The 60,551-nt window shown below is 35.1% G+C and overlaps 4 protein-coding genes across 6 annotated transcripts; 2 read left to right on the top strand and 2 right to left on the bottom strand.

The window, feature by feature from the left end:
- The first annotated feature begins 12,604 nt into the window (after positions 1–12,604).
- AIMP1 (aaRS-interacting multifunctional protein 1) lies at positions 12,605–17,574 on the top strand. Its single transcript, XM_085941908.1, has 3 exons — positions 12,605–12,796; positions 12,918–13,439; positions 16,426–17,574. The coding sequence occupies exons 1-3, from the start codon at positions 12,629–12,631 to the stop codon at positions 16,711–16,713; spliced, it is 978 nt and encodes a 325-aa protein (XP_085798034.1). The 5' UTR covers positions 12,605–12,628; the 3' UTR covers positions 16,714–17,574.
- Positions 17,436–23,097, bottom strand: CCT8 (chaperonin containing TCP1 subunit 8). Its single transcript, XM_085941904.1, has 6 exons — positions 22,926–23,097; positions 22,289–22,846; positions 21,135–21,509; positions 19,734–19,960; positions 18,271–18,466; positions 17,436–17,986 (listed from the first exon to the last, which is right to left on the bottom strand). The coding sequence occupies exons 1-6, from the start codon at positions 22,983–22,985 to the stop codon at positions 17,762–17,764; spliced, it is 1,641 nt and encodes a 546-aa protein (XP_085798030.1). The 5' UTR covers positions 22,986–23,097; the 3' UTR covers positions 17,436–17,761.
- Positions 23,098–23,545: 448 nt separating this feature from the next.
- Positions 23,546–24,205, top strand: Ggamma1 (guanine nucleotide-binding protein subunit gamma-1). 2 transcript variants are annotated; one of them, XM_085941767.1, is made up of 2 exons: positions 23,546–23,606; positions 23,709–24,205. In XM_085941767.1, exon 2 carries the CDS (start codon positions 23,812–23,814, stop codon positions 24,022–24,024), a length of 213 nt encoding a protein of 70 aa, XP_085797893.1. In that variant the 5' UTR covers positions 23,546–23,606; positions 23,709–23,811; the 3' UTR covers positions 24,025–24,205. The 2 variants fall into 2 exon arrangements, with proteins under 2 accessions (XP_085797893.1, XP_085797894.1); XM_085941768.1 differs by having other exon boundaries at positions 23,687–24,205.
- Positions 24,206–34,982: 10,777 nt separating this feature from the next.
- Drep1 (DNA fragmentation factor-related protein 1) lies at positions 34,983–52,143 on the bottom strand. Of its 2 annotated transcripts, none has more exons than XM_085941909.1 (3): positions 51,860–51,969; positions 51,261–51,753; positions 34,983–35,433 (listed from the first exon to the last, which is right to left on the bottom strand). In XM_085941909.1, exons 2-3 carry the CDS (start codon positions 51,743–51,745, stop codon positions 35,322–35,324), a joined length of 597 nt encoding a protein of 198 aa, XP_085798035.1. In that variant the 5' UTR covers positions 51,746–51,753; positions 51,860–51,969; the 3' UTR covers positions 34,983–35,321. The 2 variants fall into 2 exon arrangements, with proteins under 2 accessions (XP_085798035.1, XP_085798036.1); XM_085941910.1 differs by lacking the exon at positions 51,860–51,969 and adding an exon at positions 51,991–52,143 and having other exon boundaries at positions 34,986–35,433.
- Between the last annotated feature and the right edge of the window lie 8,408 nt (positions 52,144–60,551).

Below are 60,551 nucleotides of genomic sequence, written 5' to 3'. Positions count from 1 at the left end.
TGTAATTGAAAATAGCTAGCGACGACGGTTGGCGACGTTGGCGTCGATCGTTGGATCGGGTTGGGTCTGTGCGTCTGCCAATGGAATATGGCCTTAAGATTACCTATATTAGGTAATAATAGGTTGGGGTAGGTTAGGTTAGGTTTTTTTTATATGGGAGTTGCATTTATTATTGACCTTGTTTATTATGTACAAGGTTTGTAAATCTTCAATTGGAATTTTCTTCATTTATTAGTCTTCTTTTCTATTTAGTGTTGGGATCAGGAGGGATATACTACTGTGGGTCTTAACAGGAACTTCTCCGCATTTGCTCTTGTGAAGAGGAAACCACAGAAACTCTTCAGGAGAAAACGGAGTGTTGACAGAAGTCACCAGGCCTTCCGTTTCACTTAAAGAGTGTTCGGCATTTTGTGTCCTGGCTTCGTTTATTTTGCCAATATCCTGCACTAATTTAATCATGTATGATACTACCCTTCGTGATAGTTCCTTGTGAACTATCACGGATCCGATGTCGCATAGGTCCTCATCTAGACTCCTGCATTGCACCTCCAGCTGCTGTCTTTGGAAGCTGAAAATGGGGCAATGCATAAAAAGATGAGGGACATATTGAGGGGTCATATCATCACACGGGCAGCTGTCGATCTCGGAGAGCTTAAATCGATGCAGGTAGCTCATGAACCCACCGTGACCCGTGAGGAATTGTGTGAGTTCAAAGCCAACTTCCTGCATTCTCCTGAAATCAAAGGCATGGAAAATTGTTGGGAAAAACATTTTGGTAATATTTCCTGTCGTTTCTTTCAAATAACGACCATTCCAGAGTTGAAGGTCCTTCTTTTTATTTTCCTTTTGGCAAAGCTAAGCGGAAACTTGGCAAAATCTGGGGCCGTCTTCGTAAGGGTAGCCTCACGAGCCTTTTCGTCCGCTTTTTCTTTGCCTAAGATTCCGCAGTGACCCCTTATCCAGCCGATGCACACGTTCTGTTTTCTGCATCGTAGTTCCTGGATATCAGTTTTAATGTCCATGATAATAGGATTGACCGAATTTCGGTCCGTTATTGCATGGACACCTGCTTTGCAGTCTGTCAAGATCGTTATTTGTTTCCATCTGTTTTGTGATTTTTTCAGAACGTAGCTCAAAGCTTCTCGGATCGCCAGGAGTTCCGCCTGAAACACTGAGCAGATGTCGTCGAGTTTGATCTTTCTCGACGGCAACTCTCTCACGCCATCGTAAGGTACAAATGCAGCACCCACTTTGCCGTTCAAGAGACTGCCACCAGTGAAGACTCTCAGCTCATTCTGCGTTGCCTCAGGCAAAGTCTGATCATTGTATCCATGGTCAATCCGGTTGCGTTCCGCGGGATGAGGCAGTGAGAAAAAGTCTCCGGTTCCCTGGTAGACTCTGTCTTGCGGCAATCATGCGGATATCAGCGCGTGCAGGTAGAGGACAGCTGCCCCATCATGCAATGTTACAAGTGCATGGGATTTGGGCATTCAGTAGCCAGGTGCATGGAGAGCAAAGATCGTTGCTTACACTGCGCTGGCGAGCACAAACCCATGTCTGGTGAACACCGCTGCTGGAATTGCATTAAAATGGCCAAAGGTAAGACCGAAGTGACAAAACACAGAGCCATTGAAAAGAATTGTCCTTATCGGATTAAAATGATGATGCGAACCATGGAGAGAGTCAACTATGGCTAACTCCATCGTTCCAAATACCACCGGAATCCAATTAAATATTACAGGCACCACAAAAGTAATTCAGTGGAATTTGGGCCGCTGCAAAGCGGCACAAGAAGAAGCACTGGCCAATAAGAGGGGCGCGGATATATTGCTGCTACAGGAACCTTACACTGGCAATACCGGCAGAATTAATGCTCCGGGGGTCACTGTTTATCAATCAGAGACTTCCAAGGAGTGGGTCTGCAAAGCGGCAATAATTATCTGCAAATCCACGATAAATGGCATAATGCTGAGCAAATTTAGTGACTCAAATACCACACTTGTAAGAATTACCACAGAAGCCGGACCTCTTGTTGTTGGATCTATGTATGTGGAGCCAAACGCTGACATTGCCCCAACATTGGGAAAACTCGCACTTATTGGAGACGTTCCCATCCTCATAGGGAGTGACCTAAACGCAAAAATGTGTCGTGGAGGAGCGCGAAGACCGATAGAAGGGGCGAAGATTTCCTATCAGAACTCAATCTGAACATTCTCAATGAAGGAAATCGACCTATTGTGACCACCGCCACATCACAAGCGTTATAAACATGACATTTTGCTCTTCAAGTTTTCTGGACACTGTTCACAGGTGGAGAGTAGAATCAAACGATAACCAACTCAGCGACCATAATCCTATTTCTTTCGAAATTTCCACAAAGATTTGGAATCCCACAGATCCGAAAACTGCCCTTTATAATACAAAAAAGCGAACTCGGAATTTTTTTCGAAAGATATTAAAAATAAACTCACGGATATTAACGCTTCTGAAAACTATTTTTCTGAAGTGAGCAACTCGCTTGTGTTGGAAAAGAAAATAAACATATTGATGGACATATTGGGAGAATCGTGCAAAGCAAGTATACCAATCAGGAAGCCTTTCAAAAGGCAGCCCTGTCCTTGGTGGAACGCTGAACTCGATAAGCTCAAGAAAGACGCAATCAAATGTAAGCACAGACTTCAGAATTCAGGAAGACTCCGAAGAGAGACCAAAACGATTCCTGAATATCTTGAAGCTAAACAAACTTATAAATATACAATTGAGAAAACCAAAATCGAGTCTTGGAAAAATTACTGCGCATCACAGAAGAGAGAAACCGCTTGGTCTGCAATTCACAGAGTTCTGGTAAACCGAAGAAAGACCACTCCACCAGCGACGCTCAAAGATGGTGACGAGTATTTGGCTTTGGCTGAAGAATCTGCCCAGTGCCTATTGGAGAGGTTTTTCCCGGACGACACCATACAAAATGAAACCAACGAACAAATTAGCATCAGACGTATGGCGGGAATTCTACCCCACACCCCAAACGACCCGATATTTACGGAAGAAGAGATTGAGGATATAGTAACAAACATAAGTCCACATAAGGCACCCGGAGAAGATCACTTCACCGCTGACATCTGCCTTCATTTCTTCAACGTAGATAGGTCATTAGTATTGGGTATGTATAACGCATGTCTCAGAGTGAGCCACTTTCCAGCTCAATGGAAAATAGCGAGAGTTGTTGTCATTCCCAAGCCGGGAAAAGACGACCTTCAAGACATCAAGTCCTATAGACCGCAGTATTCGGAAAAGTACTGGAAAAGCTGATGATAAATCGGATAAACTAGCATTTTCATCGAAAAGGTAAGTTGAGTCACAAGCAATATGGTTTTAGGCCCCATAAATCAACAGAAGACGCTCTGAACGCTTCAGTCAATGAAATCAGGACTACGCTGCAAGACAAGAAGATGATCATAGCAATCTCGCTCGACATCAGAGGAGCCTTTGATAATGCTTGGTGGCCATTTCTAATGTGCCAGCTGAGAAGTAAGAAGTGCTTTCGGAACTTGTTTACGCTAGTGAAGAGCTATCATCAACAAAGGAAAGTCATACTGTCACATTTTGATGCCACGCTCCAGAAGGTTACGACCAAAGGATGCGTTCAGGGATCATCTTGCGGACCGAGCTTTTGGAATTGCATCTTAAATGATGTACTTCAGGAGGACTTGGGCCCTGGAGTTGAACTGAGAGCATTTGCGGATGACCTGCTATTGATTGCGACTGCCAATAATACGACAGAGCTTGAAAATATGACTGACAATGCGTTGAAATTCATCACATCATGGGGCTCAAAAGCCAAACTACACTTTGCAGAAGACAAAACAAACGCGATGTATATTACCAGAAAGAAGGACCGACAACCAAACAATTACATGAACGGAGTTCAACTAAAATACGTGGATCACTTTGAGGTTCTCGGTCTCACCATAAATCGCCACTTTAACTGATCCAGACACGTCGATAACATTTGTAAAAACGCTGCAAGCATCACGAACAAATTGATCAGAGCCGCCAAACCCACATGGGGTGCGTCGCCGGGGGTTATGCAGCAAATATATTTAGGTGCTGTCGAGCCTCTGATAACGTACGCTTCCAGCGTGTGGGCGGACGCGGTAAAGAAAAAGTCAACCGCAAGAAACTGAACTCCATTCAAAGACAAATTGCCATCAGATCTTGCAAAGGATACAGAACGATCTCTCTAGTTTCTGCTCAGGTCTTGAGCGGCTTCATGCCACTTGACCTGAGGATCAGGCAGCTTGCAGAAGCATATGAGGTAAAGAAGACTCTCACCCTGCAGGTTAAGTTAGGTTAGTGTAACGTAATTTATTCCCGAAAATTGGAATAAAACGTTATGAACACACTGGCAATCTTTCGCCCGAGGTATTTTACATCGTTGACGTGGCAGACTGCAGCGGAATAATTCTTTAAGTTGGTATTTCCAGCGCGTGGCACGCCAGCTACGTGCGCGTACCGCGAACGTCAGTCTTTATCTGGATCCGGACGAGTAAAGTCGAGTTTGTACGTGCAGGCCGGTCTTCGGACACCGACCAATGGACGTAGATCTACCGGTATTTATTGTATCACTTGTTTAGAGGATTAGATTCCTGTTTTTTAACCTTTAATAACTCCCCACAGAAACTCTTGTTCTTTTTGTGTTAGGCATGGCATTTGTTCGATTTCAATTTGTATTTCTTGTTGCTTTTGCTTCTTTTTTTAATAAATTTCTAGTGTTCGATCTCGGAACGTATCTAAACAATTTTATTATTTAATTCTTTGCCCTGATATGTCCCCCGTGTTTGGAACACGCAGTGGGAGGAATCTAGGCAAAGTGGCGCCCCTTTCTAATTTACACTATAATTAATTGAACATTCTGAAGTGAAGTACTGGAAGCTTGAGGAACTATTTTGAACATACATCATGGATTCCACGACCCTCAAATAAGTAGGTATTATTTCTTACAGGGATTGGGGTTCGTATGCTTACCACTGTTTGTTTTATTTTTGAGCTATTCGGATGTTTTAACGATATAGGTACCTATACACACTTCAGTTGAGTATACTCATATTTGTTACATTAGGTTAGATTAGGTTTGGTTAGGTTAGGTTACGATAGATTAGGTTAGGTAAGGTTTGGTTCAAAAAAGATAGTTATACAATCTCATGACGGCATCTGCGCCACATTTACCAAAATTTATATCGATGAACCGAAAAAGATATACCTAGGTGGTGTTATTTGTTTGTAGATTTACATCAAATAATATATGAACGATAGCAGCACGAATATACACCTATTTATATTACTGCGTTAAACATTAATAATATTGACACCTAAGCATCATTTTTGCGATTGCCTTCTAATAAATTGTAGCTGTCTGCGATAACCACCGATGGGGCACCAGCAATGGTAGGTAAAAACAAAGGATGTATTGCCCTCTGCAAGAAGGATGAACCATTTTCAAACTTTATGTCCTACCACTGTATTATCCACCAGGAAGCTCTGTGTTGTAAAATATTGCCATTTGAACACGTTATGAAAATAGTTACAAAAATAATCAATTCTATTCGAGCAGCTCCTTTGCAACACCGACTTTTCAAGGCCCTGTTAGAAGATACTGAAGATAAAAAGCATGATCTTATTCTGCATACTGAAGTACGTTGTCTCAGTAAAGGAAAGGTTCTTACAAGATTTGTGAGTTAAATTGAAGAAATAAAAACATTTATAAACGATAAAAAGGAAAATTATGATGAACTAGCTGACTCTCGCTGGCTGATTGATTTGGGATTGCTCACAGACATCATGGAAAAATTGAAATCTTTAAATTTGGAGTTGCATTGGAAAGACAAAAACATAGCTGAAATGATAAGCTCTGTAAAGTCATTTAAAGCTAAATTGGATTTGTTGATATCACATCTGCAGATTAATTCTCTCGTGCATTTCCCACATATGAATAAAATGCTAGGTAACAATGAATTAAACGGGTCATTATTTATTAAGCATCTTCAAGTGTTAAAACAATTTGAAGAGAGATTTTTGCAGTTTACAAAATATCGAGCCAATTGTTTCCTTCTGTATCAATCCTTTTACTGTATTGCAGATTTTGTTCAAGGTAAGACAGAAAAACTAGAGTTAGAAATTTTGGAGCTTAAGAATGATATTTTGCTTAAATCCTTAATATCAGAGGAATTTTGAAATACAGTGGACAGAGAAAAGTTCCCATTTTTTGAAAAAAGCGGCATATAAAATTGAATCATTTTTAGGTTCGACATATTTATGCGAATCATTGTTTTCAAATATGAACTTAATAAAATCAAGATATAGATCTCGACTCACCGATGAGCATCTTTATGATTGTTTGCTAACAGGATTATCGTCATACTCTCCTAATTATGAGGCACTGGCCAATGATATGCAATGCCAAATATCACATTGACATATTGATATTCTATTTTTTTATAAAATGTTTTCTTTGTATTTATGTTTTTTGTTTACTTTGTTTACGTTTTGTAAACACATTTCTCTGTGTGTATGCAATTTGAATAATAGTTTTATTATTTTGAAACATTTTTGTTTATTATTTATTAATAAATTATGAATATAAGAAAATAAATTATGATAAAATGAGAAGTTATGGAAGGAGTTTGTCGATTAAAAATAGGTGGTGCCCGCCACCCTACCGATATTTTAGAATGTGATCTAGAGTACAAAAAGGTTGGGAACCCCTGAATTAGTTGATTGTTTTTCCTTTGTTCGTCGCGGAGGGACTAGCGATGGAGACCGACTCGAATGGGTCGGAATTGCTGTTGGACGATCCAGTGGGTGAACTGAGGGCAACTAACAGTAATGTCACTGGATAACAAGGTATCGCAGATTTTTTCAATCTTGACCCAACAGGGTCTGCCTGTAGTGGTGCCTTCTCCGCAGAGGCCGACGGTAAACATCGACTCTCCGGTAAGTTTTTTACGGCCACCCGCAAGGCCCGAAACAGCGGAAAAACCCAACAGGATTCCGTTGCCTGTATATTTTAGTGTCGTAGTTCAGGAGCCTGCTTTTCGACGCCTGACAAAGCTCGGGTAGCGGAACTTACCAGGCTCCAATTGTTCGACACAGATAATTGGGCGGGGGTTCGCTACGCTGATACCCAAAAACAATATTTGGCGGCCCCGTCTTTCGTTGAGTTGGGACTCAACAATGAGTTACGCCCCCACGATCGTTCATCGCAAACGATACATCTAATGGAGTGTACGATCACAGGCCTCCAAAATGCGATGCTCGCTCAAAAGGAGTGTATTCGCGACGCGTTACAGCAAGTGGTCGACTCTGTCAGCGACCACACCATCGGTACGGCTCTTTTTGAGACGGTCGTAAAGGAGTTCGGGCCCTCTTCGGCACTCAACAAAGTGTCTGAGGACGTCACCCGAATCCTTTGTGGAAAACGGGCAGAGTTGGTTCAGACGAGGCGGAAGAAAATCCTCTCCGGCATAAGAGACACCTTCACCCGAGAGGCTCTTAACAAGACCCCACCTAGCGCCGAACATATCTTCAATAAAGATAAACTGGCGGTGTTCCTAGAAAGAGGTGGGGGTCGTGGGAAGGTCTTCCATCAGAGCACCAAAGTAGTTGACCAGGGCAGGGAGAGTCAACCTATCACTTCGTCAGATGGACACAAGGACACCTTTTGGAGGCAGAAATACACGAGGAAGATACCAGACCAGGTTATGGGTAGCTTGCCGAGAGGCCCACGCCCATCCAACCGATGTTTTCCCAGAGATAGCCGAGGTGGTGCGAGGGGCACTTACCCTAGACGCAGGTGACCGGGTCTCCCTCACCACGTTCAAAGGGGGACGCCTCTAGCATTTCCAGGAAATCTGGCAGGCCAAGGGTGCACCACCAACATTATTAAAAATAATAACGGGAACCCGTATTCCGTTTATAAAGAAACCCCCTCTAATAATGCCTTCCGTGCAATTCCAGAAGGATTTCCAAACGCGACAATCGCCGGAGATCACTTCACAAATCGCGGAACTGAAGAAATTGGGAGTATTAGAATCGGCAGAACCATCTCCGAGCTTCCTCTCAACCCTGTTCCTAGTAAGGAAGCAAGACGGCAGTCAACGACCCGTTTTCAACCTAAAACGCCTAAACGGTTTCCTACAACCAAGGCCGTTCAAACTGTTCCACCATTTCAAGGTCCCAACATTCCTGCAAAGGGACCTACATGTACCTATAGCTATACAACATCGCCGATTTCTTCGGCTAGTTTACCAAGGAGAACCCCTTCAATTTACGTGCCTTCTGTTCGGACTGTCGGCAGCACCAAGACTGTTTGTCTCATTAACAAACTGGTAGCCGAACACCTCCGAGGAAAGGGTATGAGAATCGTTATTTATTTAGACGAGTTTCTGATAGCAAATTAGTCCAGAGAGATTCTTCTGTCGCAACTGACTTAAATGATAGATTTCATGCAGGCACTAGGCTGGATAATCAACAAGAAAAAATCTTGTCTGATTCCAAGCCAACAGCGGAAGTTCTTGGGTATCACGTGGGATACTCACAACAATCGGAAATATCTATCAACAGAGAAGTGCACATCACTTCGTCACCACCTGCAATTGCAAATCCAAAAAGGCAGTTGGTCGCTCAGGCAGGCCCAACGCCTCCTCGGGCGACTCAACTTTGCAACCTTCGTCACTCGACAGGGGAGGTTGCATTGCCGACGTCTACAACGTACGAGCGCTCAATTATCAAGGAGCCACCCTCACAAATCAACATCGATTCCACAACAAGCTCGAGAGGATATCATGTGGTGGATTCGAGCGGTGGGTTCCTCAGGAAAGATTCACAGGGAAACCTACAATCACTTCCTCACCACAGACGCAGCCGATTCAGGCTGGGGAGTGCAGTTAGACGAGTGCCACCTATCAGGTACATGGACAAAACGCCAATCCACGTGGCCCTCCAACCGAAAAGAGCTGTATGCAGTACTCTCAGCCATACAACTCCGGGAGCAAACGCTCAGGGGATCAGAATTACTCCTACAAACCGACAACAAAACAGTGGTGGCCAGGGTAGCCTACATCAACAACGAAGGGGGCACAAAGTCCGCAACCCTACTAAGTCTTTGCCGACAGATCCTGGAAATCGCCAACCAGGCCAGTATACGAGGGTGGGTCAATAAGTCCTTAGAAAAGCCGACAGGTGGCGCGAATTGTACTGTAAGCGGTTTGTTTTCATGCAGCGGCACTACCGATTCAGTATGCTGCGAAGTTTCAATCAGATTGGTCGGGTTGTTGTGTGTTTCTCGTACATTTAAAAAAAAAATTTGCTTGTTTACAAAAATGGAGAAAATTGAGTTTAGAGCTGTTATTAAACATTTTAATATAAAAAGGTTAACAGCAAAGGAAATAAAAAATGAGTTGGATTTAGTTCACGGCATATCTGCTCCTTCACTTGCAACTATTTATAACTGGTTAAATGAATTTAAACGTGGTCGTACATCAACAAAGGATAAACCACGCTCAGGACGTCCTGTAGAGGCGACTACACCAGAAATGATCAATAAAATCCACGATATGGTGTTAAGTGACCGAAGATTAAAGTTGAGTGAGATAATTGAGGTTACAGGGATCTCAAAAGGTAGCGTCATTTCTATTTTACATGACAAATTGGGCATGAAAAATATTTCTGCAAGATGGGTGCCGCGTTTGCTCACAGTCGACAATAAACGCAATAGGGTGGTGGCCTCTAAAGCCCTATTGTCGCTCATGCAACGCAATCCGGATGAATTTTTTCGTCGCTTTGTGACTGTAGATGAAACATGGATACACCACTATACTCCCGAGACGAAAGAACAGTCAAAGCAGTGGATTGCGAAGGCAAACCATGTCCAAAGAAGGCGAAAACCGTAAAATCAGCTAGTAAGGTTATGGCTACTGTATTTTGGGATGCACGTGAAATTATTTTCGTTGACTATTTGGAAAAAGGAAAAACAATAACAGGGGATTATTATGCATCTTTATTGGACCAGCTAAAAAACAAAATTGAAGAAAAACGGCCTCATTTAAACAGGAAAAAAATCCTCTTTCATCAGGACAATGCCCGTGTTCACACATGTTTACGATCAATGGCTAAAATTGAAGAATTGAAGCTCGAATTGGTCGACCACCCACCGTATTCGCCAGATTTATCCCCCAGTGACTTTTTCCTTTTCCCAAACTTAAAAAAATGGCTAAGTGGACAACGTTTTTTTTTCAAATGAAGAAGTCATCGATCGGACAAATGCTTATTTTGAGGACCTTCCGAAAACTTATTTTTCTGACGGTTTAAAAAAATTGAGAAACGTCTAACCAAGTGTATTGAGCTCCAAGGAGATTATGTTGAGAAATAAAAAAAAATACAAAAATAAAAAGTGTTTTAATGCTTTTTTCTAAGAAATTATTGACCCACCCTCGTATCATTGACTGCGCAATACCTTCCAGGAAAATACAACTGCGTGGCAGACCATCTCTCACGCAGCAAAAATATCCCAGAATGACATCTAGTTATGGCGGCTACAGCTCCCCTATTTCAAAGATGGGGACTCCCCGACGTAGACCTGTTCGCGTCCAACACAGCCCATGTTGTCGCAACGTATGTCTCTCGAAATCCGAACGATGCCCTTGCACTGTTCCACGATGCCTTCAGTTGACAGTGGGACTTCAAACTAGCTTGGATATTCCCGCCACCGAATCTAATTCCACAAGTATCGGCACACCTGAACATAGCAAGGGGAAATATTTACTAGTGGCCCCATGGTGGAAGAAGTGTTTTTGGAACGCAGACCTACAGCAGAGATCACTGGAACCCCCCTACCCGATCCCGCACTTGGAGTCATTTCTAGTGGATACGGTGACAAACTATCCACCTCAACAAGACCTATCACTCCAGTTATGGATAATTTTGGGTAAGCAGAGTTAGTTTCTAGCTGGTCGGTAGAGGACAGATCACTTCTCACTTCCGGCTGGCGACCATCCACTTTGAAGACTTATAGACCTGCATGGGACAAATGGAAGACATGGTGCATGGCCAACACGATAAGCTATAATACCCCCGAGCCGATTGAAGTGGCTAGATACCTGGGTCACTTATACAATAAGGAAGGTCTTTCATATAACACTATTCTTGTACATAAGTCAGCCATATCTACCTTTTGCAAACCTATGATCAGTAAAGACATCAGCAGTAACATAGTAGTGCGTCATATGTTAAAAGCCATATCCACTCGCAAGACTAGACCTACAAAACCACCGATTTGGGATCCAAGAATAATCGTGGACTACCTCAAGAAAACAACACCACTAGAATACAACCTATATGAAGTTTCACGCAGAACAGCTATATTATTATTACTCGCATCAGGACGACGGGTTCATGACCTTACCCTACTCAGTGTAGCGGATAATGGCCTAGTCGATAATGGCGACCATATAATTCTATGGCCAGTGTTTGGTTCCAAGACAGACACATCAAGGCACCGCCAATCTGGATGGAAATTCTGCGCTTCCAGTTGCCAAAATATCGATCCAGTATTTTGGCTACGAAAACTTATCTGCATTTCCAATGAGAGAAGAGAAGAGGGTGGTGATATTCCGGCATTATTTATCTCGTCAAGAGGCCCCATAAAACCTGCGACTCGAGCAGTCATCGGAAATTAGGTGAAGTCAGTACTTGCTGATGCAGGGGTACAGGAATCACCAGGCAGTACTCGATCAGCAGTCGCCTCTCTAAATTGGTTAGAGAACTACCCCATAGATGACATCGTGCAGAGAGGTAATTGGCGCCAAGAAGCTACTTTTAAAACATTTTACCAGAGACCGATAGACACACAGACTTCTACAGCGGGGGAACAAAATATCTTATATAGACCTCTCTGTTCAGCCCGGTGCACTGAGCCTAAAAGCAAGGAGATGTTATACTTAATTCTCATGTTAGGTTCATCCACCTTATCTTGCAGGATCTATCTTGCTTTACCAGGTGATAACAAACAGATATCTCAAGGGACTTCAGAGTCAATAGCGAATAATGAAAGGAGTTTTACCTACCATTAAAACTTTTATTATTCTTGTTGACTCTGAAGTCCAGAGAACACCTACCTGGTTTCCTTGAGACATATCAAATTTAATAACCAAAGACAAAGCACGCTACGATAGAAGCGTCAGTCTTGCCAGCCGGCAAAACAAGACGAGCAACCAGAGAGATAAATAATCGAGAAGAAAAGGGGGTAAAAAAGAGTCAGCACAGAAGAACACAAGGCAAAAAATACGATCAACCTCTCAAGGGACTTCAGAGTTAACAAGAAGTTTTAATGGTAGGTAAAACTCCTTTCATTTTTGTTTTGTGAAACAAACTATTTTATGTGATTTCATCTATTTATTTGTGAAATCATTTAATATATGTGAAAACTACTTTCCAAATGTTATTAAAGTTATTTTTTTTTGTGAAATTTGATTATTGCAACGTGCGATTATTTCCCATCCTTTTAATTTTAGTAGGCCGGAAAAGGCTTCGGTCACAAGTCTTTATATTTTCTTTACATGGCAATAAATTTGACATGTCGGCTCTCAGCCAAATAGCCTTAAAAATAGCTGGATTTGGAGTTCGACGTGTAAAGTGTAATGTTAATTATTTAAAATATACAATGGCACCTACGGTATCTATTGTTAAGTTGGAATCAAACGCTGCCAATGCTGAAAAACTTCTCGAGAATTTAAAAAAAGAGGTATGTTGCTGCCATCTTGATAACATATTAATATCTTTCAATATGTAGATTGTATCACTAATGTCACATTCTCATATAACGATAAACATATTAATTAAGCCTTAACGAATTCTTTTTCCAGCTGATAGAACTAAAATCGCTGAAAGCCCAAAGCCGTGCCAAGGTTTTAGAATCTGAAAATGAGTCTTTACGCATCCAAGTTGACAGTGCGATGAAAGAACTCATTAGGTTGGAAACTTTGAATGGTAAAAAACAATTACCATTGCCAAACAGTTCTGTTAAAATGGAGGATAATTCTACTGCATCTAAAGAAGTTTCTAAGGAGTCGGAACCTGTTAAGACCGTGAATAAAACACCTGAGGAAAGGCAACCTAAAGAAGCGAAGCCAAAGAAACAAAAGGCTCCATCTGATAAGCAACCAGTTGAAGCAGAGGCTCCCATCGACGTTGGCCGACTAGATCTTAGGATTGGAAGAATCGTAGAAGTTGCCAAACATCCTGATGCTGACAGCTTGTATGTTGAAAAAGTGGACTGCGGCGAACCTGCCCCCAGAACTATAGTCTCTGGTCTTGTGAACCATATTCCTATAGAAGAAATGCAAAATAGGCTTGTCATGATATTGTGCAATTTAAAACCGGCAAAGGTGAGGGATCGCTGTTTTATATTATTGATGAGAATGTTATTTTATTAGTGATTTTTTTAGCGTCTTAACTTTATTCTTTACCCGAATTTAATTTAGACACTACATTTATTTGGGTCTTTTTACTGGTTCTCCGCCACCTGCCGCTGTCATCTGTCAGTGAGCGCAGTGTTGCCAACCGAACTATAATTATAGTACATTTTGATTCGCGTACTATTCGAAAAGTCACATTTTCGTCCGCGCACTATTAAAAAAGTATAGTACGTCAAAAATACCACAATTAAAAAAATGCAATTTTTTTATAGTACTTATTCCACTTTAATTAATATATTAGGACCGGTTTCGTCCGCCTCAATGGGACATTTTCAACGTTGAAAATGTCCCACTGAGGCGGATGAAACCGGTCCTAATATATTAATTAAAGTGGAATAAGTACTATAAAAAAATTGCGTTTTATTAAATAAAAACAACAATACAATGCAGTTCCACCATGAATTGACAGTTAACAAAATAAAAGAAAAAAAAAATGCTGTCTGCACTTTATGAAAACAGTCTATTTAATTGTGCGAATATTCCCCATTGCTTATTTCATTGATTTTAAAAGTTATCTAGGTAATATTGCGATGTTTAAAGTTCCGTAAAATGTTCGTACTTCAATCACAGCAAATCGTAATAACGTTAAGCGAGGGACGGTGTATAATATAAATAATATAAGATCTCAGTGTGCGATTTTAGTCAATGGACGTGGTTTTGCGTTGTATACCTACTCTAAAAAACTAACGTGACAGTTAATGACGGCGGCCGGTGTTAGCATTTTTCGGTCGTAAGAGGTGTTATAATTAAGCAGGGCTTCGGAATTTCTCGAATTCTCCGTTATGTTTGTGACAAACAAAGTTTTTCATTTTCTCTACACGTCCTATAATTTTGCCGAAATACTATAATGGCTTGGACCGCGTACTATAATTCGATGACAAAAAGATAGCTAAAATTCAAAATGGCGACTGACAGATTACGATGACGGAGAACCAGTAAAAAGCACCATTTATTTTAGCCATTATGGAAGGTTTTTAGAACTTTCTATTACTAAACCAATAATTAATTACCCATGATAAAGTATCTATGTATTACGACTGAATTGTTAATGATTTGGTTCAGGTACCTCTGTATTGAGTGCGCTGCGATGTGCAGTTTTCTTGCCTAGTTTAATTTGACATGTGACATAAAATCATTTCAAACCTTACATAACCTAGAAATAAGCATTTGGAAGATTGCGTTAGGTTAGGATACAATCAGAAAATTAGAAAAACCGCAATAAATACCTACGGTATTTCTGAATTTACAAGTAGAAAGTATAACCACGCAAAAATACCATATTAGTGAGAAAACTAATGACAAGCTATTAACATCCGTTTGCGACAGTCCTGCCTACTCAAACGCAATATTGCAAGTCGAGTGCTTAAAGTCAGACAACGTTATCTACAAAAAAGACAGTTTTTTTTTTTTTTTTAGATAACGTTATTTTACATTTACGGCTACATGATAGTGAAACAACGTTATGTCAATCTTTTCTAATTTCTTATTAAATCGTCAGTAAAGTTTAACGCTAATTACATAAGTTACCCTTGTTTTCATATATTTTTAAAACTATCCCTACAATTTTTGACATCATCATAAGCAAGATAAATGTACAATACACAATAAATTATAAAATATTAACATTAGGTTTTAAATAATCATTTCCCTTGTTAAATTACAAGAATCTAAAATAACGATTTTTGGCTCTCCTGTAAAGTTGCACTTTTGTAGATAGTGTTGTTTGACACTAAGCCCTCGAAGTGTGATAAAGAATAGCCAATATTCTCTTCTAAAATCTAAGACGCTTTCGCGTGCCATCAAAATTACCGGATAGGTTCGCCACCGCTGCCCTCTATAGACTATCTAGTGCTCAGGCGAGTTTATGATCTGCAACACGAAAGAATAAGGAATATTGGGTGCCGTAAAATGCATGGCACCCAATATTAAATTTGTCCTGTCTGTGTTCGACACATTCTCCATACTTGAAAAAACAATTTAGTTGTGAACTGTATAGCCAAATATAGAATAACATGGGTACAAATTAACTAAGTATGTATGTGTATATATGCAATTTTTAATGGTACCTACCTGGTTAAGTAATAACCATTGATTTATTGTTTAGAATAGGTTTTTAGCTAAATTCGGTATCGGCATATTGATGAAGTTTTATACCGCTAAGGTATAGGTGATTCCAAACAAAAGTGAACTCACCTGTATTTTAAACCTCAATGAGCTCACACATGTCTAAAAACTATTTTTTCTATTTATTATCATAAGTGGTAATTGTATAGGATTCATCGAAAAGATATGTTCAATAATTAAGTTATCAAAGAAGTCATGACTCACATTACCAATATGATGAAATAGTTACATCAATTTCTTTTACTAAATAATATCAAGCTTATATAATTACATATGTACTTAGGTACATTCAGTGATTTAGGTTTATTTACTACCTACACATTCGATTACCCAGTATTGAAGATAACAAGTCAAAAATTCGACATTTCGCAATATTGGAATCAAAATACTTGTAAAAATGAGCTCTTGTCGGTTTTGTACAGAAACAACTCGAAAAAAATAATTTCGATACCTTGAGAGCCAAAAAACCCATATGAAATTTTACAAACTTTCAAACAAAACCAGTTTAGTACAGATCAATTTCGAATTGTTTCCATTTAAAACTGGCGATTAACCATATGTTTCAATTTAAAATATATAAATTCTGACAAGTATCCTTTTAAAACTTGTCAAATCTTGTGTATTGTAAAATATTATTAAAACTTAATTATCTCAAAACTACATTTTTTGAGTTGTTACTGTTTAATACTGGGTCATCGTAATATTCAGTGATAAAAATGCAATGTTATAATTTTTTTTATTATAATGATAACTGTTATTTATTTCTTTTCAGATGCGTGGAGTGACATCCGAAGGCATGGTCATGTGTGCTTCATCGAAAGACAAAGTGGAAGTCCTATCACCCCCTGCCGGATCGGAACCCGGTGATTTAGTCCACTGCGATGGCTACCCGAGAGTTCCCGACACTCAACTTAATCCCAAGAAGAAAATATTTGAAACATGCGCCCCCGATCTGTTGACCAACGCCGATAAGGAAGCGTGCTTTAAAGGTGTACCCTTGACGGTTGCGGGCAAAGGAAAAATAGTCTCACAAACGTTGTCCGGTGTTAACGTACGCTGAATATTTTTTGACAACAAAATATGATTTATCATCTGTGTAATCCATGGTGAATCCGTCTTATGAATGATTATTTTGGAATTTTAAAAACCAATCGAAATTATCTATCCTAACCACTTTGGTTAGGTATTGAAGTTCCAATAAATATCTTTGAAAGATTATTTAAAACTAATTCAGTTTATTATACTTAGTATCTACTTCCAAATTCCGATATGTCGACAATACAATATTTGTGGTAAACAGCATTAACCCTTAATTGAAATATACATATTGTGTGAAATTACGCACAGAAGACTTATCTAGTTTTTGTTAATGTCAACTACAATAATACAAAATAGGTATGTGGAAGTAGATGCTTCAGGAATACTTTAAAACTGTGTGCTGTCAAAAGAGCATTGATTCGGACACTAGGTATTAATACTTTCTTTCGCCTTTTCGCGGACAAGGATCATTTCATACCGATAGTCAGCAAGTACATATCAGTACGTTTCTTTTTACTTATATTTTTTCTTTCAATCTTACATTTGTGGACATACTGAAATCTGAGTTCTACTGATTGTTATGGCAGAATGAGCAGTGTTGGAAAGTGTTATTTTGATATACTGGTTTTGCAGGTGAATGCTATCATCCTGGATTCCATGGAGGATAAATCCACCGTTCTCCAACTGTTCCTTATTTTTTTACCAATGTGTGGAGTGGAAAACAAATAAAAAAAATACATAATATAGTGTGTTATTGGTTTTATTAAAATAATATTGTGTGTAATACAAACATTATATTACTTAAATTAGTATGAATGTGAAACATCCGAGATGACGTGAGTAATTAAATATGATAGCGTTATGAAAAATTTATTGATAAATTTGACAATTTTTCATTATCAGCACTGCGTGAAGTGTTACTACTATTTCACATCACAAATACTTTTTTTTATTTGCCGGAGAGTTTATTATAGTGAACGTAAAATTGTTTTAAAACTCTTGAGGCGAAGCGATGGTAAAGTTCTTTTAAAATAATATAAGCACATAATGCGGTGCACGGAGTAGAGCTTCTAAGATTCATCGTCACTTTGATTGCCGCCGGCTTTAGGTTTGGGGCCTCCGGCGCGCTTGGCCATGATGATCTGGTCGATTTTGAGGATGGTGCAGGCGACACCCACAGCGTACTTCAGAGCCCACATCTTGCAGGCAAACAGGTCGTAGATGTTCTTTTCTTTAGTGTCGCAGTAGCCATCTGTTTCTGACTCGATATCGAATCCGGCATTCTTTTTTCCTTCCTGTGGACCAAAAAATTATGTAGTTTGATATATTATTATCATGGAGTAAGATAAGACTTTAAAATTTGTTTGGGAGAGAAATGATTTTATGTACTATGTACACTGTATCATTTATCCAAATTGGCTACTTGAAAGCATTGTATTAATTAAGGTAAATAGCACCATACTTTGAGGTTCAATAGTAATGGATCGAGCAATACTTGGATTTGATTTATAAATTCGATCGAAATTTTTAAAATGTGATCAGCAAAACGATTGCATAATTGTATGAAGTGAAACCATACCTGGTGTGCGCAGTGAAGGTTGCCAACAGCCCGGGTGGCGTTTGCTCCGGAGTTTTCGGAAAGGGCTTTGGGGAAAGCTTCGAGGGCGAGGCCAAACTTCCTTACGGCGTACTGCTCCAGACCGGGGAGTGTGTCCGCATACTTTGTTAACTTCTGTGCCAATTCAATCTCCACTGCGCCAGCGCCGGGTAAAAATCTAACGTCAAATAATATATAAACAGATTACAATATTGTATTGATTTCAATAAGAGAATTTCAGGATTTTCATGTGTATTTACAATACATTCTTTGGCCCCTATTATAGTTCTAAACCCAGGGTTACAATACTTGGTCCAGCCGTGGCGAACCTATGGCACGTGAGTTCAATTTCTGTTCACTATCGCAGGGCACAGACACCACAAACGCCATAAGGAAAAATTCATTTTTTGGAAGGAAACGGCGCAAGTGGAAAACAATGTTCGGAAAAAAAGGTAAAAGCTTTCCAGGTTCCAGATGAACCAACTAGCCATGACTAGTCTCTTATCACAATCCTAAAGAAATGAATGCATACTCAATTAGTGAACATTCATTGTTTTATTGGCCACTGTGGTCCATATAAATTTTAAATTTGTGTTTATCTCAGCACACTGTCCTAAAATTGGCTACATGAATGTTTTCAACAAAAAGATAATAAAAGCAGTAATAAGAAACCAAGCGTCCGTGATGTTCGAGTGCTAACATATCCGCTTTGTAAACTGAGGTTCAAATCCTGGGTCTGCCGAAAGTTCACATGTAGGTTCTCAATCGGTGTTTGGATCCTAAGCCGGCGGGCACATCAAAACTCGTCTCGTCTGCAACGTGTTCAATACGTCAATGTGATGTCATCGTTATTCACAAAACACACGTTACCAAACGGAGTTTCGCAGATTGGTCGAATGCGACTTTTTAGTTTGAAAATAAAAGTCTGGTGCTGCTATCAACGAATCGGGTGGATTTCGGGCTGAGAGCCGAAGACGCCAGAATGCATACACACCCACGAATTGGTCATTCATATACTGATTTGCCGCATCCAAATATCTATATGTTTCGAGAGGTTACGTGCGACCGTAGCGAGGTCTTCATATTATGCAACATCGGATCGACGTTCCTAGAAGATTTGATTTATAGCTGTGCGGCAGACTAGGTAAGTTTAGATGTGAGAGCCGGCTAACAGGTTGAACAAGTTACCAACATCTATTTCTTGCAAAAAAAAAAATCTGTAAAGAAACCGCTTATCAGACGGCCAAGATCCACACCACATTAGGGATGACATTAGAGCTAATGAAAAAAAAGAAGTTCTATGGAGATGCAAGCTGAAATGTAAGAAAGTGGATCTACTGATTAAGTTATTGGCTATATAAAAAACAGATTTTGTACTATTACAGCTTGCTCAAACTATCGTTTCAAATGCTATTGGTAATGGACTAATTTTAGAACCTGCATACCTTCCATCGCGAGCGATTCCCTTGAAGGTGTTGACACCATCATCGATTGCTCGTTCAATGTCATCCATGTAGTTGTCGGTGGCGCCGCGTACCACTATCGTGGCGATTCTGGTCTGTGATCCTTCGAGACGGAAAACTACCGTGGCGGTACCTCCGAACTCTTCAACTGAGATACTGTCGCAGTATCCTAACTCTTGGGCAGTAGGGGGGACTACTCTCGGGAGAACCTTGAAACATAATAAGAATTCATACATGTAGTAGTTGCAGAGAATATTGATGGACTAGCGTGTCTGTTGCTTATTTCTGATAGAGTAAGAAGGAACAAAATGTAATTCCGCTTAGGATCGAACATGTTAATATAACTGTCTCACCAAAATATATACATATCAAAAAGCTGGAGTATCACAAAAACCACCAAAATAGACTGACTAAAACAATGAACTATTCAACTTTCCCAAACGGTGTTAAATCTTGAGGTTCTCGGAGAATCGGATAGTAAGAGAATTGACTGGCGGATAGAGTTAAAAGCGATCCGAGCAGTTTCGTGAGAAGGGTGATCACCGGTAGCATTGAAGGGAAAAAGATGGTTTCAAAGATTCTTAGCCACCTAGGGCCGTCATATGAAAAAGTATTGATAAGATCGTATTGGAAGAAGACTGTTGATACCAAGGTATCATGTGGTATAATGAAGGGACTGAAGCGACAATATCAGTGCAGGATCACACCTAATGACAGATTTTTGGTGATACCTGTATTTTCAGTGATCGCCATGGCATACTCAGTAATGAAGTTTTGTGAAGGTTGTATTTATGTCAAGTTTGAATGTGCTAAATTCACAATTTCGAATGAATATGTAGAAAGGTATTATTAAAATAATGTAAAAATATATATATACAGTAGACTCCCGATTATCCTGGCTAATGGTGGGGAGAGGCGGCATGGATAAAGAAAGAACACAGATAATCCAAACAGCTTTTTCTTTTTAAAATACTACATACTTACATTTCTGAAGCAGACAATTATTTTAATATGTTTAATACTCGTTATTTATTAAGAAAATTTGTGATTTTGGTTTGTTTGCAGAAATCTTTTAATGATTTTCTAATATCAGTTCAAATTTTCCCAAGAGCTACTATATCGTTGTAAATACAGTATCGTGCACGGATAATCGTGAGTTTACTGTATTATACATAATATATTATTTTTAATACTACAACAAGCCATGAGCCCCAATGATAGTAGTGTAGTAAAACAATAGTCTAATTAGTAATAGAAGTGAAACAATCACAAACACCTGGACTTTATAAATATTGACCTCACCGGCTATTGAACCCAGAGCCCCCGGATGAAAGACTAGCGCCTTGGACTATGAGGGTCGCCATATGAAAGAGTAATGCTCACCGTTCCACAGCATGCTTTGCTCAAACGTCTGAGATCGAATTTTGAGTTAAGTCTGACAGCCATCAGCTGGTATCTGTTGATGAAGTGAAGAGCCATGTCGCCAAATTTTCCACCGCACACGATCACCTTAGCACCGGTCTCCGCGATAGCCTTGATTTGGTTCTCCAAAAGTGACTCCTCGCCTCGGCTAAAATTGAGAAGCTCATCTGCGGATTTGATGAGGACTGTTCCTTTGGTTTCCGTCTGAGTGATGTCCACAGGACATGAGAAGAGAGCGATCTTTGCGTTTTTCATGGTAGTGACATCTCCTTCTACCTGCCGCTTGAACACCATTCCTTGGACTACGCTCGACTGGAGTAGTCCCGATCCCAAGATCTGGAAACAGACATCAAATTAGGATTATTACATGTCAATTTTGCAAATTTATTTTATGCTACTGATAGAAATCTTTACTAGCACTGAGAGTGAGATAAAAACGGCTCGTATCAATATAACAAGTGTAAAATAAGTTCTTAATACAGCAGCATAACGCCTTTTGAATGATTCCAAATATATTTTTTTCAGATATATTGTATTCTAGAACCATGGTTTTGGCTGCGATTCTAAAGCACTGTATGCAGTTAACGAATTTAGCGTTTGGGGCGTAAGCACACACCTCAAAGTGGAGGAGGGTATCCGTAGTTCTGTAAATTGCCATAAGACGTCCGCAGTGATAGCATGAGTATTTGCATTTTCAATTAATGCAACCAATCCATGTTCCTCGAGTACACCCCTTTGCTGGGTTACAGCTAACATCATGTGGTCTTTTAACATTAAAGGGTTTCCCACCCCTAATTTAGATTGAGATGAACAATCACAAATGCAATCAACAGTACGTCACACGTACATAATTTATAATCAAACTTCAGAATAGGCTGTCATTTTTTAATACGAGAATAGAATAATATAATTTTTTCATGACAACCAATTCATACATGATAGTACTCTTTCCAGTACGAAACCTGAAGAATATTACATAGTGAGGCCTAGATGAGCGCAAATTAAACGTGGACACTGCAGTTTTCATTTGTAAACGGGTCTTATTGAGCAGACTGAAAAATTTCAAATCTGATTGGCTAATATCTATATAAGTCAAATGGGAATAGGTACCTTACCTTACAAACTCTGACGTTGTCTACATTGAATGTGGTTTTTTCTGGTAAAATCGAAACGCAAGCCTTGGCTATGAGGTCGCACAGAAAGTCTTCCTGGCCATACTGTTTTGACATTATTGAAGCTTTAAGACCCAACTTAACAGCGGCTAGATCTCTGTAGTCCTTGATTTCGTGGCAGACCAACTCTGGTAAGATTTCTAAGCACTTTTCAAGAGCTCGCTCATAACCGTCAGCAATTTCAGACGTGGTGACACCGAGGCGGAGCAGGTCTTCGGCTGCTTCCAATAGAGCTCCGGCCAAAACAATCACGAAGTTTGTCCCGTCGCCCATCTCTGCGTCCTGCATCTGACTCGCTAGGACCATCAGCTTAGCAGCCGGGTGCTCCACGTCCAATTCACGAATGATTGTACCCGCATCACTTGTGACGAACTGCTTGTCAATGTGGTTTATTATCATTTTATTCATCCCATTCGGGCCGTATGCTGAACGAACGCTGTGTGAAAACTGTTTGCAGGCATTGATATTTCTGTAAACTGCCTCTTCCAATCCAGAATACATCTGAAACACAAACGAAATTTAATTCGAAATTCGTCATTCTATAACCTAGTGTCTGTTCATTGTGGCATTGTTTACTTACTCGAGCGCCATCCTTCAGCATTTGAGCCACTCCAGGGGCCTTGGGTACGTGAAGGGCCATGTTTTGGAGATGATTTCTTTATTAATAATTTAATAGAAAAACTTAAAAAGCACGCTGATGTTCCAGTATATTCGAACGCCGGCCCACGAGTTTATTGAAAGATGATGTATCCGTGAAGCTAGACAATACAATCCGACAACCTCTAGATATTAATAAAGAATTGAACCATATGACTCCCAAAAATATTAATTTTATTGTTTTCTAAAGCTTAAATTATTATAGCTCTAGTAAATAAGATACAATAGATCAAAAATGGCACACTGATATAGCAAAATGTAGTATTTTCGACATGAAAATGTGTACTCAAATAAAGAGACTGATAATTTGTTATATGAAGGTTTAGCGGGTTATATGAAAAGTAGTATTTTAGGGAAAATACAAGATTTCATAATACAAATTCAACAGATTTCGACTTTGAATAATTATTGAATATCAAAATTTAAGTTTAATTATTACTATTTAGTTATTTTTATTCCTCAAAACAATCAATGAATGAATATTCTAGAAATAGAGGTGTCTTCTACCACGGTGATATTTTGTTTTTGTGGATTGGTGCGACTGAATCAGCCATTTGTGTTGTCGAACGGGTCATCCGGCGTCCGTCAAAAGCTCAAATCGATCGTAATTATGATTTACTCATTTCGTATGTGATGCAATCTATGTATAAATATTTAGCAAAACATCACAGGCATTGATTTCAGTGTTTGTTTTGTGTCATTACAGCCCTCCGTCGCCGCGAAGGACCTGTGTCCCTCGCCCCACCCAATTTGCTTCCCCGCAGTTTTGAAGATTACCATCCAACATAGGACTATCCGACACCGCCGCAATGGACATGATAGTGTCAACGTTACAGCAGCAGCGCGCTGTAACGGAACAACTGCGAAGAGAAGCGGCGATAAAGCGCATCCCCGTTTCTCAGGCGGTAGCTGACATCGTCAAATTCATCACGGACCATGAGCAGGAGGACTGCCTTCTTGTCGGGTTCACCAGCCAAAAAGTGAACCCCTTCCGCGAAAAGAGCTCCTGCACCGTGCTGTAATCCTAATTATCTACTCGATGTGATCTATGTGTGACTGTTTATAGTTTATTTAAATTAAATACTTATTATGAATGCTGTGTTCTTCAGAATGATTGTTTGATGCTAACGTATATGGCCATGTATATCAAAAACATGTCTATTATTTTACTGTCAGAAAATAAAATATTACATTTATTTTAGATTTATTGTGGTTTTAATCCATATTTACCTGAATTAACCTCACCATATTTATTCATCAATAATAATATAAACCTTGACTGCATAGCTAAGTAGTTTCCTTCCATGGGCCATCATTGGATCGCATCAATAGAAAGGTATCAATACTTTTTTGACAGCCTTGACTCATCATCAGAAAGCCTCCTTCAGATGATCTGATTTGGTCAACCTGACACCCAATCTGAACTGAACTTGACCAAATATGGTGTTGCCATCTGTTGATTTTTGCTACCTTAATGCCCATGCATCATTTTGCCAGACAATTGGGAATTGCGATAGCAGTGTTCACTATAAATTTAAAAGGATATTACTAATGGAAGAAAAAAAAAACTATATACCTATATTATGTTTGGGGCTGTCATTGAAAGAAAAAGTATCGATACATTGTATCAGTATCAAAATGCTTGTTGCAAAATGATTATTTTCAAAAAGTATATCGAGAATAATACCAGTAAATATTGTATCAATACTTTTTGACCACCCTACTTATGTCAGTGGTTTTTAAACTTTATTGTTTCATGGTACATTGTATCAGTATCAAAATGATTTTTTTCAGAAAGTATCTATCGAGAGTAACAATACCAGTAAATATCGTCGGTCGCTATTAAAAAAGTTGGATCTGCAAAATGCTATTTTTCAGTACGAGCAATCAAAGATGTTTCATCAAATATCCTTTGTGACCTAATGCTTGCCATAATGAATAAAAATACGGGTTATAGAAACTTTTTCTAAACGTTTATAAAAACATCCGTCTGTCCGGTGAATATAGCAGCAACTGTCAGATCCGACGCATCTTGCTCACCCACGCCCAGCCAACAATGTCGGTTGGTAAGAACCGACATTGTTATTCGGACACTCTCGGTAGATTGAGTATCTCGAAATTTTTCAAACAAACAAAAAAAACTGATTGTGGTATAAATGTTTAAAGTGTTTAAATAACTTTTACGTAATAATCCGAAAATGACAAAATTTCAGATCTGACTTTTTTAATAGGGACCGACGATATTGTATCAATACTTTTTGACCACCCTAATTATGTCAGTGGTTTTTAAACTTTATTGTTTCATGGCACATTGTATCAGTATCAAAATGATTTTTTTCAGAAAGTATCGAGGGTAACAATACCAGTAAATATTGTATCAATACTTTTTGACCACTCTAATTATGTCGGTGGTTTTTAAACTTTATCGTTTCACGGCTCACTTGGTCTACAAATATTTTCAGTCAGTGGGATGGGTGAGTATACCGTTCACTATGCAGTTTCTCAAATTTTGGAATCAAACTTGGAACAGCTACTCAGATATATACGTAGGCAAAGTGCCATCCCTTACTATTTTTAGTCTCAAGTTTGACAAAGCACCTGCTTTTAGTACATTTTATTCATTCGCTATCTTCAATGGATACACAAAGATTTTTTTAAATCGCTACATACACATACATACAGTTTATTGGTACTGCAACCAAAAAAAATCCCAACTCCCATAGCATACATACTCAAAAGTTGTATTATTTGCATTCATTTAGTTTTCTCACCCGCTTAGCTGCCCCCAAGCAAAGCATGGTTTGTCTAACAACACATAGCAACTACCTAAATTTATTTCAGATCTTAAATCCACTGTAACCTCCCCCATGATATCTTCTTAAAAGTATTTTTCAAACCAATAGGTTGGGAATATATGGGCAGCATCTTGCTGCCTTTGCTGGCAGCAAATGAGCAGCCGATTACAGCTGCTTGTGCTGCCGTGATCCGTAGCAAACGTGTAAGCGGAAGCAGGGGCTTCCGAACGAATCTCGGCTCAGATCCAAAATGCGTGTTGAAGGAGAATCTGTGTTGCTTATGAAAGTGTTATTGCTTGTGCTTTTAATACGTAAAAGAAGATGTAGAAAATCTCGCAGATTCTGGATACATACATCCTATCATGTCTCAAAGGCCTAGACATAGTGAATTTCACACTATGCAACTACTGCAGGACGAAGATAATTTTTTCAATTATTTTAGAATGTCAACTTCGTAGTTTGATGAATTGGTTCAATGTCCCGTTACTATAATATGATTCACATTTTAGATTCCAGATGCACTCATAGTTTTTTATGTCACTTATGAAAGCGGCTATGTCAAAATTATTGTTGTCCATCTTTGCCAAAAACTCTTGACTAATGACAGTGCGCAAAACTAGGGGGTAGATAGTTTGGAGGGGTTGTTGCTATAACGGGCAGCCAGTACTGCCAGTGTATATTTGACATGGCAATTCCGGGCAGCATGTCGTCATGTCGGCATGCGGAAAAGTAGCATTATCCTAAAAACACTGTTCAGAGATATTGGCAGTTGGTTGTGGAGATACCCATTATCTAAAATATTTAATTCTGATGAATAAAGATAGTTTGAGTAACAAAGTTTATTAAACAAAACAACTTTATTGTATAAACCATTATGTTAATGAAAAATATATGGAAAAAAGATTAACGCTGTTTTTCCGTAAAACGTAAAATAATCGTACAACTGATTTTGACAATTTAAGTTAAGTACAATTAAGTTTTTAATTGACTTGAAGTGATGTCTTCATCAGGAGATCCATTTTCAGCATGTATTGGGATAAATTCCAATAATGAAATGCCTTATTAGAACAAATTGATTCAGATGTTATACTCTGAAGAGTAAAAACAAATTAATCGCAATTACAAATGGAAATGACGCGATCGTCTGCAAGCATGAATTGTGTGTATGTTGTGTACGGCATAGATAATATTATGGTGTATGGATAAACAGGCGTGGGTATTTTGCACTGTCTATTGCCACCTATTATGTATTAGAATATCAAATATTAAATATTTGGTGAGTGTTCAAAAATACTTTTTATAAGATGATAGGAATCGTTGGAGGTCACAAACAATGGGGTTTATAATTGTAAACATGCATTAGCACATTGCAATATTAAGATTATTTGGAATTATAACACATCTACTCCCCTCCCCATTGACACCCATACAGTTAGCTGAAAACTTCTTGTCAGCCGAATGCTGACTGTTCTAACCCACATTTGAAATATTTTACAGGAGTGTCATTTGATACAACCTACTTCAGTTATTTATATATTCAAATAGTTCAGTAATTGTAGTACTATTAAAATATGATGCGTACATTTTACCTTTACACATAATAAATAATTGAAACAGGTTGTTTCAAACACCTTATAAAATATTTCAAGTGTGACTAAGAATAGTAAATAATTCTGTTCTGCATTGTGATGCACGGCACTTACTTACTCTAGTTGTAACAGGTATTCATATCCTTTTTTTAATTTTCCGGATGACCTGCTTACACCCACGATAATTCATTGTTTATACAACCAATATTTGTTTCGAGATAAACCTCATCTTATACAAACAAGCCTGAATTTTAACATACATAACTTAATTAATTTACACTAAAACAATATTTTTCATGGTGATAAAATCATATTGCAGTGGCGATGGGTGCCTGTTAAAATAAGTTAGTTAAAAGTCCTAGGATACCATGGGACTTGAATTTGAATTTTGTTTTATCTTCAGTATTTTACTTTTATTACTCTGTGGAGGCCCATATATGATCCTATTAGGATAGGACATGGTCGGAATATCATATATTATATTTATTTTGATGACAATTAAAAAGACAACATGCACCATAAATTATAGTACCCACAACATAGCTTGTCACTTCGAAAACACAAATACCATTGTCGCTTTTCTCCGCGAATTGTTCGACATAACAGTAATGGATGTCAAAATTAGGATATTATATTATTTAAAAGGACATTTAATAATTATAAATCGCTCAGTATGAAGTCTTCGCCCTTGTCATATTGCAACTAAAATCAGTGGACAGCCCCAAGATATTATGCTAAACAGTGAACGCAAAATTAATGGGAACTGGCTTACCCTACTGGGTGTTGTACAACAGGCTACGGACATGTGGAAACATATTGGATAAGTTCTAATGGATTTAAATGAATCCTATACGTTTCCATTGAAGAAGACATCAATTAATACTCTCTGAATCAATTGAAAATTTCTGCCAAGATATCATTGTTTGCTAAAGAATACTACCGGCCAGTGCTTTTATTTATGTGAATGTAAACAGTTCATTAATCATAAGATTACCTTGCCAGAACTTCCTCCAACACCTGTTGTAAATGGCCACCTGTTGACTGAAAAATTCATTACCTAATAGGATACATTGGGGTGTATTTTTCTTACATTGTTTATGTTTGTTTCAAAGATTGTACTAATATTCTAAACATAATCAGTTTATTTTTGATATATTTTAAGTCGTGGAGGCCCATAAATGCTCCGCTTGAGAGTGAAAATGGTAATTTGTAAGAGTTCAAAAATTTCTTTCCTTTTTTTTAAGCTTTTCTGGGAAAAACAAATTCATTTATCTTGTAAGGGTAAAAGGTGAGGCTTTTTTTGTGACAGATTTTTTTCATTTCAAGTCAAGCGTTTTCTTTTGGCAGCATTGAAAAGAAACCTTCAGTTTTACAATTTACCTATTGAGTCAGCTATTAATTTATTAAAATACTATAGACATTTTTAACCGTAACCCATCATTCCTATTAATATTTTCAGGGTTTCTATGGATTTCAATGGCCTCCTTTATCAATTAAGAGAAATATTCCTCATTTCTGTATCTTGCTGTCTTACAATTATGTAATTGCTAAATGAAGATATTAGCAGTTAAAATTTTGTTAGTAATTTGCCGACAAAATGGCAAAAAAATTGCAGGTTAAAAATATACAAAATTGTGTGATGTCATTTACGTACGACCTCCTTAAGACGAGTCTATTCAAGATCAGGAGAGATAGGAAAATGGGAATAGAAACACATCGATGGTTAGTGATTCTATGAGAATAAAAAGATATTTTGTGCATTTTTTTTGTTGATTTATTCGATTACAAACAGATAACATAAACGTGTTACAGTAAAATTCAGCAGTATCTTTTAGAGTGCGACACTGTTGTGAGATATCATTGTTTTTTTAATGTTGCCAGTGAACAAAAAAGTGACGTGGTATATGATAATCAATTCCATGTGATGTGAAGTAGGAAAGTATTTTTATTGCATTGATGAATTAAAATTTCACAATATTTGAGTGTATAAATATTGAGATTTATTCTAATTTTCTTAATAAAATGACAGATTTATAAACTAGTGGTTTACTTACAGGGTTTTTTTTTTATGATAATCATTCTATGAATGTATAAATAGCATAAGAATGTTGTATTACTTGGTGTCAAATCTTCGTAATAATTTAAATCCTTACAGAGTAATGTTACTTATTATAACAGTAATTATTACTTAGTGAGATGATTTCATGGGATGTGGGGCGTACGCGCGTTAAATGGGAGGTGAATTTTGAATTTAAATTTCCTTACCGAGAACTTCAAACCCAATAAGGTTCTAGAAGCTTCTACAAGCGAGTAGATACTTCCAAAATACTCATTAAACAGTAGCTGTCATGTGCCGCATGCTTTCGCAAAATGATGTGATTCTACAGTAAGCTTTCGAGATGTTATTAATATTCGTTATAAAACCAAATGATAAACTACAGAGTGCTAAAATACGCGTTATATTTACGACAAACTAAAATTATAACTCACATCTCCAGACACTGAGAATTAATTATATCGTTACCTCAATACTACAACTAGATGACTCTGATTTCGTCATTGTTGGGAAATGAAATTTATACTTTACTTGATTAACATAAATCTAGACTATTATTATTATTTAAAATAAAAATGGGAAATTGTGCTTAATTGGGAACAATTAAATAATGATCAATTATATGAAAAAATATTGTAGATATATTGTTTTATTTATTTAATGCATTTATGGTTTTAAAGTTATCAAATAGTTTCAAACACAAAATTAATACAGTTCCCATTAACTTCTGACTTCCTAGTTTTATCATATACATATTCAATAGCTATCTCAAAAACAGTGAAAATCAAGTTATCTAGTTTTAGTATTGAGGTGACGATATATTTAATGAATTATTTTTCTTCAATGGCGCTCAGCGGGAATGGTTGGTACATGCAGTCCAGAAGCGATCTGATACTGTGACAATCTTATACCTTGCACCAATGCTATGCACTGTAAGTCAAGATGTGCCAAACCAAGGGAAATGTTATGTCCTTGTGCTTACCCTATGCTGGAGCATGATAAGAGTAAAGTAGGTACAGAGTTATTGATAATGAAGATGTGAATTTCAATTAAAATTAATCACAGTATACATTAGAAATACTGAAAAATAAATATACAAAGCTCAAATTTTCACCAAACAGGACAATTATAATACAATAAATATATTATTTTGTATTCGACCATGTCCGATCCTAATAGGATCAATGGGGCTCCACAGAGTAGAAATTTGTATTAACAGATTTTGTTTTTTACGAGAAATGGATGTCGGCCACTTGCTCAACCTATTAGGTCCATACCCTGACTCACACACAGATTGAAAAACAATATGTGTACTTGCCAGACCCAGGATTCGAACCTGGGAACCACGGCGTGATAGTCCAATGCTTAAGCCGTGCGGCCAACGTTTTAAGATCACTTAAAAAATACCTACAAATAATTATTGATTGAATTATTTGTACAATCAGCAGTTTGGTGGAAATTTGGCAAAGAAAAATTATGAATAGTAGGATCATTTTTAAATATTTAAGAGGGATGAAAGGTCTCATAATGTTTGATGCAATAATTTCATAATATCCCAATATATTTAGGGACTATGGTGTCACAAACTTTCAGCAACAATTTACCGAATATTACAGAATGATTTACATACCTACATTGTTATGATGAATTTATTTGGTACGCATGAATGATATTATACAAGGTCATAAGTCATGATGTGGTAAGCAAAAAAGACCTTTTGGACAAAAACATGTCTTTTAATTGTCATTTTTTGTTAGCACATATCGTAGGTAATTTTCTACAAACACGTATCTCAAAAAACACAACTTTTCAGGGGAGGCAAATAACAACTTTATTCTCTCAGTTCTTAATTCAGAAATAAATTTTCTTCTATGAAATATCCATTTAGAATAGTTACACATATTTTTATGAAAAAAATGTTATGTTTCGTCTATACGCACTATACTTTCGACCGATCAGTCATATTTCTGAGATACGGGATTGCGTTGCAACTTTACTGTGAGTCATTCGACAATATTACTGCAGTAAACACGTATCTTGACTTACGAGAAATTGCTTCAGTATAATCAATCATCTGTCGAGTTCAGTATTCTGTATACTTACAAACACGTAACTCAAGATACGGGTTTATAATATTTATAAAAGTCTTTTATTGTGATACGAGTTCTTTTTTATTGCTTAAATCTATCATGTTATAATGTATGTTTTGAGATACGTGTTAGTGGAATATGTGCGTATTCAAATTCTGAATTCATTGCATCAAATAACTCAAAACTGACAAAAATTGAGATACGTGTTTGTAGAAAATTAAGCACGATATAGCCTTGTATTACTATATTCAATTTTAAGATATGTATATGATGACAATATTGTTATAACGGTATTTCGATTAGGAATTGAACACATTTAACAAATTGAGCATATTTGATTCGATATCTGAGGCCAATACAATTTTCTATGTTAGGTATATATTGTCAATTTAAAATTTAGTATTAATTTGAATAAATCTAATTCTGAAGTCGTTGATTCAATTGGTACACCATAGTCTAAAGAAATCATTACATGATTCTTAAATTAAGTGATTGATAAAATGAAATAAAGTGTCAGATTAAATATCATGCTGTGCAGGTGTTGTTACTTCTATGCAAACTAGAAGCAATAATAGACACTGATAACGTAAGAGTAATTTAAAAAAAATATAATGTAATGTCAAAAATAAATGTTTTTCTAATACAAAGAAAGCCTTTGAAATGGTCAAAAACGATTCCCTCTATGTCCTACTCACACATCTTATGACAAGCAGAATGAAATAAATGTAAAAATAACAGCTAACATAAGCGCACGTCATCTATACGTACAGATGTATTTTATTTGATACGACTACGCTTAAACTGAATAAAAATGGCAAAATAGTCATCGGCTATTCGTTTGATGCGAGAAGCACAATATAAACCTTTATTGTCGTAGGTATATAGAATGTTATAACCTATGTCTGCATCTTAAAACAGTGACTTAAATTATGTAGACAGACCTCCGTTATTGAAAATGGACTTAATTAAAAAATCCACGTGTGTTCGTTGTAACAAGTCACATGAATCGTTGTTCTATCTTGTAAACCTCATAAATCCAACAGTTTTTTTTTCTGAAAACCGTTTAAGTTTCGTTACGAATAGAATTTCGAAAATATAAAAATGAAAAAAAAACCTTCTACATTAAAAATGATAATAATTAGATTATAATCAGACGGCATGCGGTTTAAGTGTCATGGGTCCCAGGTTTGAATCATAGGTCTGGCAGGTACACATATTGTTTTTCAATTTGTGTATGAACCTAATAGGTTGAGCAAGTGCCTGACATCCATTTCTCGTAAAAACTAAATCTGTTAATACAAACCTCCACCCCGTGGAGGCCCATATTATGATCTTATTGACATGTGTTGAGGGTGCAACACAGAAGTAGATATTCAATAAGAATTATATTTTTGAACAAAATAGGATTTCGATTCTAATTGATTTGAATTTTGTACTATTGTTTGAGAATTTTTTTGCAACCTGAGTTTCCTTTTTTGGCATGTCAAGCACTAATCAATGACAAATGCACACTGATACAAAATACAGTCAACACTCGTTTATGTAATAAATAATACCTACAATTAAAAAAATGTGAAAATATTGTTACTACTAACTAAAAATGCTCACTTGTAAATACTAAAATAGAATAGTGTAAAACTTAAATCAATTAGAATTTAAATTCGAATTCCATCAAGTATCAATTCATCAGTCGATGGTATTAATTTTATAAATCTTCTTGTTAATGTGGCATCTTCTAGCGGAGGTCGGCCACTATCAAGGCAATCTTAGCTTTGTCATTTGCTACCTGGAACAGTTCAGTGGAGCTTCACTCGTATCAATCACGGAAGTTTTTAAACCACGAAATGCGGCATCGTTCTCTGCTACGCTTACCATTGATCTTTCCTTGATGACAATTTAGGGAATGCTGTACTTTTGTCCTCTCATAATGTGGCCGAGGAACTGTAGTTTCCTGGTGTTAATACTACGCAGAACTTCTCGGTACTTTCCTATTTGATTGAAAACGTCAACATTTGTCACCTGGTTAGTTAAAGGAATTTTGAGGATGCATCTATACAGCCACATTTCGAAAGCTTCTACTCTCCGTGACATCTCTTGGTTTATTCAATACCATATCGTCTCTGTTCTGGCAGAACACACTAACTGGAGAATACTAGTTTTGAGTAATTTGACTTTGAAGTTGTTAAAATGTTTGAAATGGTCTATCATGTGAGTTTATTAAGTAATCGTAAAAAGGATGACTTTAAAATAAAGACTGTTTATTTATTAAGAAGATTTCCAGACGGTAAACTTTGAAATAAGGAACATTTTGGTATAACTAACTCAATAAGTATTTTTTTCGAATTAGTGTCTTCTGCCAGAACAGTGACGATATATAGAAAAGAAATGAAAGAACATAACAACGTACCATACGCATAAATAGGATTCACTAATTTTACAAGATAGACTGACAATATATTATGAAGTGCCATTATTCTTCTATCCGTAAAAAATTAAATTGAAGGTCTGTCTTTTATAATAGTCAAGTCAATGAATTAAACTCGTCGCATTTGTTCCGAGTCGTTTCAATTTTCGAAAGTCTTACAAGTATACTCATTAGGAGTGAAAAAACATTGCGTCAAGATATTTTCAGCACAAATCATTAAGTACGGCAGCTGTCACACTTACTCACTATTTTAGACGTATGATTGAGCAATTATTTTTCATTATTTGGGGGTTCATTTTGTAATGATCACTAAGGCCTAATGCAAAAACTTAAAGCAAAACGTTTATCAACTATCAGTCTTCAAAAATTAATGACCACTCCCTTTACAAAAATTACTTGGGTTCTATTTTCAAAAAAACTGTTCACTGCAGTGAAAAACATTAAAAACAATAATACCCTATGAAGTTATACTTAATAGTATTTTACATAAGGTTTTTACACTAAAGGGTAACATTATTTTTTATCTCTTTAGGTCGAAACATCGTTACAGTCATTATATTTGACAATTTTTATGTCTCATTTAAACATACCACAATATATCTTAACCTACATCTAAAAAACATATAAAATATATTTATAATAATATGAAAAAGACATTCCCTAATTATATAAATTTATACCTAAGTAGTACAGACCATGATACAAATAAACATTGAAAACAAACTGTTTACAATCATTTGTATTCAACTGTGAATTAAAAACAGATGCAAACATACTGACAGGTACGGAAGTAGGGTCAATTTTTATTGTTTCATTGTGAAATGTTGTTTTGGTTAAAGTACACAAACTTGTACACTGTAGACTATCCAAGCTACATGTTTTAAACAAATGATTGTGCACATGCATTTGTGTAACCGCAAAAGTTTAAAAAAACACCGTACAATTTGTTTGCAGGTATATGTATATTGGTCTGGACTAGGCTTAAGAAACTAACCATTATAAAATACATTTGGAAATAAGACATTCAAGAGAGACATCTGTTTAATTTGATACATAAAGTTTTGTATGAACATTGATAAATGGTGATAATCGAATATATAGAATAACTTTGGAATGTCAATAAACTAAAATAATAACATAGAAAAATGGTCAAATTTAATAATTTTGACACAAGAAACATAAAATTTATACCAAAACAGATAAACAGAGAACATAAAACATTCATTACAGAAAAACCAACGGAGTCTTAGAACACTATTAAAATATCATAAGCAATCAAAGAGTAAGGTCCGATGGACCTCCGAAGTTTACATTATCAGTCCTTTAAAAAAACAACACTCATTTAAAAAACATTCGGTATCTTTCTAAACCCGTTCCTGCTTTGCCGGTAACTCGTCAGTACCGTTGGAGACACTCTGGTGATATAATTTCAAAAGCTCCATGGCGTCGTGTGCCTGCCGTTTTTCTAAGAGGATTCTGAAAAAGAATTAAAAAATATTTAGACTAGATTATTTAGGGAATAAGGTACCTACATGCCTTTTATTTTACTATTGTAAATTCTAATTTCTTTAATCGAATGTGGATTAAATACTTACAGTTCAGAAATTCAGTATCTGAGATAATCGCCTAGCCAAAAAATGACATAATTAATTGATTTAGATAACTTTTACTTGGTAGAATTTCATTTTATAAAATAATATTGATTATAAAAAAACATTGTCTGGATCAGCGCTGTCCAACTGGCGGTCCGCCAAAATTTTTTTGCGGCCCGCGAACTTCGATTTTTTTTACCTAAATTAGATACCCTGATTGAAGATTTTAATACAAGATTTTTTCTATTTGATGATCTTAAGCTAAGTATTAATTTATTCAGTGATCCATTCAATATCGATATTAGCTCTGTTGATCCTAAATATCAATTGGAATTATGCGACCTTCAGGATGACCCATTTATTGCATCAAGTGGAGCAACTGGAATAGAAGTGTTCAAACTTTTGGATATAGAAAAATACCCAAAAATGAGAGATTTTGAACTTCAAATCATTCCTATGTTCGGAAGTACATATATATGCGAGCGTGCCTTCTCTGACATGAAATACATAAAATCAAAATATAGAAACAGCTTGAAAGACTTCACGCTTGAAAATATAATTAGACTTGCCACAACAAATGTTGATATTGACATAAAAGAAATTGTTGCTCAACAACTAAGGCCACAATGCTCCCATTAAATAACTTGTAAGTACGAATAAGTATAATCGTTGTTTTGTAAACGTAATTAATTTATGATGAATAAAAAAATTTGTAAAAATAAATTAAGTAACTAATAATATTATTGTTTTATTATTTCTAGTTTGTTATTTTTGATTTTTTTTTTTGTATAAAATAATAACTTTTGAATTGACATTAACTGACTTTTCATTTACCTATCCTCATTGGCCCCGAAATGTTTGGTAAAAAAAAAATGGCCCGCAGCCTAAAATAAGTTGGACAGCACTGGTCTAGATAACAGTGGCGAAGGGTGGAGGTAGGCTTTTACGATCCGCCATAAATAGTGCACACTAAACTTTATCAGTCATACATATTTGTTTTCATTGAACTAAGATTTACATTTACAGATGGTGTTGGTTAGTTTTTAAAATTTAATTAAACCCTGCAAAACCAAGCCTTAATAGATAATAGTCAAAAAATACTCATCTATCTATAAGAAAAATTATGCCATTAAATCACAATCATGTTGGATATTTTATAGATAGAAAAATATTTTTTATTTATTGTTTGGTTAGGCAGGGGTTAATGAATTCAAACAAATTAACCAACAACGTGTGTAATATGTATTCCTAACTCAACTAAAACAAATGAGTATGAATGAAAATTTGTGCACAATTTTTTCGGATCACCCAAAGTATACCAAAACTATTATGATTTGGTTTAGGCAGGGTTTAATTGATTTTTAAAAACTAACCAACACCATCTGTAAATTATTGTAGTCTTAGTTCAATGAAAATAAATATGTATGACTAACAAAGTTTAATGTGCACTATTTATGTCAGATCTTAACAGCCTACCTCCACCCTTTGCCACTGCTAGATAATGGTGTTATGCTCAAATGAGCTATTGATTAAATAACAATTATCTGAAATTTAATATTAAATAATAAAATTATATCATTAAAAATCCATGCAAATGGTTATCTTGCAATTGTTATAAATGAAAGAAAAAATTAAAATGACTTTGTTTTTGCTTCGATTAAAAAAAAATAGATTTTTATTATAACAAAATTGACGTAATGCAGTGGTTTTCAAATATTTTCATTTTGTGGTGCCCTTAGTGCCTATATAAAGATTTTTTGGCTCTATGTTACGACCGTACTCCCTGGATAAACGTCAGATTTCTATATTCAATACTTGAAAGCATCTAAGCGTCACTTTTTGAGCATAGACAATCATCGGAAAAATTGCTATTATATGGCTTAGGCGCTATTATAAGCGTAGACAATAAGAACAAATATAAAAATCTTTTACAACGAATAAAATTCAAACATTTTCAATTACCTAATAAAATTCGCCGTTTTCAAAAATCAGTATAGTATATTAGAGTTCGCCAATGCATTTCATAAAATTTTAATAATTATAAAGTAATCTTTGACACAAAGACACTCGTGCTTAAACCTTCGTCTAAAAACGCTCTGAAAAGGTAGGTAAAGCCTCAATTACATTGAGCTTCTTTACGAGCTGTTTATTGGCGAATTTACAGGCAGATTATAAATTCGCCAACAAACAACTCGTAAAGAAGCTCAATGTAATTGAGGCTTAAGTATGCGAAAATAAGGAACATTTTTCAAAATAACGTTATAGATAACAATATTTTTTGTATAAAAATTTTCCGTGTTACATAACTAAACGATATTGTTATTATTTCAGATAATTTCGACTCAAATTTAATCAATAAAATAAGAAATACGAGTGAAAATGGCTTGAATTGTTCTTATTTACACTTTGATTAGTGATTGTTTTTATAAGATAATAATATTTATCCATAGTCAGTATTCCGTATTTAATTTATATTCATTTAATTAAATGTATAATAAATAAAACAGGCTCCAGTTTATGATATTTATTATTTCGCTTCCACAAACAAATGGCCCGGTCAAATAGCCTCGATAAAACGGCTCACACTGATTGAAATTAAACGTCACTGGTTTTCATTAAAATGCCACTTTTCCTACTTAAAACTTACCTTTCGGCATAATACACATATCATAAATATGCATGAAGCGTGTTATCTTTCATATTAAATATTATACCAAACTAACCTCGTATTTTTTTTAATCTTAATTTTCTCGGTAATGCGTTAATACGGAATACTGATTATGGATATAAATATTACAATCTTATAAGAACAATCACTAATCAAAGAGTAAATAAAAGCCATTGAAGAAATTATAACAATGTCGTTTAGTTAACACGGCTCAATTTTATATATCAAATATTGTTTTCTATAACGTTATTTTGAAAAATGTTCCTTATTTTCGCATACCTACTTATCTATTTAGAGCGTTTTTATGTGAAGGTTAAGGCTCGCACAAACCAACGCGAATATTCACCAAGTACCCAGTCAAAATATCCCAAAAAAAGCACCCGCCATCGGTACGGAAGGTCCGGTCAAAAGAGTCTCAAAAAAAGCCTATGCCGCTGTAATGCTCTCTACTTACCTGTTGTTAATGAACAAACGTGACATTTATTCACGCAGGGGATCAAAAGATACAATGAAAGCCATCAATTTGTCATATATTTGGCTATTTTTTGAGACTCTTTTGACCGGACCTTCCATATCGATGCGGGTGCTTTTTTCGGGTTATTTTGACGTGGTAAATGCGAATGGATGGCAGTGTCGGAGCAAATAATTGTATCAATGATAATATAAAATTATTGATATATTATTTGAATGCTCGATACCGAAACGTCAAACAATCGCAGCGCTCCATATTGAACTTTGTAAGATAATAACTTAATTCCCTTCCGAAATCTGAACGTCGCGTGCTCTTTCCCGTAAGCCAATACGAGCTTGATTGGCGAATAATTCGCTTTGGTGTGTGCACGAATGTTTTAGGTTACTTTATAATTATTTAAATTTTATGAAATACATTGGCGAACTCTATTATGCTATACTGATTTTTGAAAACGGCGAATTTTGTTAATTTAAAATGTTTGAATTTTATACTTACATTGTAAATTATTTTTATATTTTTACTTATTGTCTACGCTTATAATAGCGTTTTCGCCATATAATAGCGATTTTTTCGATGATTGTCTATGCTCAAAAAATCTCGCTTAGATGCTTTCAAGTATTGACTATAAAAATCTGACGTTTATCCAGGGAGTACGGTCGTAACATAGAGCCGATTTTTTCACTGAATGTCAAAAAGAAATTCTCTTCAGAATCGGATAGGGAACCTTTTTTAACTTATCTAACCTAACGATTGAAAATATCTTCGGAATTAGATTCAAGAGCTTTTTCTTTAGTTTTTTTATGTTACTAATTTGAAAGTGTCCATATTGTCATCATATGTAAAAGGTTTGTTTATATAGTGTCAATCTACGTACAGTATTATGTTGGGGTATTAGTTTTTGTTTATAAATTTTTTTAATGGTTAAGGATTTATATGGAATTTTGTAAGGTAAGGAATATATTATAAATAAAGGAGAATGTGAGTTTTTGAAAAAAAAATCTAAGAATAGTCCTCTAATAGTTTAATAACAGGATGTAAGGTCACCGTAGCGATAAGGAAAAAGCAAAAATCTTATTATTGCCAGAAGAAAACAGCCACCAAAGCATTGTGACATGCATCAGCATATTAAATTGTCAAGAATTATTGTTTTTTTTGAACATTCCTATGCAGCTTACATTTTGAGCACCACTTGGTTAATAGGATAATATCCTACTGAGTTTCTATTTGTAGTAATTTACGAGAAACATTTTTTCAGTACACCTACTCCGTGTTCGGAAACTTGTACGTATGCAGTTCGCCGTATCACACTTCACCGTGAAATGTTATATCGGAAATATATGGCCGTATATTAAAGACCGTCCGACCTCTTTGGGCTGTATTATAGTACTGACATAAAATTCATGTCTAAATAAAACACGGTTCTTGTCAGTTTACACTTTACAGGAAGCCAGCAGCAAACAAACTTTGAAAATAGCCGATATACTGGATTATTTGTTAGGTTAGGTTAGGTTTTCATTCTTGAAAAATTTTCATATGAAAATTGAATTAATATTCATATCGAATCTAATAAAATTGAAGATCGTATGGTATACGGTCATCTCTTTCTGATAGAAAGCTCACGGCGAACTGTGCCACGGTGAAATGTTTCATGTACAATTTACATGTAACCCACCTATTTAACATGAAAATGCCTAAATGTTGGACATAGTGCAAAATAATTGCATAATGACGAAATAGAGGCTGGATAATTGTAAAACCATGTATAGATTTACAAGTCAAAAGGATGAATTTCAAAATTCAATTGTAGCCAATTGGTAATTGCACAGATTTCATTGAATAAATCATAATTTATGGTCATTCCCTTTGGAAACCTCACTTCAATAAAAAGACACGGCTGAACAGATTCATTATACACAGCCACTAAAAGAATCCTGACTATAAAATTCCATTGAAACTGCGGCGGCTCACATTAACAAAGTCACTCAATGGCGTGGCGGGAATATGCAAAGTCATTAATTTAAATTAGATCAGCAGAGGTCACACTGTAAACAGAACACCTGGAAGTAGACTAGGTGGGATGTTCATAAGTATTAAAATTTATGGTTTTAATGCCATCAAGCAGGAAAATAATTATTTCAAAATACTTACATATTCACGTAAAGAGATAATTAATTATTTATGGCTATCAACAATGGTACATTATTTGATAGCCATATAAAATACCAAGAATTTAATTCAGCAATACCTCGTATGTAACTTTAGAACTATTCAAATTATGGAGATATTTATTGAATGGTAAAATATTAAGAGACCTCTGCAACTAAATACGATTCATTATTTATGTGGTCGGTATCTTTCCTAGTAAATATCGTCTCTGTTCTGGCAGAACACACTAACTGGAGAATACTAGTTTTGAGTAATTTGACTTTGAAGTTGTTAAAATGTTTGAAATGGTCTATCATGTGAGTTTATTAAGTAATCGTAAAAAAGGATGACTTTAAAATAAAGACTGTTTATTTATTAAGAAGGTTTCCAGACGGTAAAGTTTGAAACAAGGAACATTTTGGTATAACTAACTCAATATGTCATTTTTTCGAATTAGTGTCTTCTGCCAGAACAGTGACGATATATCGTCAACTAATTACTTTATGACTCAATGCCTGAACATTAAGTTGAAATGCAGTGGCCATAGTAAAACTTGATTTGATATACATAATAAGAATTTAAACTTTCATAAAAGCAAAGATAAAAAATAAAACTATGTACTTAAGTACTTATATAAAATAATATCTATTTATTAAAATATAATTTAACAAGTCCTATTGAATGTACTGCTGACATTTTAGATTAATTTAAAGTTTTATTATATTTCTCGTTTTAATTGAGGTACACGATGTTATGATTTATTTTTTGTTTATTTCAAATCGACTTTCCGTATCAGATCGAGTTGATATAAATATTATTAATAGAAAGGTTTTAAGATAAATACACAATTTTATTTTCTAGAAAAGCATCTGTTTTTTAAATTAAAAAAAAATATAAAACTGCGAATTTTTAAAAAACTCACCAGTACATCTGCGAGAACTTAGATTGAAATATATTTTAGAAAGATAGTATAATAGGGCCTGTACCACCGATAGTGTGTATTTTAAACTATCACGATAATAGTTATTTACTCGTAAAAGTGCTGACTGTCTCACCAATCTCATTCTTCAAGAGTAAGTGAGACGTGATGTTGTCATTGTATAGCACTATTTGACACATAGAGGTATTAAATTAAAAGAGGGGCTAGGAATCGGCTTTCTCATACAGCTGAATGAAGCAGGCCAACAATAGCCGATAACTTACGAAAAATAGCGACGCGATAAAAAAAATTCAGGGCATCACAGAGGATTTACTTTGGTCATTATAATGTACCCGTATAATATATTTATACTTTTTCGCCATACTAGCCGGCTTCACCATACTTTCATATAACCTGCCGCCCCTAGATTTGACAGGTTGTGAAAATGGATAAACTCAAAATGAGTCTCTGCGCGGTGTAGTTTGTTTTTTACCGGCAGGTTTACCACTATCATTCTACTGCGCATGCGCAGATATTGCACAGTCAAATTGTCCCATGAAAATTCAGAAGCTTCTGAACTTTTTTGATCCATGCATGCAGTCTTGCAATTTGTACGATAATACGTGTTTACACATGCATTTTTTTGTTATGGCCGCAATAGTATGTTACTGTCAGCAGTAAATCCATGCACGTGTAAACAGGGTTAGTATAAGAATAAATTAAAAATAGTTTTTCTTAAATTGTATACTTCTGTATGGATTATTAATACTTTGGACGCGGAAGACGCACACGGCGCGTAATGACCAGGCGGCCGATCAATGTAATTAACGTGCATTTTAAAGGGGGCAATTAAAATCTCTATATGTACTCAGCAGCGAATGCGTTAATTTCTTTCTAACGGTTTTAGATATCTAAGTGGATATTGATTTTTCTAACACTTTAAAATGTAAATTATCAGTAAAATATATTACATTACATCTTTCATATTTTGTCACTAGATGCCCCTACTAGCATTACACAACTCGAAAAGAGATACTGGCTACTGATTTTTTAAAAACATTTAGTGTCATTAACAATCAAATTGGATGAAATAATAATAGGCAGCATCGCCTATCCTTTTATTTATAAGTAGGTAGGTACTGAATATCGAAAGAATAAAAATATTTTTTTGTTCATTGTTTTATGTAAAAATATCTTTCTACATTATTTACTACTGACCCTTTCAAATAGTTTTTTAGTAAAGTCTAATATCTATGTTTAAACATAATATTTTGTTCACATGCATTATTTGTATATCCTAATTCAGAGTATCACCGAATCATGTAGCAACAATTAGCCACAATACAGCATCTGTACACACGTCACAACAATGTAGGGAATGTGTCCCCGCTGATCTGACCTAATTAGGCTGCAGCAACGGAATGCTAATGGAAGGTGGCGCTTACCACACACTTCCAACCGTAAGTATTAAACTTTTGTAATAAGTTATTAAAACGTATACATTAAAAATAACACAACACAAGTTTACCCAGAATGTAAAACTAGAGCTAAACTATTAAGTATAAAAGTTTTGCGCTTTCTCATGGAAGCTTTTAAAACATCACGCATATTTAATGTTTTATAATTTGGATAGTGGGTAACACTAGAGTAGTGAGATAATGCCATAGCTAAGTGAATTAAAATTTTTATTAAGGGGAAGTGCAGTCTTATAGGGCATCTAGCGACGTAATACAAAGCATACAATTTAATACAATATATAGATAATTTAAATACGTATCCAGACACAAAAAAAAAAAACTCGTAGGTTATAAAAGATCGTTAAAAATAGGGGTTCCTTGAAGGGTTTTCTCTTTTCTTTCATGATATTTTATGGTTATTTTCATTGTCAAAATGTAGCGTCAAATACGCATCAAAAATATCTTTGAAAAATTCATAGGTTTAATGTATATTATACGAGGGTGGGTCAATAATTCCTTAGAAAAAAGCATTAAAACAGTTTTTATTTTTGTATTTTTTTTTTATTTCTCAACATAATCTCCTTGGAGCTCAATACACTTGGTTAGACGTTTCTCAATTTTTTTTAAACCGTCAGAAAAATAAGTTTTCGGAAGGTCCTCAAAATAAGCATTTGTCCGATCGATGACTTCTTCGTTTGAAAAAAAACCTTGTCCACTTAGCCATTTTTTTAAGTTTGGGAAAAGGAAAAAGTCACTGGGGGCTAAATCTGGCGAATACGGTGGGTGGTCGACCAATTCGAACTTGAATTCTTCAATTTTAGCCATTGATCGTAAACATGTGTGAACACGGGCATTGTCCTGATGAAAGAGGATTTTTTTCCTGTTTAAATGAGGCCGTTTTTCTTCAATTTTGTTTTTTAGCTGGTCCAATAAAGATGCATAATAATCCCGTTATTGTTCTTCCTTTTTCCAAATAGTCAACGAAAATAATTCCACGTGCATCCCAAAATACAGTAGCCATAACCTTACCAGCTGATTTTACGGTTTTCGCCTTCTTTGGACATGGTTCGCCTTTCGCAATCCACTGCTTTGACTGTTCTTTCGTCTCGGGAGTATAGTGGTGTATCCATGTTTCATCTACAGTCACAAAGCGACGGAAAAATTCATCCGGATTGCGTTGCATGAGCGACAACAGGGCTTTAGAGGCCACCACCCTATTGCGTTTATTGTCGACTGTGAGCAAACGCGGCACCCATCTTGCAGAAATTTTTTTCATGCCCAATTTGTCATGTAAAATAGAAATGACGCTACCTTTTGAGATCCCTGTAACCTCAATTATCTCACTCAACTTTAATCTTCGGTCACTTAACACCATATCGTGGATTTTATTGATCATTTCTGGTGTAGTCACCTCTACAGGACGTCCTGAGCGTGGTTCATCCTTTGTTGATGTACGACCACGTTTAAATTCATTTAACCAGTTATAAATAGTTGCAAGTGAAGGAGCAGATGTGCCGTGAACTAAATCCAACTCATTTTTTATTTCCTTTGCTGTTAACCCTTTTATATTAAAATGTTTAATAACAGCTCTAAACTCAATTTTCTCCATTTTCCATTTTTCCATTTTCCACAAGCAATTTTTTTTTTTAAATGTACGAGAAACACACAACAACCCGACCAATCTGATTGAAACTTCGCAGCATACTGAATCGGTCGTGCTGCTGCATGAAAACAAACCGCTTACAGTACTAGTCGCGCCACCTGTCGGCTTTTCTAAGGACTTATTGACCCACCCTCGTATTATAATTGAAAAAACATCAATTTTTGTAAAAAACAAAAATATGTATAACTTCAAATCATTTTATTTATATCGTATTGAGTTATATTATGGTCACAATATCGCAGCTTGGTTCGATTGATAAATAATATAACCATAAAATCGTCACTGTTCTGGCAGAAGACACTAATTCGAAAAAATGACATATTGAGTTAGTTATACCAAAATGTTCCTTATTTCAAACATTACCGTCTGGAAACCTTCTTAATAAATAAACAGTCTTTATTTTAAAGTCATCCTTTTTACGATTACTTAATAAACTCACATGATAGACCATTTCAAACATTTTAACAACTTCAAAGTCAAATTACTCAAAACTAGTATTCTCCAGTTAGTGTGTTCTGCCAGAACAAAGACGAAATAATATTTAATATTAAGGGGGGACATGCTCGTCGAAGGTCAAAATTGAGTTTTTATTGTATTTTCAAACCATGATCCTGGACACTCCTTAAACGTTGTAGATAATCTATTTATATAATTTTGAAGCCTTATTATCCTTTATAGTTATTTTAAACATTTGATGACTGCATAATGTATTTTTGTTACATAAAATAGTATTCTTTTAAACCTCTCGCTCTAATGTTTTAGAATATAGTCATATTTCGGTACATAACTGTGCAGTGGTGTTAAGATTTTTTACATTTATTAGTTTTTAAACGCATTTATAAAACCATTAGCATAATTTATTACGAGATAATTTTTGTAAAATATTCACGATAAAAAATTATATTGATAATCTCTGTGATCCCAAATTTGACAAGAATTAGGCATTTTATTATTCAAAAAATCGGCAAGATTAACACATTTGAAGATGATTCTAAAGATATTTATTATAAGCTATGTTCTTGACCATTCAAGTGTGATAAACATCTTATGAATAATGATTGCTTTATAATAATTATTGACCTAAGAATAAGGTAGTGTTTTTTTGAAATACGCTATTTCTTTTGTCATTCCCCAGTAGTTAAGCTACAACATACGGCCGTAGCCATAAATTGACAAACTATAATTAAAGTAGGGAGTAAAATGATATTGACGCGCGTGTTTGAACATGTACCGTTTAAAAAAAAATAAAAAAAAATTCGGTTAGGTACATGTTCAAACACGCGCGTTAATATCATTTCACTCCCTACTTTAATTATAGTTTGTCAATTTATGGCTACGGCCGTATGTTGTAGCTTAACCACTGGGGAATGATAAAAGAAATGGCGTATTTCAAAAAAACACTACCTTATTCTTAGGTCAATAATTATTATAAAGTAATCATTATTCATAAGATGTTTATCACACTTGAATGGTCAAGGACATAGCTCATAATAAATACCTTTAGAATCATCTTCAAATGTGTTAATCTTGCCGATTTTTTGAATAATAAAATGCCTAATTCTTGTCAAATTTGGGATCACAGTGATTATCAATATAATTTTTTATCGTGAATATTTTACAAAAATTATCTCGCAATAAATTATGCTAATGGTTTTATAAATGCGTTTAAAAATTAATAAATGTAAAAAATCTTAACACCACTGCACAGTTATGTACCGAAATATGACTATATTCTAAAACATTAGAGCGAGAGGTTTAAAAGAATACTATTTTATGTAACAAAAATACTTTATGCAGTCATCAAATGTTTAAAATAACTATAAAGGATAATAAGGCTTCAAAATTATATAAATAGATTATCTACAACGTTTAAGGAGTGTCCAGGATCATGGTTTGAAAATACAATAAAAACTCAATTTTGACCTTCGACGAGCATGTCCCCCCTTAAGATAAAAATGTTCACTGAACGTATATTGCATAATAGTATTCAAAAATTGTCAGTTTATTCATGAATTTAAAAAAATGTCCATTTTCCTTGCAATGTTTTTAGATACATATTGGTAAATTAAAACACTTTAAAAATAATATAAATTAACAGTCTGTAATTGTTTTTAAATTGTTTTTCGTATTCTGTCGCTGGAGGTCCCTAGTGGCATTATAGGTACTCCCTTTTAATGGAATAGGAGACAGTTCTACTTGTTTATTGTCATTGTCTCACGACATGTGTCTGTCGTGAACAATGGTGAAGAATTGATACTAAACCTTTTTTGGTAAGAAATAATGAAAAATATTTATAAACCACACAATAAAATTAAGAATTCCTTCCAAGGAAGAAGGCAGTAACTGACTCTCACACACTTTCGAGATAAACGACATGTGTTTTTTCAAATATTAGTACCTACTTATAATTAATTAATAAAAAAACGTGTGATATTGTTTATTAGTAGGATGTTAAAATACAAACAAAGTAATAATAAACAAGCAGTAACTGCAATAAATAGGTGCAATGACTGCCTTTTTGCTAATGGTTATCATTTTAGTAGATGTCCATTTTTTCACTAAAGATTTTGACTGTTTTTAATGATAATACTGATTTTAAAGTGAACAGAATATATAGCTTTCAAAATTACCTAACGTGTGGCATTCATAACTCAATTTCACAAATTTTGCAGGTTACTGCCTTCTTCCTTGGAAGGGCAGTACAGGACGTCAATGGACATTCTGTCATATCAGATTTCAGAGAATACTACGTTTATAGACGTCGTGTCTGCAAACATGTTAATAGCAATAATATAATTTATTTACTATTTTTTACAGTTAGTTATGATTTGTAAGTATTACTTTAATGTTAAAATGTGTACCTACTGTTCTCTTTGGTTACGAATTGTTTCCCTCAAACTGAGAGGCAATCTTGCTTGAGGGTTGAGCGGATACAAGTACACCTGTGAGTAAGTTAAGCAAATCGACTATAAAGTGAAATGAGGTTTCCTCAAATGATCATTTATTACTAGGGCCCGGATTTATATGCTAGTGCATGTTTTGTTAGGGTGTATGCACAGCTATGAGAGTTGCACAGAAATTTGTTTTGAAAGACACAGAATCCAAAAATAAAATTTTATTGTGCATATAAATGCATATTTCAGACGTTAGAGCATATTTGAGACAATAGTGCATATTTCATAAATAAATGCATATTTTAGAGCTTTTGAATATATAATTTTAGTTTTTTTAAATTATTTTATCGAAATATAACTAAGTTAGGAAGGTAGATAGTTTAGATGCACTTGCATTGTTAATGCCATCTCCGAGCTGTGGATTTATCAGAAAAAGTGAAGTCAACTCGGGCACTTTTATTTAAAGTTTGCCCAATCATCTCTGTGGACGTTGAGAGGTTGTTTTCCGCATATAAACAAAATACTGACAAATACCTATGCGGAAAAATTTAATGCCAGAGCATAATAATGAAAAAAAAATCATAATTTTTTTTCGGAAAAAAAAACAGTTAACAGTATTTAGGAATAGTTAAGTGTGTCGTTTTTGTTTTTTATGTTATGTTTGGTTTATATTGCATTTAATATTCAATTATTTGTACTTGTGGAAAAGCTATTTTGAAAATTGTAATTGATTAACTTTACATTCATTGTTTGTGTTTTTCTGTTCTGCTATCGTATTATGTTGAAAAATTATTAACTACTTGTTCGATTTTTTGTCAGTAATATTGAGTAAAGTGGGTATTTACAAATTTTCACACAAAAAATGTAAATTTTTAACTGCATATTTCTTCGGTTTTAGTGCATATTTTATTGATTTTAAGTGCATACGTGCATGCATATAATCATGTTTTTCGTTGCATATAAATCCGCCCCCTATTTATTACTATTCCTTGGAAAATAGATTGAAATGTTTACTAATTTTTTATGTTTGAAGGATAAGACGAACAAAAACATTTAAATTATCTTCGTTTGTCTTGAAAACTATATTAACATTTTATAGACCATATCTTTACATGTAAAGAAGTTACGTGTCCGAGTCTTGATTCACACATAAATTAATAGGTATGCAGTGATGTGAAAATTCACTTTTCAATTATGTTACTTATACTTAGAATTGAAATTCAAATTTTTAATGTGGCTTAGATACTTCTGCATTTGAATGGTAATATATTACCATCAAATGTGTATACGTGATGTAAAAACTTTTCCAAATAATTTTTTTAATTATATGTCACCTTTTAATGTTATCCTCACCGTTTAAATTACCTATTATCATATAACATTGCTATAACTTTACGATCATCCAATTTACACTTTTTCAGGTAAGTATCTATGTAATGTGCGATAAAACACTATGATAGGTATAACAATTTAATTATTTTCTAACTAACACATGCGGTGTGTTTTCCAAATACTAATTGGTGGAATAAAATGATATAATTTTGACATTTAAAAAAACATTGACAATGGAATTCCACCAAATAAAAGATCTCTCAATTGATATCAAACGCAAACGGAAGAATTTGGTTTGCACATTTTTTTATTTTGAATTGGATAACGTATCCTGACATTTGAAAACCATTGCAGATCGTTCACTCAAGGGAAATCTGTGGACGGTATGGATTGGGATCACAATAGAAATTTTATAACATTAGACATCTTAATTTTAATTTGCAAACAGAATCCCACGTACTAGTTATTCTTTTAAATAGTATGTTGTAATGATGTAAAATAATCCAACTACGTATCTACTATTAGTCATTATTGTACAATAACCAACTGTATTTAGTGGAATTTAAAAAACCATAGAGAAAAACAACATAATAAATCTAATCTGCAGTGCCCTAAAAATTATAACGAGTAAAAATTAAATAAACAATAATTAATTCAAACAACTTAATAATAATCAGGATGAGTTTCACTTATTTACATTGTCAACTGATTTCCTAAAAAGTGTTAATAAAAATAAATATGACGTAATTATTACAAAAATGAATATAATATCTGTCTTAACATCAAACCAGCTATGACCATTATTAAATGTTGTAGGTACCTACGGTAATTTATTAGGTTTTATTAATTTTTTTCCACCAGGTTAACGGTATACCCAGACAATTGCACGCACCGATGGATTCACAAGTTTAATAAAAAAGCTGTTACCTACTCACTGCACTGTTCAAAACAGCACGAGATAAATTGAGTCGCCTAGATTCATAACTCACATACCTAATCCAAAAATCTAGTTTTGAGATAATCGCAAAAAACCACCAGAGCACTGTTTTTGTAATTAGAAGAAAAGTATTGAACACCCTTGAATATTAATGAGTGAGTGAGTCGATTTACATTATTGTTTTAAAAATATAATATATAATTAATAGTCCTAAGGCTGCAGACACATAGCACACTATGAGAAATAGAGCTCCTTGATTGGTTAGAAAGGTCTTGATGAAAGAACTCACATTATTCATTAAAAAATGTGAGTTAACACACCAACAGTCAACTTTGTCAACGATTTTCACATGGTTTAAAGTGACTTTTGATAACCAACTATTTTTCTTATATGGATTAGTGCCTTTAGAATCACTTGGTATATTTAACTCAAAAAATGACAAAATTGCATATTAGGAGACTCAATTGTGCGTTGATCACTTTATTTCACCAAATATAACACTTAATAATACGGATTGGAGTGTCTCCTTTAGAATTTTGAATGATTCGAGTTTAGAAGCAAATAAATGAATGGAAAATGACTTTTTTAAAAATCTATTCTTGAATAATGCAGCAACCATAAAGTAAAAAAAGAAATGAAAAAAAAAATCTTGGAGTTGAAATAAAACTTTTTCATCTACAATTTTCCAGGATTATAATAATATCTATGGTAGGTATTTGGTCCAGTTATAATTTCGAGAGCGCACGGTTTTACTAAGCTTTGTGACAAACTATTGAAATAGGTAAGTAATGAGAGTATTAATGATGGTTAGTTTTATAAATTTCAATATTGCACTTTTTTTTCTTAGTTTACAGGGAGAAATTAATGGTTTAAACTCTTCTAGTGAAAAATATTAGTTTTACACTTTTCATAAATTAACCAAAGATAGAATAATCTGATATTTTTTTGTAAAGACAAAACAAAATTGAAGTAGACAGGTACCTAGGTATTTTTTGTACAAGTCGGTTATGGGGAAGCAGAAAATAGCTGATACACTAGATTATTAAATTTGTTAGGTTGGGTTAGTTTAGGTTAGGTTAGGTTTTAATTCTTGAAATTCATGAATTTTGCCAAAATCGGCTATGGTACGGTTCCTGGCTGGCTTCCCCATAACCGACTTGTACCGTATTTTTTTACTATTATAAATGAAATAGGAATAAATGAAAAAATAAAGTGTGAAAATACCTTCCAGATGCCTCTTTCAATTGTTCCAGGAATATTTTATTGTCTTTTTCTGAGACAATATCTGCTAAGCTGTCGGGGTCCATGTCCGAAAGAAGTTCGAGATCCTGCCCTCCGAGTAAGGAGATGTGACATAAATTATGCTGCAGTCTTCCCACGAGACCGGCCACCTGGCCTTTGTCATCCAACCCAGAGTCATCGGTCTGATCTAAAGATATATGACACTTTGGAACGTTCGGACACCACTTTTCGGCCCCTCGGAGCGCCATCAGATTCGTGTCCGGTTCCAAAGTCGCGAAGTATTCCTCGTCGTCGACTTCTGTTCCGTCCGACTCCAAGACAACCGTGATGGCTTCATTGTCAATTGGATATCCTAGCTTCTCTGGAACTTTGGACACCAAGTCCTCTAACGATGTCGCGACGACACCTTTACGTTTTTCGCGCTCTAAATCGCATAGCTTATAAGGTTTGCTCGTATCATTTTCCATTGTGATAACTGAAACAAAGAAAGATCTCATAAAAATATTTATACGCATTAACAATAAAAATGATTCTCTTTTGTTCTGACACACATTATTGTGATGTTAATACGTTACACGGACTAGTTTTAAGTTGAACTTTCTGATGATTTCTGACTTCGCACTTTTACGGTAGTGTTTAGTGTTCCCAAATACAAAACAGTTGTCAAATCTGACAGACTGTAATCAAAGACAATAATTTTATTGAAACTCACTCTGAACGAACTTGAACTCGATGGTCACTTTCGCTAGAAAATAAATAATATTAAATGAACGAGTTGCGAGGAACCGAGCGTCTGGATCCGCCTCCCAGACTGGGATGAAAACAAATACGGCGGTAGGCGGCCCGCCCAATGACCCAAGTGTTGCCGATGGAAGTGGAAAGCGGGGAAAGTGGGCGGACGGTGGTGTCTAGACGCGGCGCGCGTCGATCTTCAGAGACGCTTCGTAATCATCCAGCTCTGACAATTTTTGGTAAATCAATAGTTATTACGTCATTTAACAGCCACCTGCTCATATTAAAAAATATTTTTATTTTATCTGACCATTAATTTCGCCAATTTTTTTATATATAAATTCTTAACATAGAGTAGGCGTCAGAAATATTGATACTTGGGGTTACATAACCTAAAAAGCCACGCACACAAAACGGATCGCAAAAAGGTATAACGAACAGCACTTTTAGACAAAGTTATTAGTTTTCTTCCAGTACGTAGATATATTATTATACTTAGATAAATCATCTCAATTTTACTTTTCGTAGATTTTTTCAATCATAAAATAACCAAATAGGTACCTACATTGAATTCGGTAATGAGAATTTAATTGAAATTATTTATTTTATGGTAATACTAGGTATAATAATAATATTATTAAGATGTTGGCAGGACTGCCAACTCTTTTGACAGTTTACCGCGCAAATTTAAATGCTGTAGATCTCCGAAATCAATTAAATTTATCATTTACCTACTACATCCCCGCCTTTTAAAAAGTTTTAAAAGTTCATTTTATGACATGAGAAATGATTTCTTTGGCATTTGCGATGGGTAATTAGAAATGTCAATTAATATGGTTCAGTAAAAAAGGTCAAATTAATGTTTTACGGTGTGTGCTGTGTACACTGGAGCATATTTTATTGCCGAGAAATAAATTGTTCATTATATTATTTAGTTCATGAGTTATATTATTGTTCATTAATTATTATTGCCGTCGCTATTTTTCCAATTCATTTTCAATCGAATCAATTTCACATTCGCCCTATTTAATCGAAAGCTTGATATGTTTCTAATTTCAATTACCTAGCGTACAATAGCTCAGTGCTCCGCAACCGGTGTGCCGCGGAGCATTGCTTAAAAAAACATAAATAATTTTGTATATTATACAATACTTATTTAATAGCTACATTTGCGTACATGGCTAGTAATAAATACATTTGAGCACCTACATGAACTTAATAAAACAATGCAAGGTCAGAATAAAAATAATATATTGACATGATCTGATATATTATAAGGATTTAAGACAAGGATCTCTACAAATGTACCAAAGGACCTGCCAGACCACCAATGAAAACAAGCATATTAATTTTGGATACAATGCCGAAAATTCTATAGAAGCGCTTATGTTGTTTTCCGTTAATAAAGAATATCCTCGTATTTCTGACAAGGCTACCAAACTAAGTAAGTAAGACTAAACACTTTTACGTTCATTGAAACAAGCTCAGGTATCATATTAATTAGTTATTTTATTGATAATACAAAATAAATACATGAGAATATCTACATTTGGTTCTTCGTCGTGTGTTATGTATATTTAATTATTATCAAATAAGTATGTAATGTAAGCTCTAGCCTGGAGGCCCAAGCTCAGGGGGGGGGGGCGGCGTGGCAGGTCAAGCAGATAAGTGAGATAAACACAAATTACAAATTTGCTCTAATAGCGTAGTCACCTGCGGCGCTGTTTTACTTCGCTGGCATTAATATTTTAACACATACGATTGTGGGATACAATTTATCATTATTGTGTTAATACTCGACAAATAATTATTGTTAACCCGACAACTAACCATAATTCAAGTGGATGTATTAATAAATACAAAAAATCGCTAAACATAGAATCAATACGATTAATTTTACCTCAAACATCATTTATTTTGAAGAACGCTATTTTAAAGTATCACACTGTCTTTAACCTTAGCGATAGGTAGGGGGGGCGCCGAAGCTTCTGGCCTGGGGTCCATGTTTTGGTGTATAAATTGTTTTACGTGTGGTGTGCCGCAGAATTCTGGGAAGATCTTTATTGTGCCGTGGGTGAGAAAAGGTTGCGGAGCACTGCTGAATAGCTGATGGTCATACAGAGCAATGACAAACTATACACAGTTGGATAAAATTCGTAATCTTTAAAATGTTAAACTGATCAGTACCTACGATAATTGAATATTTCCGTTAGCAAAACGTATATAAGTGCTATTTATATATACAAGATCTCATAATATAATATATAGTTATTTTTGAATTTCTACTACGTATTGTTTGACGTCAGCGATTAAAATAATTATAAATAATTCCAGTTTAGGTATCCAGAACAATATGCCTAAGTATATGAAATGTTAAACGAATAATTCACAAGATTTGAGTATGTAATATTCTTTATATTGAACATATAATTTGAAAACACCTTAGATTCATACCGAATAGAAAAACATCTTTGAAAAAAATACGACACCCAACGGAACTTGAACCCGTATACAATGGATTCGCGTCAGTGTGATTTACCAATTAAGCAATTAAGCATTTGTTAAACAATATATATAAACTGCTAGTTAATTTAGTCGTAATTAGATAGGACACCCGTCGCTTAATTGTAAAGCACATGGAGCGAATCCAGCGAATACCTATTTCAATTATTTTCTAGTAGGTATGTAGGTATTTTAAAATGCTGTGTGTATATTTAAAATTTATCGTCTATCTACACCCTGTTAAAATAATTACATTAGGTAAGTACAAGTTTGTTAAATATTCTTCTTTGTGGTCCTGCTTTGAATATAATTCTGTTAATCAAATTAAGTACCTATTGATTTGGTTAAATTCATTACATCATTAGTAGAGCTATTTATATCTCAAAATCACCAGAAAACTGTAATTAAATTACAAAATATAGGTATTTGAATAGCAGATAGTTAGCTAGTATTTACAGCAAAGTTAATGCTTTAGACATTTTACATTTACTATTAGTACTTAACTACAAATAACTTGTGGATATAGATAGTATTACATAAATACGTAGATAGGTATATCGCATTAATTATAAATTGATTATCGAGAATCGATGGTTCTTACTGCTATAGTAAGCTGAAAGAATCGCAGACTCGAAAAGATAATATGTATTAGCTGGTCTCAATTTGAACCTTTTTATTATTATACTCGAACAACATCTTCTTGGCTACGTGTTAAAACTATGAACTAACAAGATCCCTCCATTTAGTCGACAACAGCGCCTTCCGGCTTTTGCCTAAATCTTGTTGTTGTAGAGTACTAGCAATATTTGACATCGATTGGAATTCTCTTTCGATGCAGCGATATCGGCTTTGGTACCTATACAAGAATATTGGCGTTTATACTAAAGTAAAAAATGTTATCAACTGTGCACACTTGTGGATTTTTTGATGTTGAGATTTTTTCAGCCTACCTTTGTAATTCCCTACTGTCTGTTTTTCACATTAAATTATGTAAACATTCATCATTATCATATAGGTATCTGTTAAGTTTATCGTATAAAGAGGATTATAAAATTATGCAAGCATTAGTGATTAGATAATCAAACTACTAATAATCATAATATCCAGAAAGGATAAGGACAATAAGTATAAGATTAAATAAACTGGTACTGTGCATTTGTGCGAATACCTTAATAATAATGCCGTATGTGACACACGGCCGTCATTTGTATAAAACTTGTGAAAAAACATCGTACATAATAAATAATTATAGCTCAAGTATGCAGTTATGTTTGTACTTGGCTTCATGGTTAAATTTGCATAGTATTCTACTAATTTATATTTTTTACAATCGATTTCGTACATTTTTAATGGATATCTGGTAAATCGAGATATTACCTACCTATTATTTATAAATGAGAATAGAATAATAAAATGAAATCCCGATCGAGTGATATTATTGTCTATGGATGCAAAATAATAAAATTGATTGTTGGAATAGAACACAATTTGAATTTTAAAATATGAATAGAACAGCCCGTGTTGCCGCCACTGCACGGGGGTCATAATCGGTCATGGTAGCTTCCATGAGAATCAATAGTCTCTGCTGACTCGCTATAGTATGCAAGCACATCTCCGCTGCATGCTACGAGGCTCTACGATGCACCGAGCGTAGAACCGCTACGCCAGCGTTACAATATTCACTCGTCCATAATAAATGTGCCCACTACAAATTGATGTATATCCACGTTATTGGATTAAATGACTAACTACGAGGGTGGGTCAATAATTCCTTAGAAAAAAGCATTAAAACAGTTTTTATTTTTGTATTTTTTTTTTATTTCTCAACATAATCTCCTTGGAGCTCAATACACTTGGTTAGACGTTTCTCAATTTTTTTTAAACCGTCAGAAAAATAAGTTTTCGGAAGGTCCTCAAAATAAGCATTTGTCCGATCGATGACTTCTTCATTTGAAAAAAAACGTTGTCCACTTAGCCATTTTTTTAAGTTTGGGAAAAGGAAAAAGTCACTGGGGGCTAAATCTGGCGAATACGGTGGGTGGTCGACCAATTCAAACTTCAATTCTTCAATTTTAGCCATTGATCGTAAACATGTGTGAACACGGGCATTGTCCTGATGAAAGAGGATTTTTTTCCTGTTTAAATGAGGCCGTTTTTCTTCAATTTCGTTTTTTAGCTGGTCCAATAAAGATGCATAATAATCCCCTGTTATTGTTTTTCCTTTTTCCAAATAGTCAACGAAAATAATTCCACGTGCATCCCAAAATACAGTAGCCATAACCTTACCAGCTGATTTTACGGTTTTCGCCTTGTTTGGACATGGTTCGCCTTTCGCAATCCACTGCTTTGACTATTCTTTCGTCTCGGGAGTATAGTGGTGTATCCATGTTTCATCTACAGTCACAAAGCGACGAAAAAATTCATCCGGATTGCGTTACATGAGCGACAACAGGGCTTTAGAGGCCACCACCCTATTGCGTTTATTGTCGACTGTGAGCAAACGCGGCACCCATCTTGCAGAAACTTTTTTCATGCCCAATTTGTCATGTAAAATAGAAATGACGCTACCTTTTGAGATCCCTGTAATCTCAATTATCTCACTAAACTTTAATCTTCGGTCACTTAACACCATATCGTGGATTTTATTGATCATTTCTGGTGTAGTCACCTCTACAGGACGTCCTGAGCGTGGTTCATCCTTTGTTGATGTACGACCACGTTTAAATTCATTTAACCAGTTATAAATAGTTGCAAGTGAAGGAGCAGATATGCCGTGAACTAAATCCAACTCATTTTTTATTTCCTTTGCTGTTAACCCTTTTATATTAAAATGTTTAATAACAGCTCTAAACTCAATTTTCTCCATTTTTGTAAACAAGCAAATTTTTTTTTTAAATGTACGAAAATAACAAACAACAACCCGAGCAATCTGATTGAAACTTCGCAGCATACTGAATCGGTAGTGCCGCTGCATGAAAACAAACCGCTTACAGTACTAGTCGCGCCACCTGTCGGCTTTTCTAAGGACTTTTTGACCCACCCTTGTACATTGCATTATATAGGTATCTAAAAATAATTTTAATTTATGATGCATTTTATACAGTAAAATAATAATTTAGTGTAAATATCAGTAAATTCAAGTATTTATCTGAGAATATAAAGTTACTATTTTAATACCATACGATTGTTAAGTCAACCCTTGATTAAAATATAGATATTTCTCTGCTATTCTGAAAATTTTTAGTGTTACGATTTTCTTATTAAAAAAAAACTTGATAGTCACATTTAGGGATCCCGAGCTATTTTCGATACCTATGAATCCCGGGATTGGTAAACATAATCCCGGGATTTCGGGATTGATTTTTGTCTTGATTGATTGATTGATTGATCAATTTTTATGGAAAATAAAATAAAAGCGAAATATAACAGAAAAAATACTTTTGATAAAAAAATAACTACATTAGAAATAAACTGAGTTTGAATGAAGTTTGATTTATACCCATGTGTAGGTTGCCGATTCATTTTATTTTTTCACATAAATTATTAAAAATGGAAAGATTGGAAAAAAACAATGCTTTGCACTTTTAACAAAGTAATTCCACCATGATATCATACGTTTTACGGCAGTTTCATATTTGGCTGACTAATTAGATTTATGAAGCGGGAAGGCCATAAGTACGCCATGATTATTTGCTTTACTATTATAAATCTCGCTAATCCATTCATTAAGTCTTTACTATCAGAAACAGCAATCTCCTATTAAATTTACATTATTATTTATATTACAATATTATTTACTCCATTAAACTTGTGTATTTCCAAGATTAAACGTAAACAATAAATGTCTTAAATAGTATAAATTATACTAGATTTATTTTTGACCGATTTTATCAATGTTATTTGTAAATATAAAAAAAATATATTAACAATTGAAAAAATGCCAATCCCGGGACCAGTCCCGGGATCCCGGGATTGTCAAATTGTAATCCCGAAATCCCGGGATCAGAATTTTGGCTCGGGATTGGATTCCCTAGTCACATTATACTGAACGTGTTTCGTCATATTATCCACCTTATTGTTCCCATACACATTGTCTGGTATAATATTGAGTAGGGTAACGGAGATAAAAGATTTGGGTGTATTGTATGATGCAAAGTTCACTTTCAATCAGCATATTCTTAACATCAGTACTAGATCTAGCAAAATGCAACAAAAGTTATGAGGGTTTCAAAATCATTCGAAAACGTCCGAGTGCTACGTATCATTTGTGTTGAGTATTCTTGAATATGCCAGCATCATTTGGAGTCCTGATAGGTCCCATCCACACAATTAAGTTGGATCGAGTCCACAATAGATTTCTTAGATTTCTCTACTTAAGAACATACGGGTTCTTTCCATATGACAATGATAATAAAATGAATTTCCCGACTTTCTTCTGGGTATGCTATCAATGCAATCCCTGTCCACCCGAAGACTGATTACTCTTTTAAAGCATTTCTTTTTACTTCTTCGTGGGTTCATTTACAATCCGTATATACTGGAAAATATTAATTTTCATGTTCCCACCAATATCACTCGTAACTCTCCGGTCTTCAAGATACCTCGTCGCAGGACAGATGTTATGTTTCATGATGCTGTGTATCGTGCGATTAACTTATTTGATGGCACCATAAAGGTTGATTTATTTTTTATTAACTATATAATGTTTGTGGACGTGTTAAATAGGTTAAATTTATAATTGTATATATTATCATGTTTTTTTTAATATTTAGATAAACATATGCTGTCTTTTCTACTTTCTTGATATATTAGTTGTTATTTGTAATTCAGATGTTTTCATAATTTTGTATTTATTATGTATTATGGCGCATTGGCCAATCGCTGTAATGCCGTAATACTCTTTTTCTAAATAAATAAATAAATATTTTAAAAATCATACGAGTATCTGCTTGTCAGCTTTTCAAGTATGAGAATGAAAACGTTAGATGAACGCATTTCATTGGGGAAATGATTTTTTGTAAATACTTTATACCTAATATTAAGTAGAACATTATAATTTTTTGGTAAGACAATATTGAAATATCTACCTATTACAAAAAGGGGTGGAAACGACTTCTGAAAGCATCCACATTCTACTTAATTTAATGGATATACTTAGTTTATGTTTTGTCAATAGCAGGTAACTCAGAAATAATGAGAACTGAAATACCTAACGGGTAAGGAGTAGCAGGTAACCGATCTCGAGTAAGGAAGAATCCGGGATAAACTTAAACACGTGTCAAGAATACGCCATACGTCGAATACTGACAACTGCTCTCGATTTATGCATTGACGCTCATTTAATATGGGTGTATTACACACACTATTGCACGTGCATAATGCGTGTTTCATTTTCGTAGGTCACATATTCAAAACCCCGCGTCAAAATGTAACGCATTGAATATACCCCATCGGAAGTCTATTGATTATCTGTGCTGTGGTAAATAGCATGGTTATCAAGAAACTAAAGTTATAATTAGGTATATCACGGGACCCTACGTTTGGTTGTGAAGCAACCTGTCAGTTTTTGACTGTCCATGGTGGATTCGCTGCTAAGCTCTTTGAGCTTGGAATTGTCGCCCGACCAACATGTAAATGTGTAGGAGAAATACACGGTACATGACACATCCTGTGGAAATGTTCAAGAATGTGCTCCGAGAGGGAAGATAAATGTTCAAATCTGTCCGACCTGGTCGTCACAGAGGCCAATTTTATAGCTTTTTTTAGAAAATTCGGCGTCTTATTGCGGAGGTGAAGATCTCATCACATAATTTTTTTATGTCTGTGTTGTTTAGTTTTGTTTTTGTATTATATTTATAATTAAACTCGTTTTATTTTATGTTAGTTCTCCGTACCTTTCTCTCCCATGCCAATTTTTATTAAATTACGCCTTTCATTAAACTAGGTCAAAGCTCACTCGAGAGCGTGGCGTCCTCAGTCTAGAGTACCTGCTCCAGAGACATTACCAGGCCTAAAAAACGGTTTATGCTTCACATCCAA

Source organism: Rhyacophila brunnea, unplaced genomic scaffold (assembly GCF_057557595.1).
Source record: "Rhyacophila brunnea isolate RB1 unplaced genomic scaffold, BYU_Rbru_1.0 scaffold_14, whole genome shotgun sequence".
In the NCBI taxonomy this organism is placed as follows: Eukaryota; Metazoa; Arthropoda; class Insecta; order Trichoptera; family Rhyacophilidae; genus Rhyacophila; species Rhyacophila brunnea.
Note: the sequence above shows the minus strand (reverse complement) of the source record. Positions and strands in the feature narration are given on the sequence as shown.

Bases quoted from the DNA above. Each gene is read 5' to 3' on its own strand.
- Ggamma1 (XM_085941767.1), top strand. From the start codon at position 23,812: ATGGACATGATAGTGTCAACGTTACAGCAGCAGCGCGCTGTAACGGAA.
- CCT8 (XM_085941904.1), bottom strand. From the start codon at position 22,985: ATGGCCCTTCACGTACCCAAGGCCCCTGGAGTGGCTCAAATGCTGAAG. The intron at 22,847-22,925 runs GTAAGTAAACAA...TTTGTGTTTCAG, and splicing joins TGCTGAAGGATGGCGCTCGA to ATGTATTCTGGATTGGAAGA. The intron at 19,961-21,134 runs GTGAGCATTACT...TTATGTTTCAAG, and splicing joins GCAAAGCATGCTGTGGAACG to GTTCTCCCGAGAGTAGTCCC.
- Drep1 (XM_085941910.1), bottom strand. From the start codon at position 51,745: ATGGAAAATGATACGAGCAAACCTTATAAGCTATGCGATTTAGAGCGC. The intron at 35,434-51,260 runs GTATTTTCACAC...ATTCTTTTTCAG, and splicing joins TTGAAAGAGGCATCTGGAAG to AATCCTCTTAGAAAAACGGC.
- AIMP1 (XM_085941908.1), top strand. From the start codon at position 12,629: ATGTCGGCTCTCAGCCAAATAGCCTTAAAAATAGCTGGATTTGGAGTT. The intron at 12,797-12,917 runs GTATGTTGCTGC...TTCTTTTTCCAG, and splicing joins TCGAGAATTTAAAAAAAGAG to CTGATAGAACTAAAATCGCT. The intron at 13,440-16,425 runs GTGAGGGATCGC...ATTTCTTTTCAG, and splicing joins GCAATTTAAAACCGGCAAAG to ATGCGTGGAGTGACATCCGA.